General features: G+C 39.6%; 1 protein-coding gene and 1 non-coding gene across 2 annotated transcripts; both read left to right on the top strand.

Moving 5' to 3' along the window:
* The first annotated feature begins 13,175 nt into the window (after window positions 1–13,175).
* BLK (BLK proto-oncogene, Src family tyrosine kinase) lies at window positions 13,176–58,377 on the top strand. The gene is made up of 13 exons (XM_070741761.1): window positions 13,176–13,213; window positions 21,191–21,311; window positions 25,796–25,838; window positions 39,869–39,962; window positions 41,689–41,787; window positions 43,657–43,760; window positions 43,989–44,135; window positions 45,245–45,397; window positions 48,665–48,844; window positions 49,624–49,700; window positions 52,488–52,638; window positions 57,118–57,249; window positions 58,042–58,377. Exons 1-13 carry the CDS (start codon window positions 13,176–13,178, stop codon window positions 58,251–58,253), a joined length of 1,551 nt encoding a protein of 516 aa, XP_070597862.1. The 3' UTR covers window positions 58,254–58,377.
* Window positions 41,144–41,256, top strand: LOC139158264 (U5 spliceosomal RNA). The gene has a single exon (XR_011557655.1). It is a non-coding gene; the product is annotated as a U5 spliceosomal RNA (small nuclear RNA).
* Window positions 58,378–70,907: the final 12,530 nt, after the last annotated feature.

The following is a 70,907-nucleotide window of genomic DNA, read 5'->3' as shown; positions in this document are numbered from 1 at the left end:
TTAGATTTGTATGCCACCCCTCTCTGTAGTTACATTCATTTAATCTGTAATACCATAGCTGTTCTTTTATCAGTTTTGAAACTGATTTGCACTTTCAGTTAAAGATATGCCAAAAAACACACCCATGCAAATGTTTCCAACAAGCTAACATAGAAGTTATCAGTCACATTTTGCATGAAAGAATAGGCAATTCACTAACTAGCATTTAATGTATGGGGTATTTCAGATGAGGTAGCACCTCTGGTTCAGGGCCAACAGTTGCCTTTTAAGGGCTGCTTATTTGCTTTTCATCCTTACCTCACCACTCAGCAATCACCTGTAGCTCCAAGCAAGGGTAACATTTATAGCAGTCACAACCCAGTAAATCATCTCAGCAGATGGGCCAAACCAGGTGGGTAGCTGATGAGTTTTTCACAAGGGTGCAATTCAGCAGGTTCTGACAGGTTCTGAAGAAGTGGTAGCAGACATTTTGAGTAGTTTGGAGAACCGGCAAATACCATCTCTGGCTGGCTGCAGAGTGAAGTGGGAATGGAGGTTTTGCATATCCTTCCCCTGTCACGTCCACCAAGCGCCCACAGAACCACGCCCACAGAACCAGTACGGAAAAATTTTGAATTTCACCCCTGGTCTTTCATCTGTGATAAGATCTCAGACTGTCAAGTTAGGTCCTGGTACATTGAGTGGAGGAGATTGATCAACAGTCTAACAGTCAAGAAGGCAGGTCCAGCAGGCATTGTGGACTGGAGCACTTGGGTTCCTGATCATCCACTACTACATTCATCTCCAGCTATAGTGGTTCTTCATGCCATTGAATTAAGGTCCCTTCCATCAAGAGAGCAGAAGAAATGCTCTCCTGAGATTTTTATGGATGTCCAAGGAAATTCATTAGTTGATTCAACTATTTGAAGATGGAATGACAGCAGAGGACCTTCATAACAGTGATACATCAGCTACATTTTTTAAAAAAAATACAATGGGTAAAACAGGATTGTGAACCCATTTAATTGGGGTTTGCATATTGTGAAATCCTGTTCAATATCTGAAAGAGGAAGTGTACATCAGGTACTGGGGCTTGGAAGGCTCTTTCTTTGACCTTTGCTGGTTGAATGCACAGGCAAAGTGCCTCCACACAACCATTAAAACAAACTCTATTTGGTGATGATCATGCATTCCTGTCACACAAAAACTGCAAGCTATAGTTGATGCTGAACAAATTGTCAGAAACTTCTATGCCAGTGATGGGTGGCATGGGTGTCACAGGTGGCACGCAGAGCCATATCTGCTGGCACGTGAGCTGTTGCCCTAGTTCAGCTCCAACATGCATCTGTGTGCTGGCCAGCTGATTTTTGGCTCACACAGAGGCTCTGGGAGGGTATTTCTGGCTTCCAGAGAGCCTCCGGAGGGGGTAGGGGAAGGCATTTTTACCCTCCCCTGGTTCTAGGGAAGCCTTTAGAGCCTGGGGAGGGCGAAACACAAGCGTACTGGGAAACAGGATATTTCTGGCCTCCACAGGGCCTCCAGGGGGTGGGCGAAACTGTTTTCACCCTTCCCAGGCATTGAATTATGGGTGTGGGCACTTTTATTACTTTATTTTATTTATTTATTACTTAGATTTGTATGCCGCCCCTCTCCGAAGACTCGGGGCGGCTCACAACATGTAGAAACAAATCATAAGTAAACAGACAAATTTAAAAATATTAAATATTTTAAAAAACCCATATACTAACAGACGCACACACAGGCATACCATGCATAAATTAAACATGCCCGGGGGGAGATGTTTCAGTTCCCCCATGCCTGACGGCAAAGGTGGGTTTTAAGGAGTTTACAGAAGGCAGGAAGAGTAGGGGCAGTCCTAATCTCCGGGGGGAGTTGGTTCCAGAGGGCCGGTGCCGCCACAGAGAAGGCTCTTCCCCTGGGGCCCGCCAACCGACATTGTTTAGTTGACGGGACCCGGAGAAGGCCCACTCTGTGGGACCTAATCGGTCGCTGGGATTCGTGCAGCAGGAGGCGGTCTCGGAGATATTCTGTTCCAATGCCATGAAGGGCTTTAAAGGTCATAACCAACACTTTGAATTGTGACCGGAAACCGATCGGCAGCCAATGCAGACTGCGGAGTGATGGTGAAATATGGGCATACCTAGGTAAGCCCATGACTGCTCTCGCAGCTGCATTCTGCACGATCTGAAGTTTCCGAATACTTTTCAAAGGTAGCCCCATGTAGAGAGCATTACAGTAGTCGAACCTCGAGGTGATGAGGGCATGAGTGACTGTGAGCAATGAGTCCCGGTCCAGATAGGGCCGCAACTGGTGCACCAGGCGAACCTGGGCAAACGCCCCCCTCGCCACAGCTGAGAGATGTTGTTCTAATGTGAGCTGTGGATCGAGGAGGACGCCCAAGTTGCGGACCCTCTCTGAGGGGGTCAGTAATTCCCCCCCCCCAGGGTAATGGACGGACAGATGGGATTGTCCTTGGGAGGCAAAACCCACAGCCACTCCGTCTTATCCGGGTTGAGCTTGAGTCTGTTGACACCCATCCAGGCCCCAACAGCCTCCAGGCACCGGCACATCACTTCCACCGCTTCGTTGACTGGGCATGGGGTGGAGATGTAAATCTGGGTATCATCGGCATATTGATGATACCTCACCCCATGTCCTTGGATGATCTCGCCCAGCGGTTTCATGTAGATATTGAATAGCAGGGGGGAGAGGACCGACCCCTGAGGCACCCCACAAGGGAGAAACCTCGGAGCCGACCTCTGACCCCCCACTAACACCGACTGCGACCGACCGGAGAGGTAGGAGGAGAACCACTGGAGAACAGTGCCCCCCACTCCCAACCCCTCCAGTCGGCGCAGAAGGATACCATGGTCGATGGTATCGAAAGCCGCTGAGAGGTCAAGGAGCACCAGGACAGAGGATAAACCCCTGTCCCGGGCCCGCCAGAGATCATCCATCAACGCGACCAAAGCGGTTTCCGTGCTGTAACCGGGCCTGAAACCCGACTGCCGGGGACCTAGATAATCGGCTTCTTCCAAGGACCGCTGGAGCTGGAGTGCCACCACCTTCTCAACAACCTTCCCCATAAAGGGAAGGTTGGAGACTGGACGGTAGTTATTAAGCACGGCTGGGTCCAGGGAGGGCTTCTTGAGGAGGGGGCGTACAAGCGCTTCTTTATAGAGTGATGGAAAAACTCCCCACCCCAAGGAAGCGTTGGTAATCTCCTGGGCCCAGCTCCGTGTCACCTCCCTGCTGGCCGAAACCAACCAGGAGGGACACGGATCCAGTAAACAGGTGGCGGAACTCACAGCTCCAATGGCCTTGTCCACTTCATCAGGTGTCACCAGATCAAACTCTTCCCAGACAGGTGGACAAGTACGTGCCCCAGTCACCTCGACTGACTCGTTGTCAGTCGATTCTGTTTTACAATTGGAGTCGAGGTCGGCCCGGATCTGAGCGACTTTATCAGCGAAAAACGTGTTAAACTCCTCGGCACTACTCTGCAAGGGCTCCCCAACTCCCCCCTGGTTAAGAAGGGAGCGGGTCACCCTAAACAGAGCGGCCGGGCGGGATTCTGCTGATGCAATCAAGGCGGCATGGTACGCGCATCTTGCCGCCTTGAGCGCCACTTTGTAAGTCTTAATAAAAGCTCTTACAAGTGTTCGATCAGATTCAGACCTACGCTTCTCTAGACGTCTCTTTTGGCGTTTCAACTCCCGGAGCTCCTCGTTGAACCATGGGGCTCTACGGGGTCTAGCGCCACGGAGAGGTCGCAAAGGCGCAATCCGGTCGAGAGCCTCCGCAGCAGCCGTATTCCAGGTCTCCGCAAGAGACTCCGCCGAACTGTGGATGAGTGCCTCTGGAATAACCCCAAGCGCCGTCTGAAAGCCCTCTGGGTCCATCAGGCGTCTGGGGCGGAACATCTTCATTGGTTCCGCCTCCCTGCGGGGAAGGATTGGAGCCAGGAAGTCAAGCCATAGTAGAAAATGGTCTGACCATGACAAAGGCACTGCTTCTAAGCCCCTTAGTCTCAGACCATTACTCAATTGCTCGGAAAGGAATACCATGTCAGGTGCGTGCCCCCCCTCATGAGTCGGACCCCGTACTACTTGAGTCAGGTCCATGGCTGTCATGGTGGCCACGAACTCCTGTGCCAACCCAGAGGTTTCGCCGAATGACGGCAGGTTGAAGTCCCCCAAGACAATAAGTCTGGGGAACTCCACCGCCAACCCGGCTACCTCCTCGAGTAGCACAGGCAGGGCTTTTGACACGCAGCTGGGAGGCAGGTACGTGAGAAATAAGCCCACCTGAACCCCTAAGTCCAACTTCATCAAGAGTGACTCGCAACCTGCAATTTCCGGAGCAATGAGTCCACGTAGGCAAAGGCTCTCCCTGGCTATAATAGCCACTCCTCCCCCCCTTCCCTGGGGTCGAGGTTGATGCCATATCTGAAACCCAGCTGGGCAAATTTCAGAGAGAGGAACACCTCCCTCTGGGCCCAGCCAGGTTTCAGTAATACATGCCAGGTCGGCCTCCTCATCCAGGATCAGATCACGGATGAGGAGAGCTTTATTTACCACCGACCTGGCATTAAGCAGCAGCAACCTGAGCCCAGGGCCAGAGTTACACTCATCACCAGTACCCAAGATTGGGCTCACAGAGCCGGAACAAGGGACCGTTATTAAACAACGGTCTCTCGTTCCCCTGGAACGGCTAACTCTGTGACCCCCGCCATATCTGCCTCTCCCCAGCAACACAGGGATATTCCGGCCCTCTGCCACCCCAGAGATCGATGCCCCTTCCTCTCCTGTCTCCCGAGCGTCAGGTGGGCCAAATCTATCACTCATACTACTGTCACTCATCCCATCCATACCATACTCCCACCCACCCCAACCATCACACTCATACCACTCATGCATGCGCAATAGCACAATAGCGCACACCCACGCTCTTTTGGCGCCTGAGGAAAAAAAGGTTCACCATCACTGTTCTATGCTTTTTTATCAGCCTGAAGAAGGTGAAGTGCTTCACCAAAATACCATCCCTAAAATACCATGCCTAAAAACCAAAAAATCATTGTTGAAAATACATGGACGACAAATGTAAAACAACTTCAAATACTTGGAAAGCTTCATCTTGAATGATAGGTCTTTGGACAAGGAAATAAATTCCAGGATCAACAAAGCCAGCCAGGCACTGGCATGGCTGTATACTAGAGTCCTCCCAATTAACACAACCTCTGTATTTCCACAAAGCTAAAAGTCTACAGAGCAGTAGTTATCTCTTCCCTCCTACATGGATGTGAGTCCTGGACTCTGGACCAAAGATATATAAAGCAACTGGAGAAATTTAACCTGTGTACTCTCTGCTCCATCTTCTATATTCATTGGCAAGACCATGATTCCAACCTGGAAATCTTGAATCATGCAAAGTCCACCACTCTTGAGTCCCTGGTTATCTGTGCCCAAATAAGATAGGGGGAACACAGGCCTCATCAGTCACTCAATAGTCCACTGGAATCTGGAAAGAGACCTTGAGGTCAACCATGCAAGTGCTGCACAGACACTTGCGAAAGAACCCCCACTCCACTATGACATTCAACCAAAGGAACTATAAGCTGCAGCTGCTCACCAGAACCCACTGGTGAGCTGTCTGCTATGATGCCTCCTCCTGCTTTGAAGAAAAGTGCTGCCAAAAACATGTATGAGTAGCAACACAAAATAACATCCATCGACCATCCTGTATGGCAAGTATAAAAGGATACCATTGATGGAAAGACATTGTTCCTGCAGCTCAGGAGAGCTGGAAACTCTGGGTCACATGCTCCTTAGGTGTTCTTTTTATAAGAGATTAGGAAAAAAACATATTCTGCCAATAATTGCTAGGTATCCTAGCCATTCTGACACTACCAAACTTCAATGGCTGCTTAAGGATGAATGGTCCATAACTACAGTTCAGGTAGTCAAATTCTGTGCAGCAGCACTGGGGATTCATCTCATATATATAGAATTTTTAATTGTATATTTACTGAGTGTTTTTATTTGTTCTGGTCTCTGGTCTAAGACTGTAATAGATAGAGAGAGAGAGAGAGAGAGAGAGAGAGAGAGAGAGAGAGAGAGAGAGAGAGAGAGAGAACAACACCCATCATTCCTGCAATGATGGACTTCCAATGATGTTGTTGTGCTAGACTCTGTGCTTCAAGACCTGGGCTGCAAAGCTAACTTCTTGTCCTCAGAAGAATAGAACAATAGCATGTCTTCTTCAAACCTGAAGGATTAACTCATGTCTACACACTAATAAGGATCTTAATCCGAGACAAGATATTAAGTCCCAGAAATCCTGAGGAAAGGTCTTGAGAAGTAACCATATACTCATAGAACATTAAATTTAGGAAAGGGGCTTGGAGATAATTGAGATCAGATCTCTACTCAGTTCAAGAACTGCAATGCAGGATTCTACTACAATGCCTTCTGCAACCCAGTGCTTGTACTGGTAGTCCTTGACTTATGACCTACAATTGAGCCTAAAATTAATGTTGCTAAGTGAGAGATTTGTTCAGTGAATTTTGCCCTATTTTATTACTTTTCTTGTCACATTTGTTGAATGAATCACTGCAGTTGTTAAATTAGCAATACTATAGTTAAATGAATCTGGTTTTCCCATTGATTTTGCTTGTCAGAAGGTTAAAAAAGGTGATCACATGACCCTGGGACACTGCAAGCATCATAAATATGAGTCAGACGTCAAGAATCTGAATGTAAATCACATGACCATGGGGTTGCTGCAATGGCCATAAATGTGAAAAATGACCATAAGTCAGTTTTTCCAGTCCTGCTGTAACTTCGAACAGTCATTAACAAACAATTGTAAATTGGGAACTATCTGTATATATGTATTAAATTGCTGTCATCTTCAACCAACCTGGATAATGTTTATGGTAACTGGCTTATGGTTTATGGCAATCCAATCTACCAGACAACACCAATTTTGAAAAATACTATACTATCCTCAGCCAATGAGCATTCAACTTGTGCTTAGAAGGGAAATCCCAAAGACAGCCCATTTCACTGTCACATTTTGAAGTTTTTCTCATTGTTTAACAGAAATCTGTTTCTTTGAGATTTTTATTTTTTAATCTTCTTTCTAGAACAACATAGAATAAGTTCCCTGCATGAGAATCCTTTTGTAATATTGTTGTTAATCCTCTCATGTCTGGGCTAAAACCTTGTAATGAAATCCAAACATGCTAATAAAGCAATGAAACTATGATGTATCAAAAAGCCACAATGAAGAAAATTAGAGAGAGTAATTTACCAAAACAAGGGCAAGGAAGGAGTTAATTATTATTCCTGGAATGTAATGTCTATAACTGACATAGCCGCCCTGAGTCCTCGGAGAGGGGCAGGATACAAATCAAACAAACAGATGGAGAGATAGATAGATAGATAGATAGATAGATAGACAGACAGACAGACAGACAGACAGACAGACAGACAGACAGACAGACAGACAGACAGACAGACAGACAGACAAACAAACTGAACATTTAAAAGTAACTCTCATAATACTGGCACAATCAGTTCCTACAACCATTAAACCACATGGACTTTGTCAACAGAACATATATGTCTATCCTTTAGAATCTCCAGGTAGCAGATACTAACAAAAATCTGAAACCTCTAAGAGCTGTCTAACTTCTTTATAGAATTACCTCATATGAAAACCAAGACTTTCCGAATGAACCCGTTTTTTCATCAAGCTGAGCTGTAACAGACTGATTAGTTTTGTAAATCTTCTGCATTACCAGTCAGTTTATAGTCTTTTGGATATGTTGACAATCGATATTTTGCATGTCAAAGAGTCTAAACAAATAGCAGGAAATTTAATTTGCATACTTTGCTGATATATGGGAGGGATTGCTTCTATTTTGATGCTATATTTATGTGAGAGCATAACATTCATGAAACATAAAAGATGCTCTTGAGCAATTTATTTAGGAGTGACTTGACATGATTGGAAGGCATTTAACATGGGAATTTAATGACTAAAAAGCATTTCAATCTGTCAAGATGTTCCATTTCTGACCTTTAGGTTGCTGTGGTTAGAGAAATTTTAAAAGGCAAGTAAAGTAGGAGGTTGAAGGATTGGAATTTAAGAACGCCGACTGAGTTTCTCACGCTCCTTGAAAAGAGGGCGGGCAAACATGTTCTCTACTAGAGAGCATGACTGCCTTCCACTGGGCAAGTGTAGATGTTTACTGCTTCATCTGTGACTTTGAGGCCTGTAGGACAATATCAGGAGTTGCCTGTTCTTCTATTGATACAATATACATCCACAATGTATGACACTCTCAAGATAGTCTTTTGCTATGTGCCACAAAGTAGAGTAACTTCCTGGAAGACTCAGTTGGCACATGAGATAGGAGCAATTATCAACTCACTAGTACCCAGCTGTAGGTAAATATTTATCCAGAGGCTCTGAGTGAATTTATTTCTAATCAAACCTCTGACTTGTGTGTCTGAAGATCATCAATGGAAGTTTCATTGCCAGAAATATAGAAGGAAGAGAAAGGTGACTCTCTATTTAAAAAGATTATCTTGTTAGCTCAGCTAGTGCTGATGTTACTATAACTCAACTTTGGCAATTTGAAGATATGTAGACTTCAGCTCTTAGAATTTCCAATCATCAACCATTTGGGAATTCACCCATCTTAAAGTGACTGAGATTGAGAATCATAGTTTAGACTATGACACTGAACTCTGATTGCATTTTTATTATTCATTGTTGTTCTTGTTTACATCTTTTGCAGGGGTTTTGTTTGCTTGCTAGGTTTGTGTTATGATTGAGATTTTTCAAGAGGAAAAGAAAAGCAGAAATAAACACCCACAAACCCTCTGTCCTAGAAAAGAAGTGGGCGGTAGACTATTCACATTAAAAAATTGACCTGAGTTGGGAAAGTTGAGTTAGACTACAATCTGTATTGATTTGATTAAGAAGATACAAATCCATTGTCAGGCCGATGCCATTTTATTTGAGATCTTTGGCCTGCCACAATTTATACTATTCTACTATGCATTTTCTACTGTGGGAAAATGGGAGGGAAGATTGTATGAGGTTGTTAGTAAGTAGCCATAACAAATTATTTCTAGAAAGCCAAGGCCATCCTTTGTCTCTGTACCTCTGCACCTGCACAGAAGAAGATAAGTGGACTCTGCCAGTATGGCAATTGGAGATTGGATAACATGATAGATTTGTGGGGGTGGGGGCATGGACTTGAACTTTCAATTGGGTGGTGAAACCTGGGGGACTTTAGATTCAGGTTTCACCAAGATGTACCAACATGGCTCTAATAATAAATTGGGACTTTGAAGAATATTTTGACTTGGACTTTGATTTAATTTTTGATGCTATTTGGAACCCTGATGCCCATATTCCAGATGATGATGGTGATGTTCATCCATTATGTTTGAAGAAGACTTTGACATCTAATGGTTTGTCGGCTGTACACCATGTGTCCACAAGTGGCTAGTAAGGTCTACACGGGCAAGAGATGTTCTGCCACAGGTTGGGCAGACATGTGTGGGCACCATTGTTGGAGCATTTGCAGTTCTGGCTTTGCGGAGTGCTCGCTTCTCTTCTGCTATGAACATCCTTCTGGCCTCACATATCTAGCAACCTTGGTGAATCAGCATGTGCCATGTTGGTTGATTTTGTGCCAGGGTTTCCCAGGGGGTGGTATCAATATTGAGGGACTTGAAAGAGGCTTTCAATGTGTCTTTGAATCAATTCCTTTCTCCCCCATGCAGTCGCTTTCCTTTAGACAGTTCGCCATAGAGGAGCTGTATAGGAGTGCGATGGTCTGGCATCCTAGCAACATGGTCTGCCTAGCGTGTCTGGGCTTTCATCAGCAGGGTGGGAATTGATGGCAGGCCTGCTCTGGAGAGGACCTCAGTATCCTGCCACTGGATCCTCAGAATTCTACGGAGACAGGTCAAGTGGAAGTGGTTCAATTGCCTAGCATGTCTCCTGTATACAGTCCAAGTCTCACTGGCATACAACAGGATAGTTAGCACTACTGCTTGGTAATATTCCAGATAAATCTTTCATAGAGTACTAAATTCCTCATTTCTTTATTGGTTTGCTAAGAAAGTATTGCTTTATAAGTTGAGGACTTCTTACTATGTGGTTACTGGCATACTGATTAGGAAGTTCTAGGATTTGAAATACACCTATTTTGGCTGGAGAATTCTGAGAGCTGAAGTGCACGCATTTCATGCTTCCAAGGTTGAGAAACATCGCTGTAGTGTGAGCTACTGTTTTTACTACACTGAGATGTTGTTTATGTTTTTATGCCTTCCACTTGTCGCATACCTTACAATGTTTCTCCCTTTGCATGCCATCCTATTTTATGTTAACATAGTGTTTTTTAAAAAAATATTTGAATGGGCAATTAATTTAACTCTTGAGTCTTGAGACGAAGAAGGGGAAGAAAAGAACAATGATCAGCATTTCACTCCTCCGACCAATGGCATCCACAAACAATGTAGCCACCCTGACCAGGGACAACCTGATAGACCCAACAGGAGAAAGGACAGAACCAGTTCAGCAGTGCCAACCCCCACCCACCCAACCTGCCCACCCAACCCCAACCTGGTTAAAGAGACCAGAGCAGTATAATAATCTCAACTCAGCAGCAGCCAACTGTAAAAACCAGAGCTTACAGTTTCTGCAGCATTGTTATCAAGCCAGCAGTGACAGTGAAAAGGAAGGAAGGAAGCCCAGCAGGAACGAAAAAGAAAGGTTGGTTTGGAAGCACCTGGGAATATTATTATTATTATTATTATTATTATTATTATTATTATTATTATTATTATTAATTCGATTTGTATGCCGCCCCTCTCCGTAGACTTGGGGCGGCTCACAACAATAACAAAGACAATATAACAAATCTAATAATTTAAAGAACACTAAAAACCCCATTATTAAAAGCAAGCATACACACAAACATACCATGTATAAACTGTATAGGCCCGGGGGAGATGTCTCAGTTCCCCCATGCCTGACGCCAGAGATGGGTCTTAAGAGTTTTACGAAAGGCAAGGAGGGTGGGGGAAGTTCTGATCTCCGGGGGGAGCTGGGTCCAGAGGGTCGGGGCCGCCACAGAGAAGGCTCTTCTCCTGGGTCCCGCCAAACGCCATTGTTTGGTCGAATGGACCTGGAGAAGGCCAACTCTGTGGGACCTAATCTAATGGGACCTAACCTAATAGGGCAGAGAAGGAAAGAATTACTATCCCCCCTGCTTCCAAAGATTGGAATATGCAAGCAAGGGATTGATGGTGGGAACAGGGAAAGGGAAACTTTTTTTGGGGGGGGATAGTGATTGGATGGCCTCTCTTCATTTCCAGTATTGCTGGACTTTTCTGACTTTTGACATTGCTGGGTTTCCACAGCAGAGAAGCATGGCTTGTTGGATTGTTGCAATTATTCCCTTTTCCCCCTTCAATCCTTTTCTGCGCATCCCTTCTTTTATCCATGCTGCTCTCCGCCATAGTCCCCTCTAAGCTGAGCAGTGAGCAATCGCTCACTTAAAAATCATCATCAACCCAGAGTTTTCCAAACCTGCCCAGAAGCCGAGAGGGAAAGAGTGAGAGGGAAGGAGAGAGAGAGGAAGAGAGGAAGAGAGAGAAACAGATAGAAAAAAGGGAGGAAGGAAAAAGAAAGAAAAAGAATGGGAGTAAGGAAGAGAGAAAGAAAATCAAAATCTAGTTTGAAACTAGCTCAACTATTTAAGTGGCATTTTGATATTGATAGAGTTGCCCTATTATGAGCTCACTGTTATAGACACACAGTACAGTATTTTATTTTGAAATTCTCTGAGGCAAAACAGGGTGGGTTTTTTATTTGTTTGTTTGTTTATTTGTTTATTTATTTATTATTTCTGTGCCGCCCAGTCCCGAAAGGACTGCCACTCAGACACTATACTTTTCCGCCCACCCCCCCAAAAAATTAGAGGGAACACTGCTCTCCTCTCAGTCCTTCCTATGCGCTCCCTTTTCTTAGACAACATCCCTCACTCCAGCTCTTTCTCAGCTTACCTGAACTCTTCTCTATTGATGTTCCATGTCGTCATCAGTCCTCTGGGGATACATGGATAGGGCATTAGAACTAAGAATGAGAACAAAAAGAAGTGGTGCCCTAGAAGACAACAAAATAAAATTTTCTTTGAAACGGGGAAGTAGTGTGGCCATTTTTTTCAATTGTATTCCCTTCCTTCTGCAGGCACACCTATTCTGATTCCTTTTATATGGAGCTGCTTTTGTAAACTATTTGGAAAATAACAGCTGCTGCTTCAAAACGTTATTGTCATGCTGTTGACAGATGGATTCATTTAGAATGCATGACTCCCTTGTTATTCAGTCTATATCCATTCCCATTCGATAAGTCCACCCTATTTCCCTAACTGTGGTAGCTTTCAAATGTCTACATCCCCTAACATTTCCTGGGAGTGTCCAAGAAAAAAAAGAGTTATCGTCTAGTATATCAGGCTGAGAGCAATGGGACAAGGTTCACATAAAAAGATTGAGGCATGATACTTCAGTTGGAATACCCAACCGTTAAGACTTCTTTAGACATTTTATTACAAAATGTAATTTACTTCTCTCATTTTTTGAGGGCAAAGTATACATTTTTATTGGTGAAACTTCTTTTGTATATTGTCTATTTATTATATTTTACCACAATGTAATTTTTTTTCGTAAAAGCAGGAACTCTAAACAAAAATAATTTCTTGGATGTAAATAAGTAAAAGGTAAATAAATGGAAATTTAAAAATATAGAATTTGGCCTGTAAACATAAAAACAGCTCATTCTAGTCCTCTCGAGTTTCTTCCTGAGGACATTTTATTTTCCATTGAAGTAGCCACAAGTCTAAGATTAGCTCAACATATGCTATTTAGTTGATTTGCTGGTCTTAAGGCTTTAGACAGCAGCAACCCTGTCCCACTTTGTTATTCTGATGGTGTTGGCAGGAAACCACTAACAGAAGTCAACTGACAAAGCGGAGTTACTTTATTAGAACATTTTTCTAGTTGCATGCATTCTTATCAAGCAGACCATTAAAAAACAGACCTGGTTTGTTTTTTCTTTTAGCAATTCTGGAGGATTTCTGGAATTTCATGAGAAATGTTTTGATCCCCACACAAGCAACTCTAAGGTGAGAAACTGAATTCAATATTAACCAATTGGGACTGTATTTGAATGCATTGAATGTGATCTATAAAATTCAACATTGGACAGAATCTGCCCAGCAGCTGAGTGTAAACCATTCATTTAAACTTAATTTCCTATTTGTAAAGAGGGAATAGTTTTAACAGATGTTAAGCATAACATAAGGAGAAAAAAATAACTTTGAGCAGCCACATTTATCCAAACTTATATTCACTGCTCTTCTTGTTCAACATGATTCAGCATTCTCAACTTTTACTCATCTTCTCTTTCTTTTGGTATTTTGTAAGTATGTGGTCATGTGAAATATTGTCATAAGTGTATACTAGAGACTGCTAATTTTATAAAAATATTCAGGATAAATGTGTATATAATGTTGACTAATATACAGTCTCCATGTAATAATGGATGAATGATTTATTCCTCAAAATTGTTGGCAGTCAAAGGCAAATTTAGTTATTATCACGAACCCCAGCCACTTATTTTCAATTTGCTGCTTTGCAGAATGAGAAAGGCAGTATAAAAAATTAATAAATAAGTAAATAAATAAATTTGAAAATGGTGAACAAATATGATTGCCAGCAACTGCTTATATGCATTTTATATACAAATGCACACCCTCACAATTTTTTCTTTAAACATAAGATTTCTCTGGCATTTTGGTCTGAATCCAAAAATTCATTAAATTTTGGATGTTTTACTTGATCTTTATTAAATGCAATATTCCATTATTTGCAGTAGAACAAAATGAACTTAAAAACTACTTATGGTGAATGGTTCTGAAGAACTTAAAATTGCCTAACAAAAATGAAATTAATGAAATATTTACATTTTCATTGGTGATTTAAACATTTAAGTACAAAATATATTTATTTGAATTTTATTTATGGATGATTTGTGATATTTTAAAGTCCTGGGGTTAAATTTGTCAATATTAAACTTTACGGGATGCTTGCTATGGTGATATGATATGACAGACAATATACTGAATAACCTTGACCATGTTTATTATTCTTGAATTGAGAACTGCATTAATTTGCTTGTCAAAAAAAATAAGTTGTAGAAGTTTTGCACTGAATCTAAAGAAGTGATAGTCTTTTGTTCATTGGATGTCTTAAAAATACAGGGAGAAAAGGGCTACAGAATTAAGAGCATAATTTAGCCCATTTTTGTAGGAGGGCTGTAACTGGTTAATTGTTATTCTTGGGTGACTAGAAAAATGTTCAGACATCCACTCTTCTCAATTCACTGAATGTTAGACCACATCATTCCCCTTTTTCTTGATCCTTGAAAATGGCTAATTTTCAAAAGGAAAATTAGCGCCAAAGAGATGGTCCTAAGTATTTATTCATAATTAAGTCCCTATGAATTGACTGGCCAATGAATGTATTGAGAGAATGCTGAGCGAATGGAATGACTGTTTTTAATTGTTTCTTGGGGTTTTAGACTTTTAAATAAATGAATTGGATCTAAGATACAGTATACAGAATATCTCCGAGACCGCCTTCTGCTGCACGAATCCCAGCGACCGATTAGGTCCCACAGAGTCGGCCTTCTCCGGGTCTCGTCAACTAAACAATGTCGGTTGGCGGGCCCCAGGGGAAGAGCCTTCTCTGTGGCGGTCCCGACTCTCTGGAACCAGCTCCCCCCGGAGATCAGGACTGCCCCCACTCTCCTTGCCTTTCGTAAACTCCTCAAAACCCACCTTTGTCGTCAGGCATGGGGGAATTGAGATATCTCCCCCGGGCCTATATAATTTATGTATGGTATGTTTGTAGGTATGTCTGCTTAAAGATGGGGTTTTCTTAACTATTTTAAATTTTAAATTGTAAATTATTAGATTTGTTATGAATTGTTTTATTATGTTGTGAGCCGCCCCGAGTCTACGGAAAGGGGCGGCATACAAATCTAATAAATAAATAAATAAATTGTATATTGTTTGTTATATGTTGTGAAGTGCCCCAAGTCCTCAGAGAGGAGCGGCATAAAAGTCAACTAACTAACTAACTAACTGAATGAATGAATGAATGAATGAATGAATGAATGAATGAATGATGGATGGATGGATGGATGGATGGATGAATAAAGCTTTATTACATTTGTGAGGCATTTATTGTTTATCTTATCAGTTTGTTGATTAAAGCACAAGATGCTTTTTAGTTTTTGTTTGAAGGATAAATAATAGATGCATCCATTTTCCTTTGTAAAATTTCTGGACAGTGATGGATTGATCTAAAGTGGAGATAACAATTGAATAGAATATCAACAGCTGTTGATAGTTGGCAGTGGCTGTGATGGGGTAGTGCTAGACCAGGTAAGGGGAGGAATCATACTGAGTCCTCTTGGACTCAGTCCTGAGGTAATGCTACTGATGGAAAATAAATTAATCCGTTAAATTCATATTTCCACAAAAACTACTTTCTCACTCACAGATCAGTTCATGAATCTAATCTTGGCAACTTTTTTTGAAAATTGGACTACAACTCTGAGATTGTGCCAAATAATGGTTCTTAGACAAATTCTATGCACAGTATTATGGATTATTAGGAAAGTAGCATAAAACAGTGCATTAATCTGAGAAGAAATTATGGCAGAAATTTGCATACTGTTCAAAACTGCATATCCAATTTAGTGGACTAGGAGAAATATACCGGTACATAAAATAATGTAAATTCTCTGTTTATTTTTCTTTGAATTTATAGGCAGTGAGAGGAACCTGTAGATTAATAATACCCAGATAATTTATGGTGGTTAAAATGAGACCATAGAGATATCATAAAGGATATAGTTTTGCAGGCCCAGAAGGAATAATAATAATTAATAATAATAATTTATTGGATTTGTATGCCGCCCCTCTCCGCACACTCAGGGCGGCTAACAACAATAATAAACACAACATGTACAATCCAATAATAAAAACAACTAAAAACCCCTATTATAAAACCAAACATACACACAAACATACCATGCATAACTTGTAATGGCCTAGGGGGAAGAGCTATCTCAACTCCCCCATGCCTGGCGGTAAAAATGAGTCTTGAGTAGTTTACGAAAGACAGGGAGGGTGGGGGTAGTTCTAATCTCCTGAGGGAGTTGATTCCAGAGGGCCAGGGCCATCACAGAGAAGGCTCTTCCCCTGGGGCCCGCCAAACGACATTGTTTAGTCAACGGGACCCGGAGAAGGCCAACTCTGTGGGACTTTATCAGTCGCTGGGATTCGTGCGGTAGCAGGCGGTTCCGGAGGTAATCTGGTCCATTGCCATGTAGGGCTTTAAAGGTCATAACCAACACTTTGAATTGTGACCGGAAACTGATCGGCAGCCAATGCAAGCCACGGAGTGTTGAAGAACCGTGGGCGAATCTTGGAAGCCCCATGATGGCTCTCGGGCTGCGTTCTGTACGATCTGAAGTTTCCAGACACTTTTCAGAGGTAGCCCCATGTACAGAGCGTTGCAGTAATCGAACCTCGAGGTGATGAGGGCATGAGTGACTGTGAGCAAATGCCCTCCTCGCCACAGCCGAAAGATGATGTTCCAATGTCAGCTGTGGATCGAGGAGGACGCCCAAGTTGCAAACCCTCTCTGAGGGGGTCAGTAGTCCCCCCCCCAGGGTAATGGACGGACAGATGGAATTGTCCTTGGGAGGCAAGACCCACAGCCACTCCGTCTTGTCTGAAATAAAATAATGTGGAAAAATGTTTTTTAAACATGCGATTTCATGTCAACTCAAAATGGGTCATTTAATGAATGTCTTTGGTTATGCTTATGGTGTGAGTATTCTTCAGGACTGGAATGTCTCCCAATATTTTAACCATTGGTTGATGACAAGACACCATTAATTTAGTAATATATTTTACTCCTGTGTAAACGTGGCACCTAAGCAGCAAAAGCAGCACCTGCTGGGTTTGCAGCCTTTTATTTATGATTGAAAAATAACTGGAAGATGGTCATGTATCAGTTTTCTTTGGACAATCTAGTTAAAAGTTATGAATCTAGATGAGCTGTGGTATAATGACAGCAACAATATGACAGCATCCATTTATAACCTGCTTTTTAATATAAATATTGTCAGACTAATTTGTATCACAAAGCTAATGAAACAAAAATGATGATGGATACCATGGCAAGCCAAAGTCTAACTCAAAATGATGGCTTCAGCCTGACATGCCATTTGTTTTAAAGGTGCTGAGTTTGTCAGCTGGAGAGCTGGCAGCCCAGATTGGAGACCCAGAACTCCATGCAAAGAAGTGAGCACCCATTACTTTCCCCAGCTCCTGCCCACCTACCAGTTTGAAAACATGAAAATGCAAGTAGATAAATAGGTATCACTTTGGTGGGAAGGTGTTCTGCCTGACAGGGCTCAGGCGGTAATTAAAGGTCCAGGAAAGAAGGTCAGACACACACGAGCATTGCTAAAGAGCAAACTTGTATTAAACATAAAAGAAAAGACAAACACAGTTCGAAGCGAAAATTCAGATAGTTACAAAGTTCATGTAAAAGCAAACAAATACAAAGTTCACATAGCAGGAAGGTTCCAATAGTTCTCCAAATTTTCGAGGCACGATAGCAGCAACTATTCGCAGGTTTTCCAACTCCCACTTGCCTGACAATGCTGGGTTGAATCCAAAAGCACAGAGGAGAGGCTTCAAAGCAGGAAACAGCAAACACACAAACCACACAGATAAACACCCACAGTTTGCCTCTGCCTCTGTTCCCTTTTGTAACTGTAGCCCTCATTATGGGAACCACACCTAGCCCTCATTCTGTGGACCACACCCAAACACAGGTAACACCAGAATCACCGTTGATAATCCCTTAATTGAGCCCTACGTTGCATTGCTCTACGGCTACGTATATTGATTATCTGTTCGGCGTCCGAATCCAGAGAAGAGAGGCTATCCGACAGGCTGCCTGCCAAGTCCCCTGGGTTGTCTGCCAGTTCCTTTGGGCTGTCTGCCAACTCCTCTGAACAATCGGCCACATCCTCTGGGCTGTCTGCCACGTTTTCCTGGCTGACAGCCATGCTTTCGCAATCACTCTGTGACTCATCTCTCACAGACGTGGGGGCAGCAGCCGGCCCAAACCCAAACACAACAGAAGGTAATGGCGCTCCATGCATCTTTGACACATGGCCATATTTAACATTTAAATATGTTAAAGGGTTAAATAAGGTTCAAGAGGGAAATGTTTTTAATAGGAAAGTGAACACAAGAACAAGGGGACACAATCTGAAGTTAGTTGGGGGAAAGATCAAAGGCAACATGAGAAAATATTATTTTACTGAAAGAGTAGTAGATCCTTGGAACAAACTTCCAGCAGACGTGGTTGGTAAATCCACAGTAACTGAATTTAAACATGCCTGGGATAAACATATAAGAGATAAATATCTCCAAGACCGCCTGCTGCCGCACAAATCCCAGCGACCGATTAGGTCCCACAGAGTGGGCCTTCTCCAGGTCCCGTCAACTAAACAATTTCGGTTGGCGGGCCCCAGGGGAAGAGCCTTCTCTGTGGCGGCCCCGACCCTCTGGAACCAACTTCCCCCGGAGATTAGAACTGCCCCTACTCTCCTTGCCTTTCGTAAGCTCCTTAAGACCCACCTGTGTCGTCAGGCATGGGGGAACTGAGACATCTCCCCCGGGCATATACAATTTATGAATGGTATGTGTGTATGTATGTGTGTTTAGAAAATGGGTTTTTTAAAATGTTTTTAGTAGAAATTTAGATTTGTTATAAATTGTTTTTCACTTTGTTGTGAGCCGCCCCGATTCTGCGGAGAGGGGCGGCATACAAATCTAAATAAATAAATAAATAAATAAATAAATAAATAAATAAATAAATAAATAAATAAATAAATAAATAAATAAATAAATAAATAAATAAATAAATAAATAAATAAATAAATAAATAAATAAATAAATAAATATCCATCCTAAGATAAAATACAGGAAATAGTATAAGGGCAGACTAGATGGACCATGAGGTCTTTTTCTGCCGTCAGTCTTCTATGTTTCTATGTTTCTATGCTGACCACATGATACAGAAGTTGTCTTCAGACAATGCTGGCTTCCTCAGTCAAGAAACAGATATGAACAATGTGCCTTAGACCTGGACACCTGACAGGGAAATCTTTACATTTAAAAAAAACTTGTTTTAGTTACTGAACACATGCTTATTTGTTTGTATTCAAATGTGTTCTTTATCAGCTGAAAGGAAAGATTCTAAAATATCAAGAGTTTTAGATTTAAGCACAATGAATGTTCCAATCTCCCTCTTTCCCCCCTTTTCTTATGCTGCTAATTACCAAATGTAGAGAAACAAGATCAAGCTCCTTACATATTACCTACTAAGATCCAGATACCACTCATGTTCATTATTATTATTATTTATTAAATTTTATGCAAATTTTGAATGATGAATTCAATTTAAATAACATGAATGATTAAATTAATAATACATATGAATAAAACTAACTAAAGTAAAACAATTTACTTTATTTATATTGTTTTTAATAATTAAGCATGGATCAGAAATAAAGAAATGCCAATTAATTTAGAATATAGCTCTTCTTCCATTCTGTACTTTTTATATGTTGACAGCAGGTTCAAAAATTGAAAATTCCATTATGTGCCACTCAAACATTGTGAAGCATTAATTGATCTATACTGCAATTAGATGTTCAAGTCAAGTATTAACAATAAAAAGTCAATATCATTGTGAGCCAAAATTATCCAACTGGGAGTAGTCAATATTCATTTGCTTAATGGGAAATTATTGTGAAATTAATAGAGGTTGTGAATTGTCTAAAAATCTGTGATTTATTGCCGACTCCTGGTCAGGTAAGTTTGTTATCGGCCATATTCTTTTAAAAGCACCAAAGAATTGAGGTATTTGAACTATGGTGCTGGACAAGACTTTTGTGAATCCCTTGGACTGCAAGGTGATCAAACTGAGGAAATCAACCCTGATTGTTCTTTAGAAGGCCAGATCCTGAAGATGAAACCCAAATACTATGGCCACCTAATGAAGAAGAAGGATTAACTGGAGAAGAGCCTGTTGTTAGGAAAGATTGAGGGCAAAAGAAGGAGGGGATGACAGAGAATGAGGTGGCTGGATGGATTCACTGGCTGGATGGATTCACAGTCAGTGAGAGCTTAAATGGACTCCAGAGAATGGTAGAGGACAGGAAGACCTGGAGAAATGATTTGTCCATGGAGTTGCGATGGATAAGATACGACCGCAATTAACAACAACACAACTTCATGTAATTTTAGCTGTAATAATAAAAAAAATTGGGATAAGAAGGAAAGTACTACTTTACGTTTTAATTGCCAAAGTATAAATTTTCTCTGTAATGGCTGAGAATGACCTGAAGGCAAAATAAGTCATATTAGAATGGTTACTAAGGGATGTTCACATCATTGTTAGGAGATGTGAAGAAGAACATTAAGAAAAGCTTGCAGGCAAAAAAGTAATACACATACACACAGAAATCCAGCCCAAACCAGTAACATTCTCTTAAGGTAAAGAAAGTTAGAGGTTCGGGATTTTGATCTTAGCTGCACTAGACAGATACAAAAATAAATAATTTTAAACAAAAAAAAAAGCTGACAAAAGGGCAAAGTTGATGGAGGAGACTTTTATTCTATATCTTTTGCCCCAGACAATGTTCTCTCATAAGATTAATTTCTTATATCTGAAATATTAACAGATTTTAAGATTATTTTTTTATGTTCATCATTTGATCTTTATTATGAATATAAACATTGCATTTTTCCTATTTTGAGATAAATGACTTTATTTTTCTTCCATGCTAGTTTATATGGTAATAGTTCCATTTCTTTCACATCTTTATCATTTTATGAAAATATTATGAACATTTTATAATATTTTAATGTTTTGATAAAGCAAAACAAGAAATGACAATATTAAATGTTTAAAGTCAGTCCTGCTTGCATTTATTTCAGAGACAGGATGGGACTATGTGAAAGCAGAAAAATGAGAAGCAGGAAAGAAAGGAATAATTCTCTATATAGACAGAAACCTCAGACAGCCATGAAAAGGAAAGTTCTACCATCTGCACGACCGGTAAGTTTTAATCTTCAAGAAAGAGTAATTTAGGAACTAAAATTCTGCACCCAGGCAAAGTATTCCAGCAATGAGATCAGGGGTGAGTTCTGGGTCGTTTTGCTGCTGGTTTCTATGTTTCTAACTATGGTTTTGGAGAAAGACTCCTGCGAGTCTTTTGGACTGCAAGGGAAACAAACTGGTCAGAGCTAAAGGAGATCAGCCCTGATTGCTCTTTAGAAGGCCAGATCCTGAAGATGAAACTCAAATATGTTGGCCACCCTAATGAGAAGGAAGGACTCACTGGAGAAGAGCTTGATCCTGGGAAAGATTGAGGGCAAAAGAGGAAGGAGACGAATAGAGAATGAGGTGGCTGGATGGAGTCACTGAAGCAGTAGGCGTGAGCTTAAATGGACTTGGGGGGGATGCTAGAGGAAAGAAAGGCCTGGAGGAACATTGTCCAGGGGGCCGCGATGCATCGGACTTTGTGACTAATAACAACAATATATATAAAGTGAAGTCATTGGTGCTCTCTGAGCTTGGTTGTTTGCTTGCAGTTGTTTCATTATTCAACCAGTTGACATCAACACTTGGTGTTGGCAGGGCAAGTTACTGCATAAAAACAGAGTGCAAACCCCCCACTCTCTAACACTGATGATGTTACGTCTGGAAGAAAACAATGAAGTGTTTTTAATAGGAAAGTGACAAGAACAAGGGGACACAATCTGAAGTTAGTTGGGGGAAAGATCAAAAGCAACATGAGAAAATATTATTTTACTGAAAGAGTAGTAGATCCTTGGAACAAACTTCCAGCAGACGTGGTAGATAAATCCACAGTAACTGAATTTAAGCATGCCTGGGATAAACATATATCCATCCTAAGATAAAATACAGAAAATAGTATAAGGGCAGACTAGATGGACCATGAGGTCTTTTTCTGCCGTCAGACTTCTATGTTTCTATGTTTGCTCAGGGTTGCATTGAGCACATGTGCATGCTTCCCCCCCCCCGCAACAATTAAAAAATAGCTTCAAAATTCAATGTGGCGGCACCCACGGATTATCACTCACAGAACCAGCTCTGTTACATCATAGCCGGTTTACTAATGGTTCTAAAGAACTGATTAGAACCAGTAGGAACCCACCTCTAAGTCAGATGTATATGTTTGAGAGTTTGAGTCCAGTTTCCAAAAATAAAAGAATTCTCCATCTGGCTGTCAACCTTAATCTCCATCCATCAGCCATGAATTTCACCTTGTTTCCTCCAGAAACATTTCTCATTATGCTTCTCAATTATTCAGCTAACATTTAGCATTCATTTCAGTCACAGTCCCTGCTAGGCTTGATCAAAGTTCCATCTAACCCAACAGCTTGATCTTAATAATCAAATAGGTGCTTCCAGGATGCCCTAGAGGCAGGAAAGAAATTAGGCTCTGTCAAATAGTAATCAGCAGCAGCTAAATTTTTAATCCAATCAATTTTTTTATTACTGTTTCTTCAGCTTCAGTTGGTATCCAAAATACAATAACCAGACTCACAGTTTCAGAATCAAGATATTGGTGTCACACTATGATGGTAAAAATGTGAGTCCAGAGAGTTAATTAAAATGTCTGTTATTTCTAATCAATCCTGGAATTAAAGGAAACTCTAGCCAGGAGGATCTGAAATGCAGAGATAATATGTCCAGATGTCCACATACTTCTGTCTTCCCATCTTCCCTCGGCACTGGCTAGACGGCTAAGGCTAATGAATTAATTTTAATAATACTGATAGTCCTCGACTTATAACAGTTTATTTAGTGGCTATTCTAAGTTACAACAGAACTGAAAAATGCGACTTATGACTATTTTTGACATTTACAACTGTTGCAACATCCCCATAATCACTTGATCAAAATTCAAATGCTTTATTTATTTATTAGATTTGTATTTATTTATTAGACTTGTATGCCGCCCCTCTCCGTAGGCTCAGCTTGGACGCTGACTCATATTTATGATAATTACAGTATCCTGGGATCAGAAGAGGGTTGTTCCCAGTTTGGATCTGTTTGCCTGAACTGGTAGCAACCCGCTGGTGATGTCACAATGATGTCATGGAACCAGTTCTGTCAGTGCTGGTCTGTGGATACCACCTCCGTTCCCTCTAAGCTGCGCGCAACTGCGCGCATGCACCCCAAAACACCCCCGCACCATTTTCCAAGGGTGCGCAAGGAGCTGCCGCCGCCCCCGCCCCCTGCGCCTCTGGACCCCTCACACCCCTGGTTTATCGCCACTGCCCCCTGTCCGCCCACCCGATCTGCCTCTCTTTCTCCTCCTCCGCTTCCTGCCTTGAGGCACAGCTCCTCCCACAGCGGGAAAGCCCACCCCGCCGCTCTTGCAGTCCCTTCGCCAAAAGCGCTTTCGTCCTGGGCTGTCAGTGAGAGGGCTGCAAGAGAGGCTGGGCAGGCGTTCTCACAGCAGAGGCCGGCGAAGGTAATTTTCAATGTCGGGCGGCAGGTGCGAGCGCTCCCCATCCCCCTGCCAGCCCGCTCAGAACATTCAAAATAAGAAAAACCTTCACCGGCAAAGGTTTTTATTATTTTGAATGTTCTGGGCGAGGTGGCAGGGGGATGGAGAGCGCATGTCCGCACCCGTGCACCCAACATTAAAATCACCTTCGCTGGTCTCCGCTGTGAGAAGAACGGAAAGAGAATGAGAAAGAGTGAGAGCAACAGACAGAGCAAGATAGAGAGAAAGTGAGAAAGAGAGAGAGAAAGAGGGGGAGAGAAAGAGATAGCAAGAGAGAGAGAACAATAGAGAGAAAGAGTGAGAGAAAGAAAACAAGAGAGAAAGAGTGAGTGAGAGAGAAAGAAAGAAAAAATGAGAGAAAGTGAGAAAAAGAGAGAAAGGGGGAGAGAGAGAGAAAGCAAGAGAGAGAGAGAGAGAGATGAGAGAGGAAGGAAGGAAAAGAGTGAGAGAGAGGAAGAAAGCAAGAAAGAGAAAGAGAAAGCAAGAGAGAGAGTGGAAGGAAGAGAGAGAGAGAGAAATGATAGAAAAAAGGGGAGAAAAAAGAGAAATGAGAAAATGATTGAGGCAGAGAATGAAAGGAAAGAGAGAGAAACAGAGAGAGAAGTGACTCTGCATATGGTAAAAGCACTTTAATAACAGAGGGGAAAAAACCCAGTCCTCACCTGTTTTTATTAATAGTTATGTTTTTGGTTTTGCTGGTTGTTTTAGTTTCAATAGTAATGGATTTTGGTTTTTTAAAATTATTAATTTCTTTTAATAAAAAAGAAGGGATTTTTTTTCTTATGTCTGTATGTATGTATCTATTTATCTATTTATCTATTTATCTATTTATCTATTTATCTATTTATCTATTTATCTATTTATCTATTTATCTATTTATCTATTTATCTATTTATCTATTTATCTATTTATCTATTTATCTATTTATCTATTTATCTATTTATCTATTTATCTATTTATCTATTTATCTATTTATCTATTTATCTATTTATCTATTTATCTATTTATCTATTTATCTATTTATCTATTTATCTATTTATCTATTTATCTATTTATCTATTTATCTATTTATCTATTTATTTGCCGCCCAGTCCCAAGGGGACTGCCGCTCAGACACTATACTTTTCTGCCCACACTGGGGAAAAAAATTAGAGGGAACATTGGACACCATCTCTTTTTTTTAAATGGATTTTTTTTAGGGGGGGATTTTTAATGGGACTTTTTTCTTCTGAGCATGTGCAAAATCCAGATTTCCAGCACTGCGCATATGTCACCATCTTGGTTTTGGCTTTGGGGGATGGGGTTATTTTTTCTGCACTGTGCATGTGTGCATGCAATAGGCACATGGGCGGCCACACAGCGCAGGAGGAAGTGAACCAGCAGCAAGGTAAGTTAGAACCCACCCCTGCTTGGGATCATATCTGACAAGCAAAGTCTATGGGGAAGCCAGATTCACTTAAGAACCATATTACTAATGCAGTGATTCATTTAGCAAGAGCAGCAAGAAAAGTCATAAAATAGAGCAAAATTCAGTTAACAAATGTCTTGCTTAGAAATTTGGGCTCCAATTTTGGTTGTAAGTTGAGGTCTACATGTATCTTCCCATACTTGATTACTGGAAAGTACTGTAAAAGTTTCTGTGCAATGTGGTTGTTTGCTGATCCTGTCTAAATTTCAGCATACGTGTAATTTTGCAAGGGGGAAGAAATTGTAGTCCTCCAGATGTTATTAAACCTCAACTTCCATCAGCTTCCCCTAACCTGGTCAGAAGTGAGGAATGCTGGAAACTGTAATTCAGTCAACTCCAAAGGGGTCCAGTTTGCTCTTTCCAGATAAATAGATGGCTTCTGCTATTAACTGAAATGAGCAAATTCTCAGCAGGCTGAATTTTGTTCCTAGGACAACATTTGGTAATAGAATTATATACAAATGTATCCTTGACATCCAATTTCAATGCAATTAAGTAATGCTTGGCTTCTCCTTTTAATTTCTTCCAAAGGGCAAGAATTTATCCATCACTTCTGCTGACCCACTTGAAAAAGGTAAAAAGGATTTATGTCTTTGTTTCTGAATGTTTATTGTGGATTCTTACCAGATGATGCTTAATGATGTCAACAACAATTGAATGAATAAAATAACACGTAATAAAAGAGAAAAATAAGACAATTTTACTTATTAGTACAGTGATACCTTGTCTCACAAACTTAATTGGTTCTGGGATGAGGTTCTTAAGGTGAACAGTTTGTAAGACGAAACAGTGTTTCCCATAGGAATCAATGGAAAAGCGATTAATGCGTGCAAGCCCAAAATTCACCCCTTTTGCCAGCCAAAGCGCCCATTTTTGCGCTGCTGGGATTTCCCTGAGGTTCCCCTCCATGGGAAACCCTACCTCTGGACCTCTGTGTTTTTGCGATGCTACAGGGGAATCCCAGCATCACAAAAATGAGTGCTTCGTTGGCAACGGAAGTCTGGAGATGGGGTTTCCCAGCGAAGGGAGCATCAGTGAAATTGCAGCATCGCAAAAACACCAAAGTCCTCGAAACCCCACCTCCGGACCTCTGTGTTTTTGCGATGCTGCAATTTCACTGAGGCTTCCCTCGCTGGGAAACCCCACCTCCAGACTTCCATTGCCAGCGAAGCACCCGTTTTTGCACTGCTGGATTCCCCTGCTGGGATCACAAAAACACGGAAGTCCAGAGGTGGGGTTTCCCATGGAGGGGAGCCTCAGGGGAATCCCAGCAGCGCAAAAACAGGGGCTTCGCTGGCAACGGAAGTCCAGAGGTGGGGCATCCCAGCGCCGGCGGTGGTTTTGTAAGGTGAAAATAGTTTGTAAGAAGAGGCAAAAAAATCTTAAACCCCGGGTTTGTATCTTGAAAAGTTTGTATGACGAGATGTTTGTAAGACGAGGTATCACTGTATATCTATATCCGTCTATATTGCCCATCTCATTTAAATGACTCAGTGGTTTACAATAAAATATAAAAATAAATAAACAAAAAAGATAAATCAGAGTTATGTACAAAGTTAAGGACAATGCATTTGAGTTATGGCTATTTGCTCCAATATGAAAATAATTCCAGAATTTGGCTTCTTATGAAATATACTTTTGAAAGATGAAAAAGTATAGTGAATGGTTTTCTAGAGAAACTAACAAACAGCAAGTGATAAACATCCTTAGCAACATGCACTATGGATTAAGGAGAGAAAGAGTGTAGACATCAGTTTCACATAGGGAAGCTACTTTTGCTTGCAAAATAAGCCTAACATCATTTCCTCCTTCCCCTATTCAATATTTTGGCTTGCAAAATGACCTGATTCCATCTCTAAATCCAAAAGTAGAGATAACCATCGCTCTTCTCAAAGAGCTATATATCGTTCTAGACACTTGTGACCATGCATTGAAAAGGAGAAGCTTGCAAGTGTTTTTATTTGAAAAGGTCAGACAAAGTGCCATTTAGAAGCATCTGTCTCGTGAGTGCCTATATTTAGAAAAATATCTTGTTCACCGTCTATAAATTAACCAGCAAGTGCTCAAATTATAAAACCATTTTTCCTCTTTGATTGTGGAGCAGGGCTGGGTGAGAAATCAAGTTTAATGGAATCAACTCTGTACTGAACAATTACTACTAAAAAGACAAAGTTTATGCTTATGACGATATAGCTGTCACTGGCTTATCTCATGTCTGGTCACCCTCAAGAATATAACTCACTCAGCAGGAGGAGGGATTAGAAAAATGCAGTTATACAGTATTTTGAAGAAAAGATAAGATCAAAAGTGATTATATTTCATGCATTTAATTTATCTTTTTCTTTCTTTCTTTCTTTTTTTTCTTTCTTTTTAACATTTGTCTTTTACTTTATGTAAATTTAATAAATTTAAAGACAAAGAATATGGCAATAGAAAGCGGAACATAACATTTGGTTGAGGAAGGCAAAAGCATGAAGAAAAAACATTTGAGCAAGCATTAGACTGGTCCCATTGTACTTTTCATAACCTGATATATTTTATCTTAGGTTATGATCATTCTCCCAGAATCCAATAGGATTGGAATCTCTCTTTATTTATTTTATTTATTTATTTATTAGATTTGTATGCCACCCCTCTCCGAAGACTCGGGGCGGATAACAACAGTATAAAAAGACAATGTAAACAAATCTAATATTAAAAATAATCTTTAAAACCCCAATTTAAAGAACCACTCATACATACAAGCATACCATGTATAAATTCTATAAGCCTAGGGGAAAGGGAAATTTCAATTCCCCCATGCCTGACGACAGAGGTGGGTTTTAAGGAGCTTGCGAAAGGCAAGGAGGGTGGGGGCAACTCTGATATCTGGGGGGAGCTGGTTCCAGAGGGCCAGGGCCGCCACAGAGAAGGCTCTTCTCCTGGGTCCCGCCAAACGACATTGCTTAGTCGACAGGACCCAGAGAAGGCCAACGCTGTGGGACCTAACCGGTCGCTGGGATTCGTACATCTTAGCTGTTTCTCAATGTTTATTATTATTATTATTATTATTATTATTATTATTATTATTATTATTAATTAGGTTTGTATGCCGCCCCTCTCCGCAGACTCCACAGTTATATTTTCTGTATGTTAGATCATCAGAGGAAGAGGCATGTCACAGGTTGAACAATTAACACAACTGCTTTATTCAATGACAGTTCACAATCCAGCAAAGCCGTGTCTGACAGTTCTCCCTTTTATAGGGAGTTGTCAGACTGCTTAACCAATCAGGGCTGAATATCTTTCCCACTATTCTGGCAAACCTGAGTGGAGCCCTAGCTCTTGGCTGTATGAATATGTAACACATTTGGGTTTTTGCATCTTACTACAGAGATTAGTAGCCTGTAGGCCTCCAACACCCAGCAAGTAAAGTCAATTATGGCAAAAGTTGGAGTTTCTGTTGAGAAATATTTAGAAGGTCACAGCACAGCCATTCCTGCCCTGATCTAACTAAATCCAAATATTCTGAAATACGACTTTAGCAACAGAGTGGTTAATGCCTGGAACTCACTATCTGACTATGTGGTTTTGTCACCAACCCACAAAACTTAGACTGTCCACTGTTGACCTTACCCAATTCCTAAGAGGTCAGTAAGGTGTGTGCATAAGCGCACCAGCATGCCTACTGTCCCTGTCCTAATGTTCCCTCTTATCAGTACCCAGCTTATGTTTATAAACAATGTTATATCTACAGTATGTATATTACAAATATGTATTTGAGTAAGTAAGTAAGTAAGTAAGTAAGTAAGTAAGTAAGTAAGTAAGTAAGTAAGTAAGTAAGTAAATAAATAAATAAATAAATAAATAAATAAATAAATAAATAAATGCACAAGCATGCAGAGCTGCTAAAAGGCAGGAGTGGTTACTCCAGAGGAGGCCTCCTCAGGAGTAAGAGTTGGAGGTAATTGGCCACTCCCCTACTCTACTTAAGGAAAACCGGGCCAGTTGAATCTCTGCAGGAAACAACGTTTGAAATTTGTGTGTTTTGCTCTGTCTGGAAAATCTCAGCTCTGCTAATCTCCTGGGCATTTTGACAAACTTAATGAGCTATCAAAGACTAATTGCTATTCTTTGATTTAAAACTTTCTGAACTTATGCCAACTGTTAATGATGACTAACAGTTGGGCTTTTGCAAAAAAATACTGCTTTGAGGTTTATGTGTATGTGACCTCTACTAAGGCAGTCATTAGTAGCTGGCTATTGATTAAAATAAGTGTGTTTGCTACATTCTTAGCTGGGGCAGAACAATAATTCCCTCAACACTATCAAACTATTTACTAAGTCTGCACTGCTACTAATCTTCTCATCATTCCTATCACCCATCTGCTCCCACTTATGACTACATGGCATTATATTTACTGTTTCCTAATGTGATTTGATTGCTTATTTATATTCCATGACTATCATTAAGGCTTGTACCTTATGATTCCTGATGAATGTATCTTTTATTTTATTTACACTGAGAACATGTGCACCAAGACAAATTGCTTGTGTGTCCAATCACACTTGGCCAATAAAGAATTCTATTCTGTTCTGTTCTGTTCTATTCTATTCCAGGCTGTCCTTACCATTCTCTGAATGGACCTTCTCTTTGGGGCACTACAGCCACCAAACCAAACAGTAATGCAGTTTGTTAAAATGCTCTCAATTGTGCCTCTTTATAAGATTGCTAACTGGTAATAGAGTCATTCCATGTGAAACGGACCAATTTTAAAGATTATTTCCTTCTTTTTTTAAAAATTTTTTTATTCATTTTCTTAAAATAAACAAACACACATACAAACATTAAACATAGAGTGGGGGTGCATTTCCCCCGCTTCTCTTGAAAGTATAAATTCAAATACAGAAAAAGAATACATAGCTAAATATATATTAAATATTAAAAAGTCTAGTAGATTTAGGTTAAAATTTTCCAAATTTTAAGTACTATGCGTATATAAACCAAAATTCTTAATATGTTGCTTATACATAAACTAATATACCATAATCATCAAACGATACATTTAAACTAATTTTAACTACTATGCGTATATAAACCAAAATTCTTAATATGTTGCTTATACATAAACTAGTATACCATAATCATCAAACGATACATATAAACTAATATTAACATTGTTATTACCCAGGTAAAAGCAAATACAAAAGATTAACTAAAAGTAAATTTGTGTATCTTATTTTTTCTTATCTATCCATTTATAAACATTGTTCCATGTTTCATAGAATTTAGTATCTTCTTGATCATTTAAACGTCTTGTCATCATATCCATTTCAGCGCAATCTAATATTTTAGCTATGACTTCTTCTTCCTTGGGGATTTCTTCCCCCTTCCAATTTTGCGCATATATTATTCTAGCCGCAGTTAGTATGTGTATAATTAAATAAAGAATTTCTTTCTTATAAGTCTGATTGGTAATTCCTAATAAGTAAAATTCCGGGGTGTTTTCTATATCCTGCTTTACTATTTCTTTTATTATTTTCTCTATCATCTTCCAGTATATTTTAGCTTTACCACATGTCCACCATTGATGGTAGTAGGTTCCTATTTCTTTCTTGCATTTCCAACACAGTGGGGATGTTTTGGGAAACATTTTTGATATCCTATTTGGTGGGAGATGCCACCTGTAAAACATTTTAATTTGATTTTCTTTTAATGAGACTGATTTAGTCATTTTCCAGTTGTTAGTCCAAACTTTCTCCCATGTATCTATATCTATTTCCTTGCCGATATTTCTGCACCATCTTATCATAGTGTCTTTTAAAGTCAATTCTATATTTTTGTGAGCAATGAGGAATTTATATATTTTACCTATCATTTTTGTTGGGTTGGTAGTGATTAGATTACTTAGCCAATTTTTACTTTTATTAAAAATATAAAGGGTTTTATCCTTCTGATATCTAGATCGAATCTGGGCATAATGCCACCAATCTATTGTTATCCCTTCTTCTTGTAATTTAATCCTAGATTTTAACTTCATCTGGTCATTTAGTAATTCTTTGTATCTAAAAAATATTTTCTTGTCTTTTATAGACTTCGGATGTGTTATTGCTTCTAGGGGGGCAAGCCATTCTGGGATATTTAGAAAGTGGTTTTTCCTTATATCTTTCCAGACCTCTAATAGATACTTCCTTAATGTGTGTCTTTTAAAGTATGAGTGGTTTTTTTCCTTGTCATACCATATAAATGCGTGCCATCCAAGCATAAGATCATGTCCTTCTAGGTTTAATATTCTTTTATTCTCTAGAGTTATCCAATCTCTAATCCATGTTAAGGCGGCAGCCTGATAGTATAATTTCCAATTTGGAAGGCCAAATCCTCCTCTTTCTTTAATATCTTCTAGACAATTTATTTTTATCCTTGCTTTTTTCCCTTGCCATATAAATTTTTTAACTATATTTGTCAAAGTTTTAAAAAAGATTCCCCCTGGATTTATTGGGATTACCTGGAAGAGAAATAAGACCTTAGGTAAAATATTCAACTTAATTGTTGCAACTCTTCCTAGAAATGATATTTTCAGGTTATTCCACATTGCTAAGTCTTTTTTAATTTCTGTTAGTAGTTTTATATAATTATCATTTTTTAATGTTATTGTTTTCGCTGTTAGACATATTCCTAAGTATTTCACTTTTTAAACAATCTTTATTCCAGAAATGCTTTCTAATTTGGTTTCTTGTGTTTTGCTCATATTTTTTGTTAGAAAATGTGTTTTACTTTTGTTTATCTTTAAACCTGCTACCTTTCCATATTGTTCTATAGCTTGCAGTAATGTGGGGACTGTTGTTATCGGTTCTTCAATTATAAACGTTAAGTCATCTGCAAAGGCTTGAACTTTATAAGTTTCATCTCCTACAGTTAAACCTTTTATTTTAGGATCTGTTCTTATTTTAATTAATAGAGTTTCCAGAATCATAATGAATAACAATGGTGATATAGGGCAACCTTGACGAACTCCCCTATTTATCTCGAGTATTGGTAGTTGGTTATTGTTCAATATTATATTAGTTGTTTGTTTTGAATAGATAGTATCTATTAAATTAACAAATTTTGGGCCAAATCTCATTTTATTTAATTGCATTTTTATAAATATCCAATTGACGTTATCAAAGGCCTTTTGGGCATCTAAAAACATTAAGGATGCTGTCTTACCTGGATATTGTTCATAGTACTCTAGTGTATTTATAACTGTTCTGAGGTTATTTTTAATTTGTCTCCCTGGTAGAAACCCATTTTGATCTTGGTGTATTATTCCATTTATGACTCTTTTAAGTCTGTCTGCATAAATAGCAATAGATATCTTGTAATCTACATTTAATAATGATATAGGCCTGTAATTTTTGATTTTTTTCTGGCTCTGTACCCGGTTTGTGTATTAAAGTTGTTAGTGATTCTGACCAAGATTTAGGAATTTTACCCTCGAGTCTGCATTGGTTGAAAATTTCTAACATATTATTTCTTATTGTTTCATTTTCTATTTTATACCATTCTGCCAGTATGGCGTCTGGGCCCGTGGCCTTATTATTTTTCTGTTTTTTGATTGTTATTAGGAGTTCTTCCATTGTTATTGGTCCGTCCATAGTGGCCTGTTGGTCTTCTGTTATTTGTGGTAATTTTAAAGATTGTAAATAGTTAAAAACTTCATCTTCACTAATATTATCTTTTGCATATAGATCTTTATAAAAATTATACACAATGGCTGCCTTTCCTTCTGTATCATATTTTATTATACCATCTTTGTCTTCTAATTTTTTAATTAATTTTGATTGCCTCTGTTTTCTAAGTTTATATGCTAACCATCTGCCTGGTTTATTTGCATGTTCAAAATAGTGTTGCTTTGCTCTTTTAATTTTTTCAGTTATCTGGTTTTGTTCTATGATTCTAATTTTATGTTTAATTACATTTATTTCTGTTTTTAAATCTCTATTCTTAATATGCTGCTGCGATAAAAATTCTAGTTGTTTTAATTCATTTATTAATTGTACATATTTTAGTTTGTTTTCCTTGTTATATTTTGCTGTGTAGGATATTGTTAATCCTCTTATATAGGCTTTAACTGTATCCCATAAATTTTGTGGTGTAGTGTCGGAGTTCTTATTAATTTCAAAAAATATTTTTAATTCTTTTTCAATCCAATCCTTATATTTCTTATCATTTAAAATATTTCTATTCATCCGCCAGTTGTTCTGTTTATTATTAATTCTCATATAAACTACTATTGGGTTGTGATCACCCCATGTATTAAAATATTTCTATTCATCCGCCAGTTGTTCTGTTTATTATTAATTCTCATATAAAGTACTATTGGGTTGTGATCAGCCCATGTATTGACATCTATCCCGACCTGTTTTATTTGTTCTGCAACCATTTTTGGTGCCCATACCATGTCTATTCTTGTCCAGATTTTGTGGGGGTTGGAGTAGAAGGTATATTGTCTCTTGTGGGGGTATCTTTCCCTCCAGATATCATTTAATAATAGTTCCGCTTTCATTTTTTGAAAAGTACTAGGTAGTAGGTTCCTTCTTGTTTTTTTACTTTTTTTCCTTTTATTGTTACCTCCCCCCCCCTGAATGGTCTAGTTGTCTATTCACGATAGCATTAAAATCACCAATTATTAATACATTTTCAATAGCTAATTCTATTATTGTTTGGTGTAGTTTTTTGTAAAATGTCATTTGATCTTCATTGGGGCATAGATAGAAACAATAACTAGAGGTCTGGGTTCAATATCAACTTGTACAATCAATATTCTACCCTCATTATCCTTAAATATTTGTTTGGAATTTATAGAGTTCTCAACATACATCACTACTCCTCTTTTTTTTAATCTGCTAATGCAGCATACATTTTTCCAATTTTGGGATTCAACAGTAATTTTTGGTTACTTTTTTTAATATGCACTTCTTGTAGTATTGCAATTTGAGCATTTTGATTTCTGATTTTGGAAAAGATTTGTTTCCTTTTCCTTGGTTCATTAAGTCCATTGACATTTACAGAAAAGATTTTTAAGTCTTTACTTGTTGTCATTTAGTAGGTTTTTTGGTTTCTCGCTGAGGTTGAACTCTTCTGGCACCTTGGTCCTGCTCGATTATCTGAGCAGTGGCCCCCAAGACTTCTTCTTGTTGGATTGCTGGTTTTTCCCCTGGTTGCTGTTGCACTGGTTGTTGTTGGACCACTTGTTGCTTAGCTGTCTGGTCCAGATGGCTGATACCGCTATTTTCAAAGAAGTACATGGCTTGATCTATATTTTCCAATTTGTATCTTGTAGAACGCCAAGTCAGAGATAGACCTTGTGGAATGAGCCAACGGAAAGTTATATTTTCTTTAATCAAAATTCTGGTTAGGAAGTGATAATCTCTTCTGCTTTCTCTGACACTTCTTGGAACTTGTTTTAATATTTTTATTTCCATTCCTTGATGTTGGAGTTTGGAATTTCTTGACCAGTGGAGTATGTCATCTCGCAAAGCTTTTCTTGTGAACTTGATGTGTATCTCTCTTGGAAGATTGTGGTGACGGATGTAGCTATTCGAAGTTCTGAAAACTTCATCGATTTCTTTCAGTAGTGCTGTGGGATCCTCTTGGGGTATTCCTCCAATAGTTTCAGCCATAGTCATTTTTAAATCTTCATCTTTTTCCTCTTTTATATTCTGAAATCGTAGCCCATACGAAGCACGTTGCATCTCCAACTGAGTGATTGATTCATCATATCTTCTATATCGTGCATCAGCTCTACCTTCAAGGTAGTCCATTCTTTTTTCGGTTTTATCAGACTTCTCTTCAACTTTTTTAACTCGGTCATCACTTTCTTGTAGTGTTTGTTGCATCTCCTTTATCTGGTCTTTCATCTCTCCCATGTCAGCTTTCAGTTCAGCCATCTCCGTTTTAAATTCTGCCAGCTCTGATTTTATAGCTTCTCTTTGTTGTGTTGCGTCCTCTTTTATAGCCTCTCGTTGTTGGGTTGCATCTTCTTGAGATTTAAACATAAAGTCTTTCAATGTATTTAAAGTTTCTTGTATTGTTGCAAAGTTGGACTGCATTGTTTTGTCTTTGTCTTTGTCCTTGGTAGACATAGTTAACACCTGGTGCGACGGTGAAAGATGTGGTGATCCTTGTGGGGAGGGAATTGCTGCTGTAGTTTGTTTTTTAACCGTTTTAACAAAGGTTGAGGTGCTTGACATTATCAAATTTGAATCCACTATTTAAAATTTAAAATTACTTTCAATTTATATGTAGTAAAAGGAAAAGAATTCCTATAAATTCCAAACCTGTTCAATTTACCTTATTGACAATTTCCCTTCAAATATAGCAGTGATGGGCAACCTTTTGAGCTTGGTGTGTCAAAATTCGCCAAAAAACCAAGCATAACTCGGGTGGTGTGTCACCTTGAGAAAAAAACATAATTTTGTGATATTTATAGTTTAAATCAGTGTTTCCCAACCTTTTTTGAGCCGCGGCACATTATTCACATTTACAAAATCCTGGGGAACATTGAGCGGTGGGGGGGGGCCCAAAAAAAAGTTTGGACAAAAAAATATCTCTCTTCCTCCCTTTCGCTCTATTTCTCTCTCCCTCTTTCTTTCTCTCTCTCCCTTCCTTCCTCTTTCTTTCCCCCTCTCTCTCCATCTCTCTTTGTTTCTCCCTTCTTTCCTCTCTTTTTTGCCCTCCTTCTCTCTCCCTCCTTCCCTCCCTCAATGTCTTTCCCTCACCCTCCTTCCCCCTCTTTCTCTCTCTCTCTCTTGCTTTCTCTCTCTCTCTTGCTGTCTTTCTCTCCCCCCTCTCTCTCCCTCTCTTGCTATCTCTCTTTTTTTGCTTTCTCTCTTTCTCTCCCCCTCTCTCCTTCTCTTACTATCTCTTTCTCTCTCTTTCTGTTTCCCCTCTCTCCCTCTCTCTCCCTCTCCCTCTCTTGCTATCTCTTTCTCTCTCTTTCTCTCCCCCCTCTCCCTTTCTCTCTCTCCCTCTCTTGCTATCTCTTTCTCTCTTTCTTTCCCCCCTCTCTCCCTCTCTCTTTCTCTCTCTTCCTCTGTTGCTATCCCCCCTCTCTTTCTCTCCCTGTCTTGCTATCTTTCTCTCTTTCTTTCCCCCCTCTCCCTCTCTCTCCCTCTCCCTCTCTTGCTATCTCTTTCTCTCTCTTTCTCTCCTCCCTCTCCCTTTCTCTCTCTCCCTCTCTTGCTATCTCTTTCTCTCTTTCTTTCCCCCCTCTCTCCCTCTCTCTTTCTCTCTCTTCCTCTGTTGCTATCCCCCCTCTCTTTCTCTCCCTGTCTTGCTATCTTTCTCTCTTTCTTTCCCCCCTCTCCCTCTCTCTTTCTCTCTCCCTCTGTTGCTATCCCCCTCTCTCTTTCTCTCTGTCCCTCTCTTGCTAACCCCCTCTCTCCCTCTCTTGCTATCTTTCTCTCCCCCCTCTCCCTCTCTTTCTCTCTCCCTCTCTTGCTATCTCTTTCTCTCCCCCTCTCTCCCTCTCTCCCTCTCTTGCTATCTCTTTCTCTCTTTCTCTCCCCCCTCTCCCTTTCTCTCTCTCCCTCTCTTGCTATCTTTCTCTCTTTCTTTCCCCCCTCTCTCCCTCTCTCTTTCTCTCTCTCCCTCTGTTGCTATCCCCCCTCTCTCTTTCTCTCTCTCCCTCTGTTGCTATCTCTTTCTCTCTTTCTTTCCCCCCTCTCCCTCTCTCTTTCTCTCTCTCCCTGTTGCTATCCCCCTCTCTCTTTCTCTCTGTCCCTCTCTTGCTAACAACCTCTCTCTCTCTCTTGCTATCTTTCTCTCCCCCCTCTCCCTCTCTTTCTCTCTCCCTCTCTTGCTATCTCTTTCTCTCTCCCTCTCTCCCTCCCTCTCTTGCTATCTCTTTCTCTCTTTCTCTCCCCCTCTCCCTTTCTCTCTCTCCCTCTCTTGCTATCTCTTTCTCTCTTTCTTTCCCCCTCTCTCCCTCTCTCTTTCTCTCTCTCCCTCTGTTGCTATCCCCCTCTCTCTTTCTCTCTGTCCCTCTCTTGCTAACCCCCTCTCTCCCTCTCTTGCTATCTCTTTCTCTCCCCCCCTCTCCCTCTCTTTCTCTCTCCCTCTCTTGCTATCTCTTTCTTTCTCTTTCTCCCCCCCTCTCCCTCTCTCTTTCTCTCTGTCCCTCTCTTGCTAACCCCCCTCTCTCTCCCTCTCTTGCTATCTCTTTCTCTCCCCCCTCTCTCCCTCTCTTTTTCTCTCAGCAGCGGCAGCAGGGTGATCAGCTGTGAGGCGGAGCTTCGGAACCGAGGCACCGACGGCGGCGGCTAGACATGTTGTGCCCAGCTAGGAGGCGGTGTTCTGCCCCCCCCAGCTGAAACTGACGTCCGGCCGGGGCGATTCTTCCCCGGCCGGACAGGCATGCTGGCATGCTTGTGCTGCCAAAGGCAGCGTGTGGGCGTGCCTGCGCTCTGCACAGGCGCGCCCAGCTGGGAGGCGGTGTTCTCGCCCCTCCCAGCTATCGCAAATATCGGCGCCGCGTGTCACCAAAAATGGCTACGCGTGTCAGTGCTGACACGCGTGTCATAGGTTCGCCATCACTGAAATATAGCAATATATCAATCCAATTACTAACAGAATTCAAAATATATTGTTATTTTTAAAACTTTAGATAGGCAATACCAAAAGAACCAGGTGTAAAACTTTAAAAATAAGAAAGAAGTAAGAACTAAAAAGAAGTGATCTAAAAAGAGGACAGAATAAATGAGAAAAAATAACTATTCATAGAAGGCAAAAAAGAACATAGAAAGAAAAAATTATGGGAGAGGGAAGAAGAGAAAAATAGGAAAAAGAGTAGAGGAAATTATTCTAGGGGAGAGAAAAAGGAAGGAGGTGGTATTTTAATTCCACTGAAAAAGAGCAGGAAACCAAGGTTTATTAACAACGCATATGTTTCAAATCAATTTTCTTTTAAAAATAACACTGCACAAAAGAAGAAAAGAAAAGAATCAAAAAGAGACCAGGGAAGAAAATAGTTATTCTAAAAGACAAAATATCAGTATTATATACTTATGTTCTTCTTATAGGTCGAATAGTTGTTCTGGCAAATAGGGGTTGTAGATCCAAGTGTCAAGGGGTAAAGTTGTATTTCGTTCCATTTTCAAATTCAAAGGCAAAGTCAAGTTAAAAGTTTTCGTTTGTTTAGAATAGAGTAAGTTTATTTTCCAGATCCAAGACAAGGGTAAAGAGGCAAATCTTAAAATGGAGTCAGGTTAAGTTTCGTGCAGCAAGGCAGATGTTGGGAAATTCTCAGCAAATAATCCAGAAACGATCAGCAAGTAATCCAAGTACGTTAATCCAGAAGTAAATAATCCAAAGGAAAGCCTGGATAAACTCTTTGTGATTTAATGTTTCAGTTCCTTTTATTTTCCATTTATTTTCAAGTTATGCGTTATTTCGTTATTGTATAAAAAAGAACAACAAGGTGAGAAGAAAGGCAGCAAGACCGTGTTCCTCCGCTGTCAGAGTTAAAGCCCGGAACACTATGTTTTTAACGATCTAAAAAATACGAATTCCAATCATCGTTGCAGATTTCCTTTAGCAATTTAGATTTTCTATATAGTCATATCAAATTTAAATTATTTTATTAATCCATAGAGTAAAAGAAATATTTTTTAAGTTCCAAAGTTCAAGTTCAAGATGGAAAAAACAAAAGTGAAAAAATTAGATTCGGCTGTTATTTGCGGATGGATACTAATTGTCCAAAAGAAAAACTTTCACCTTCGCCTTATTGAAGAAAAACTTTCACTTGAAACTTTTACTGTGATCAAGTCTTCTGTTTTTGAACATGAAACGAAAAAAGAGTTTTTTACCTTAGGTCTTTTTGTCTGTTGTATTCCTTTTCAGTCAGATAGATTGCAATAATTTCACTTTCTACAGCTTTCTCTTGCTTCCCGCTGGGTATGGAGAGAATGCACTGGCCGAATCTTCCTACAGAAGGAAGATCGGTTCTCCCTTCTCCGAAGCTGCGGGGCGAACCGCTGCCTCCGGAGCTTCAGTGATGGCTCCTCGGACAGAGGGGAGCCCCCTGTTCTGGGATCGGGCCATCCGAGCCCGATCCGATCGCAACTGGCGACCTTCGGAGGGGTAGAAGGAATCTCGAGGCAGAGCGCTGCCGAAGAGATCCCGCTGCGGTCTCCTCCAGACCGGAAGTCTTTAAAGATTATTTCCACCTTACCACTGGTCCACTTGACATGGAATGACCCAATATCTTATTGTTGCTGGACCCAGCAAATAAACACTTAGGGTTTATTTCCTTTCATTATTATTTTTCTTGTAAATAATTTTTATTGTTTTTTTTAAATATGACAGTAAATTGCTCTGGAAGCAAATAGGAATTAAACCACTACTAGATTTCCTTGGAACTAGCTATATAAGGACTGGTTTCAGGAATGTTATAGCCAAGTCAAAACTATTATTAAAAGACTATTAAGACTTGGACATTCAGGTGCCACTCTGGCTTTGTCTAATAAGAAATAGGATCTGAAAACCCTCCTAATTTAACTAACATTTTGAGCTATTCACCCAGTTCTTATTTATATTTTACTCTAGACCCAATCAAAGTTTCTGTTTGTCTCATGCTATAGGCAAGAAATATGTAACAGCACAATATGATTTTGTCTCTACGAGTGATCGAGATCTGCCTTTGACTGTAGGAGAGAAATTTGAAGTCTTCTGCAGGTGGGTACACTTATCAGCTTTCGATTCATTTAATCTTGCCCCAATATTTGGAATCACTGAGTCTGTCATCTGCACCTCTATAACTGTGTGGATTGGTTCTGCAACCCAATAGACACAGATTTCAGAGAATAATCAGAACTGCAAAAATAAAATAAAAAAATTGCTACCTGCCTGCCTTCCACTGAGGACCTGTATATTGCACGAGTCAAAAAGAGGGTTGTGAAAATATCTGCAGACCCCTCACATCCTGGTCACAAACTGTTTCAACTCCTACCATCAAAACAATGCTATAGAGCACTGCACACCAGAACAACTAGACACAAGAATGTTTTTTTCCCGAACACCATCACTCTGCTAAACAAATAATTTCCTCAACACTGTCAAATAATTTACTAAGTGTGCACTGCTATTAATTTTCTCATCGTTCCCATCACCCACCTGCTCCCATATGATTTGTCTGGTACCTAATATGATTTGATTGCTTATTTGTACCTGGAACAGTGATGGGCTCCTATGGGAAAGGTCAGGTATGCAGTACTGGTAGCAAAATTTTGGTCAGGTACACAGTACCGGTAGCAAATGTTTGATTTTTCCCCCTTTTTTTCCCTTCTGGGCTCTGGATATGTTTTTCCTATCACAGTAAATGAGTTTGAATGTGTATAATATAAGAAGAGCTGTGTGTATGCGTGTGTACATACACTTTATATAGTAGCTAATCAGGGGTGGGCTACTGCCCTGATGGGGGGGGAATGCACAAGCCACGCCCACAGTGTGGTAGTAAAAAATGCACAAGCCACGCCCACAGTGTGGTAGTAAAAATTTTGGTAGCCCATCACTGACCTGGATTATCATTAAATGTTGTGCCTTACAATTCTTGACAAACGTGTCTTTTCTTTTATGTACACTGAGAGCATGTGCACCAAGATTAATTCCTTGTGTGACCAATCACACTTGGCCAATAAAAAATTCTATCCTATCCTATCCTATTATATGCCGCCCCGAGTTTGCGGAGAGGGGCGGCATATAAATCCAATAAATCTAATCTAATCTAATCCTATCCTATCCTATCCTGTATTTCTTTTATCATCAGTTTCAGAAAAATACTTCTCAAATACTTCTCAGAACAGAAACAAAAATTCCTGCATTATATTTGCTTTGTTCATCTGCATCTAACTTGGAACAAACTCTGATTTCTTGTCAGATTGTATAAATCTTTCACCTTTTACTAAAGATTTTCTTAGAGAGGAACATTTATGAGTATTTTACTATTTTTTAAGGCAAGAGCCATGGTGGCACAGTGGTTAAAAAGCAGTATTTCAGGTTAATTCTGCTGACAGCCAGCAGTTCGATTCTCACTGGCTCAAGGTTGACTCAGATTTCCATCCTTCTGGGGTCAATAAAATGAGGGCCCAGATTGTTTGGGGCAATATGCTAATTATGTAAACCACTTAGAAAGGGCTGTAAAGCACTGTGAAGTGGTACATAAATCTAAGTGCTATTGCCGCAGTGGAAATGTTCAGAAGAGATTTTCAGAAACTGTCCATTCCTCCTAGTGTTAGTCAGTCATAATAATGATGCTATAATAGCCACTTGAAGGTCTCTGTCCAATAACAGGACTTCCTAAGGTGTAAGTGTATCCTATTTAAAATGGATTAAAGGGATCTTAATTCTTACTGTTTGTTGTTTCGTTTATTTACTTACTTATTTATTTTTATTTTGTTCACAGTGAAGGGGAGTGGTGGTTAGCAAAATCCCTTACTACAGGAAAGCAAGGCTACATTCCTAGCAATTTCATAGCCCACGTGAACAGCCTGGAAGAAGAAGAGTAAGTCTGAGAAAGCCAGGAAGCTAAGAGATGGAGAGCTCTTGACATTTTTGTGATGCATGCAAAGAAATTATCTGATATCTTGTGGAAAATCTAAATGATATCTAAGGCTGTTTCTTACCATCTTGATAATTACATAAGCAATTACCTGGTCCATGTGTACATGTGTACATACATATGTTTGCACATATGCTTCCTCTGTTCACTCTCTTTCACATTCCTTGGCCAGCAGAGAGGTCCTCCTGATGAGGTGTCTAGACCTAGACCCAGTCCTCATCCTCCTTCTCTTCCTCAAGCAGTCCCAGCCCCCAGAAGATATTGAGCATTTTACTGTTCCCATGACTTTAGTTTAGGGCAGTGATGGTGAACCTTTTTTTCCTCAGATGCCAAAAGAGTGTGCGTGTGCACTATTGCACATGTGTGAGTGCACACACCCATAATGCAATGCGTGAGGACGGAGAAAACAGCTTTCCCCACCCTCTGGAAGTCCTCCGGAGGCTGGAAACAGCCTGTTTCCCAACTTCTGGTGGGCCCAATAGGCTCGTGTTTTGCCCTCCTCAGGCTCCAAAGGCTTCCCTGGAACCAGGGGAGGGTAAAAATGCTCTCCTCCATCCCCCAGAGGCTCTCTGGAAGGCAAAAACACCGTCCCAGAGCCTCTGTGTGAGCCAAAAATCAGCTGGCCAGCATACCCAAGCACGTTGTAGCTGAGCTAGGACAACAGCTCAGATGCCAGCAGATATCACCACGTCACCTGTGGCACCCATGCCATAGGATCACCATCACTGGTCTAGGGCTATGTCAGAAGCAGTGCCCACCGTGGAGAGCAGGAGTGGGTGGATGAAAGAAAGAAGCATTGATCAAGGCAAGAAGCCATATCGTTGTCAAGAAACCCACCAGGTTGTACCAAGGTCAATTAGTAGGCCTCCACCATCAGGCTGCTCCATTTCCCAGACAGCTTCCTAGCTAAATGAAATAATTATTATTCAAGCCTTCTTTTAATAAGACTTGTATAATTATTTTTTAAATTAATGAATGTAACCTAATATTTCTTATTTTGTCCACTTACTTAGTATCTTTGTACTGGTTTGTTTCCTTGCAATGAGGACAATGAATATTGTTATGCTTATTGGTTTCATTTGACTTTTTCCCCAAAGTACACAGTTGACATCACAAAAGACTAGCAGTAGATAAGTGATAAGATGAACTGGTCTGTTGACAAGGAAGAAAAAATGTTTCACCCACAAGGTCTGCATTATTAATGGCTGATTCAGGAATGTAGTTGACCCTATAAGGGACAGGGACCAATGAACAAAAGCAATTATATGCACATTTATTGTATGCATCTTCACTTAGCTTAATACAACTTGTCCCAGAAAAATGTATGCGGGCTGTACAACTACAGATTTAAAGGGCAAACACAGGGAAGCAAAAATGAAATAATAATGAAAGCAAAGAAGCTGTTAATTAAAGAAATTGAGAATTTTCAGGAGACATTTAATATATTCCTCTGTACAAACCAGTGCAATTAATTGTCTATTAAGTTTAAACATTTCAATACAAAACTATAAAAAATAAATTGTTAAGATTACACAGCATTAAATTATATTTTTGAACTTCTGAATTCACTATTAAATTTAGTGAAAAGCTAGAGGAAAACAATTATAATTTGCAATTTTCTGGATTTCCAGGCTTTTTTAAAAAAAAATCATTGGTCAAGCTCAGTGTTTTTCACACTTGACCCTTTTAAGATGTGTGAATGTCAATTCTCCAAGTTCCCCAGCCAAGTTTGAAGTTACCAAGTCTGGCGGGGGGAGGGGGACCTGCTTTAGTTGGAATTATTGTATAAAATGATTCCTCTTTCTTTTTCAGATGGTTTTTTAAAGACCTTAACAGAAAAGATGCTGAACGTTTATTAATGTTGTCTAGCAACAATACAGGCTCGTTTTTGATAAGGGAAAGTGAAAGTGTTCCAGGTAAGAAGTTGTAGAATTGTTTTGCATATAAAGCAGGCATGGTTTTTACTTACCTTCCCTGCCAATTCACAAATGTGAGTGTGTGTACATGCTGAATGGAATAGCACCCTCTATGATAGACTGTTCCTTCTGATGGCACAATTTATTATTATTATTATTATTATTATTATTATTATTATTATTAATTAGATTTGCATGCCGCCCCTCCCCTTTTTTCTCTTGCTCCAGGTGCATTTTCACTTTCCGTTAGAGACATCATCTCTCAAGGGGATATTATTAAGCATTACAAAATCTCCACTATGGATCAAGGTGGATACTACATCACTCCCCAGATTACATTTTCTTCTTTGCAAAAGCTTGTCAAGTATTATTCCAGTAAGAATACTTCTGAAACCTATCAGATTCATACTTAATAAGACACAAAGCAGAAAATATTCCATAGGAGCAGAACAATTTAGCTTAAGTGCTCTAAGTTCTTTGTAACGTGAAAAACGCAGAACAAATTTGCAACACAAGTCAGTACAAAATGTCCAAAGTCAATAAAGAGCCAAGAGTTGAGATGACCAATGTAATGATATGGGGGGGAAAAGCATTGATGTTATTATTTTTTAAATGGATTTTGATTAGATATTTAAAAGTACAATCAAGAAAATAGAACAGAAAAAGATAAATACAGTACAACATTAAATAAAATAAAATTCAGTTTAAAAAGCTGGCTGTAGTTTAGATCAATCTAAGTAAGTCATCAACATAATATGAACTTTAACTCAGAACAGGAAATTGCAGTAATTTTGCGTAATCTAAGAAATCTATCCTTGATCAGCAAATCAAACCCAGACATAAATGTTAACCTCTTATTTTAAGAGAAACTGAAATTTTATATTCAACAAAAGCCAGTGTATAGTCCAAGAATAGTTTTCCTCTTGTATAGAATAATGCATTAGATTTGTTTTTCCAGATATCAGATTATTTTTTACTTTTTCCTGTACTCCCTTGACTATTCCCCTTCCACTTCTCTCAGAGGTAGAGGAAATGGAAATTCATCAATAATATCACAAACATATTTTTGTTAATTTCAAAGTCAGTTTACATTAGTATTTTTCACTACTTGCATAATTATGGGCACCAGAGATATAGCAGATTCAGCAGGAAGCAAGTGATCTCTCAAGATGATGAGGAGGAGGAAGCAGAAGAGGAGGAAGATTTCATGCATTCCCTCCCATTGTATAGTATCAGGGTTCTACTATATTATGAAAAGATCAAAAGCTTTAGAGGGCAAGGTAATGAAGCAAAATGTGAAAATCTCTGTTTATCTCGATTCTTTTCCTACCTTCATGAAAGGTATCTAACATTTCTCTTCTTCCTTAATTTGGGGACAGAGATTATTTTTCCAACCTTAAACTATAGGGAATTGTCCAACTGAGTTTTGTTATCTCATTCTCTGAAAATTTACCTGTCCTACTTCTTTGTGTCATTATGAACAGCTAATGATGATGGTTTGTGTCAGATGCTAAAATATCCATGCAAGTCTCCGACTCCACAAACTCCCTGGGCTGTTGATGAATGGGAAATCCCACGAGACACCATAAAACTCATCAAGAAACTGGGAGCAGGCCAGTTTGGTGAAGTATGGATGGGTAAGTTAAGACATACTATAACTTTACTTTAAGACATACCATGACTTTATGAAATCCTTTATTTAATCATTAATATTTTGTTCCTACTCCTTTTACTTTTACTTTTACTCTTTCTCAAAAATATCTAATTAAAAGAGAAATAAATGTGTTTGTTACTGCCCACCTCCATCTATGTACTCTTGCATTTCAGTTGAAGGCTATGGCAATGTGAAGAGGAAGTAATGTACTGTATGGAAATTTTAGGCTTCCATTTGGTTTTTAACTTTATAAAGTGCTTACAAAAATGGCAAAATTATATCATTTAAATTCAGTCCATTTAAGAACATTAAAATGGAGCTTGGAGCTTGAAGACAGCAGTGTAGTTGTAGTAAAGAAAATTAATTCTACTTTTCCTTGAATTGCCTTTTGCTTATATTGTTTTTATGTTGCTTCATTTCATACAACTGTTCTGAGTGAGCCAGAGGTGTGTTTCTTAAATAAAACATCTTAGTTTTATAAATTTTATAAAAACTTGTTTATTTAGTTTTATCTCATAAAACGTTGCTCAGGTGCCAAAAGGGCGTGCACATGCAATAGCAGACCTGCACATGCTCACACTCATAATGCAACGCCCTTCCCTCCATGTGTGCATAAACCCCCATGCACAACCCTCCCTGCACATGCACTCTGGGCTCACTGAAGTTTCCAGAGCCTGTGGATGGCAACAAATGGACTCAACTGGCCTACCAGCTGATTTTTTTGGCCTTCCAGTGGGTGGTGGAAGCCTCCTGAAGCCTAGGGTGGGTGAAAAATGGCCCAACAGCTCAACCTGAAGTTTGTTTCCAAACTTCTGGTTGGGCCATTGGGCTCCTTTTTGCCCACCCTAGGCTTCAGGAAAGTCTTCAGAGCCTGTGGATGGCAAAAAACGGATCCAAATGGCCTGCAGGAAGTTCCAAAATAAATTTCCTGTTAGGCCACTGGGCCATTTTTCACCCACATGAGGCTTCAACAGGAAAGCTTCCTGAAGCTTGGGGAGGATGAAAAACAAGCCAATAGGCCAATCGGAAGTTTGTTTCCAAATTTCCAGTAGGCTCATTGGATCCATTGGGTCCATTTTTGCCAACCACAGGCTCTGGAGACTTTCCTGAAGCCCAGTGAAGGCAAAAATGTCCTTCCCCTGCCAAAAATCAGCTGATCAGTGTGCATGCGCACTAGATTTGACAGGGTACAACACTTTGTGGGCCCTCAGATATGACTCTGCATGCTACCTGTGGCACACGTACCATGGGTTCGCCATCACGGACATAGGTTAATGAAAAGAAGGACTAAGGATGCCATAATAGCAGTGTTCCAATATCTCAGCGGCTGTCACAAAGAAGAGTGAGTCAAGCTATTCTCCAAAACACCTGAGGGCAGGGCAAGAAGCAATGGGTGAAAACTGATCAAAGAGTGGAGCAACCTAGAACTAAGGAGAAATTTCCTAACAGTTAGAACAATTAATCAGTGGAACAACATACTTCCAGAAGATGTAAATGCTCCAACACTGGAAGTTTTAAAGAAGATATCGAATAACTATTTATCAAAAGTGTTGTAGAATTTCTTGCCTAAGCAGGAGATTGGACTAGAAGACCTCCAAGGACCTTTCCAACTCTGTTGTTCTCTATTTTCACATCCTAGCAAAAACTTCAGAAGAGAAGGATTTAGGGGTAGTGATTTCTGACAGTCTCAAAATGGGTGAGCAGTGTGGTCGGGCGGTAGGAAAGGCAAGTAGGATGCTTGGCTGCATAGCTAGAGGTATAACAAGCAGGAAGAGGGAGATTGTGATCCCCTTATATAGAGCGCTGGTGAGACCACATTTGGAGTACTGTGTTCAGTTCTGGAGACCTCACCTACAAAAAGATATTGACAAAATTGAACGGGTCCAAAGACGGGCTACAAGAATGGTGGAAGGTCTGAAGTATAAAACGTATCAGGAAAGACTTAATGAACTCAATCTGTATAGTCTGGAAGACAGAAGGAAAAGGGGGGACATGATCGAAACATTTAAATATGTTAAAGGGTTAAATAGGGTTCAGGAGGGAAGTGTTTTTAACAGGAAAGTGAACACAAGAACAAGGGGACACAATCTGAAGTTAGTTGGGGGAAAGATCAAAGGCAACATGAGAAAGTATTATTTTACTGAAAGAGTAGTAGATCCTTGGAACAAACTTCCAGCAGACGTGGTTGGTAAATCCACAGTAACCGAATTTAAACATGCCTGGGATAAACATATATCCATTGTAAGATAAAATACAGGAAATAGTAAAAGGGCAGACTAGATGGACCATGGGGTCTTTTTCTGCTGTCAGTCTTCTATGTTTCTATGTTTCTAAATGTCTTTATAAAAAAACTAACAAGCAAATAAAATAAGGGTCTAGTTTCAATCCTTGATACTTTTAGTTAAAGAAAAAAAGAATCAGACAACAGTTGGTGGGAAAAATCGTGATCAACCTCATCCAGTCATAAAAGATATAGCTATGCTAAACTAATCAGCAGTCTGGCCTGATAAATGGTCACAATCTCAGTTTCAAAATCCTGCCATACAGTACATTGAAAATAAAAGTTCTTAATGAGGAAATGTGGTCTCTTCTTGTTTGGGGGAGTTTATGATTTTAAAGTTTTAAAAGACCTTTCTCTTCTCGAGTTTTTCTTTTGTTTCCTATGAAATCTTGATGGAAATTTTGACACTCTTATTCAATTGTTTGCTCGCAAAAGATGGCTGGGCAGACTTGGAATGTTCTGGGAACTGCTGATTTTAGGTTTGAGAGCCATAATTTGTCCACAAACCTAGTTGTGTTTTATAAAATAATTGTGTTTTATAAAATGATAGCGGGAAGGTGGGGGTTCCTCTCAGTTCAGACCAGATCGCCTGTATCGTTAGTGACCAACTAGTGATGTAATTTTGGCATCACAGATCCAGTTCTGTCTGTGCTGGTTCATGCTCGCCACCATCTTTTTTTCTGAATTTTTGGCCGATTTTCCTGTGCTTTGAAAAAAGCCCTCCCACCAGCCCCAAGTTAATGCTGACCTTTATTTCTTCACCGGAAGCACAGCTGATCATCTCCTCAGCTGTGTTTCGGGCTGAACCCACCTTCTGAGCATGTGCGGAAGTGAAATTGAACAAGGGGATGCAAGTGCCGAGTTGAGCGAGCATGCACACATGAAACATTGTGATGCGAACTGGTGGTGAAGGTTAGTGGAACCCAACCCTGTTTGATAGTCATTAATTCCCACCCACCCCTTTTGTAGGTTATTACAAGAACAATGTGAAGGTTGCTGTCAAAATGTTAAAAGAAGGCAGCATGGCCCCCGATGCCTTTTTGGCTGAGGCCAACTTGATGAAGAGACTTCAGCATAACAAGTTGGTCCGATTGCATGCGGTGGTGACCCAGCAGCCAATTTATATTGTAACAGAATACATGGCCAACGGTAAGAATTGCCTTTTTCATCATTCTAATGGATCTCTATCAGTGCTATAGATATGAACTAAGGGGGCCATATCTGATTATAGGGGAATTTTTCCTCCAAGTGGTTTGTGATTTGCTTAATGAGCCCCAAATATTTGGAGCAGTCTATTTTCCCTGCTCTTTCAGCACAGGTTCACAATGCAAGAAACTTATTTTATCTTTATTTATTTATAAATAAATGAACTATTGAAGTTAGTCTGTATGCTATTTTGCAAAGTGGAAATTGCCACAAAGACAACATGGCTGTAATTCTTCCATCCTTACCTTTGTTCGTATTTTGGATACAGGAGCTCTTGTTAATAATCTCCCAATTTTGGGGGAAGCATCTAGTCTTTTTTTTCTCCTCCACCCATTTCTCAAGGAGGGAGGGAGTAATGTTGACATATAACTAGCTAATCTAAGGGTCTGCCATAGGCAGGCTACACTGATAGTAAATCTATTTGCATATAGATGCTAAATTTTATTGAAGAGTCAACAAATTGAAAAGTATTCTAAGCAGTCAATTCCCAATCTAGTAATGTGACAATGCAATTATTACAAAATCACTTAAAATCTGATTTTTTAAAAAAATTGCTAATTAAGTTGTACAATTTTTCATCCCTTGATCACAGACTAAAGCTGAAACCAAATACCAACTGAAAACTGACTTAAATAAGGCAGTATTATCAGATCCAGATTTATGAATATTTATTTTATTCAAAAAAATGTCATATTTTTATTGCTGTTTTTATTTTTGGGCAGGAAGCCTGCTTGATTTCTTGAGCACCAATCAAGGGAAGAATCTGTCTCTTGCAAAACTGATAGATTTCTCTGCTCAGGTATATTATTGAATACATTTATTTATTTGTTTGTTTGTTTGTTTGTTTGTTTGTTTATTAGATTTCTATGCACTCAATAGACTCAGGGCAGATTACAGCAAGAATAAAACAATATAAAATGGTTAAATACCACCATTAATAATAATATAAACCCCTTAAATATTATCACAACAATCATACCATCAAACATCCCAATCAAATCATGTCTAGGCCGGAATTAAAAGATGTCAGTTCTCACACACACACACACACACCAGGCCTGCTGGCAGAGCAGGTTTTCAAGGCCTTTCAGAAAGCCACTAGGGTGGAGCCCGTACGGAACTCAGGGGGTAGTTGATTCCAAAGAGTTGATTCTAATGGTACAAAGTCTTGATATTTTCTCAACCTAGTAGTTATATAACATTAGAATTCCCAATCTCTGTCAATCTACCTTTTTTCAAAAGAAAAGAAAAAGATATGTGTGTTGGTTATGACCTACAAAGCCCTTCATGGCACCGGACCAGATTATCTCAGGGACCGCCTTCTGCTGCACAAATCCCAGCGACCAGTCAGTTCCCACAGAGTGGGTCTTCTCTGGGTCCCATCAACTAAACAATGTCGCTTGGTGGGACCCAGGGGAAGAGCCTTCTCTGTGGCGGCCCTGGCCCTCTGGAACCAACTCCTCCCAGAGATTAGAATTGCCCCCACCCTCCTTGCCTTTCATAAGCTGCTTAAAACCCACCTCTGCCGCCAGGCATGGAGGAATTGAGATACTCTTTCCCCTAGGCCTCTACAATTTTATGCATGGTATGTGTGTATGTATGTTTGGTTTTTATAATAATGGGTTTTTAACTGTTTTTAGTATTGGATTATTATTATATGCTGTTTTATTACTGTTGTTAGCCACCCCAAGTCTGCGGAGAGGGGCAGTAAATAAATGAATGAATGAATGAATGAATGAATGAATGAATGAATGAATAAATGAATAAATGAATAAATGAATAAATGAATAAATGAATAAATATGGAAGACCAGGAGGGAGAGGTAACCCAGAGAAGCATAAAAAGACAGAGATAAAAGAAAGGACGGGGAAGGGAGGGGAGGTGCGCATAGATCTGGTTTGTTTGTTTGTTTGTTTGTTTGTTTGTTTGTTTGTTTTTTGTTTGTTTGTTTGTTTGTTTGTTTGACTTCTATGCCGCCCACGCCCAAAAGGACTCAGGGCAGCTTACAATAATAATATAAATACAAATAAATACAGAAACAATTAAAAGAAGTCGATTATAATATCTAAAGCTATAAAACTCGCAATAAAAAGAATCCATTAATTAAAACAATCAGGATCGCATGCATACATACCATTCATACAATTTGGCCATGTCAGTTGTTAGTTCATGGTACAAGACACTAGATTGATCACCTATACCAGTGATGCCGAACCTTTTCACATGTGCATGCGCTCGTTGGGACCATGCTCCAGAAAAGCCAAACTTCTGGGTTGGTTGGCATACATGCGCAGGCTGGTTTTTGGCACTTCCGGGCACATGAAAAGATAACAAATGCCATCACAACAGTGTTATTTGTGTAAATAGAACCGATGTGTTGACCACTTATTTCTACGCAAAAGTTAAAATTAGAAGGCTATCAATGTTCACTTGGTCCTGTGGTCAGCCTCACTAATACACTGAGAGGAAGCCAGACTGCAACCTTTATCACACTGAGATCAGGACAGGAAATAACACTCTTCTGGGTGCTCTATTTTCCACTGAGGTGAGCAGCATTTGAACGAAAAGCAAATCAACTTAAGCATATGACATAGTTGTGGAAAATATGTTTTCATATCCTTTTTGAAACCATGTGAAAAAAAGCCCCTAACAAATCTGTATGGAATAAAAAATGTAGTGGTCCCTTTAGTTAAACATAAAAAAATAAAAAGCTAAGGGTGAGTAGAATATCAGGCGATACAGCTCTGTTTGCTGTCAGATCTGGGATTGCATTTTAGTTTATTTATTTATTTATTTTATTTATTGGATTTGTATGCCGCCCCTCTCCACAGACTCGGGGCGGCTAACAACAATGATAAAAAACAACATGTAACAATAAAACAACTAAAAACCCTTATTATAAAAGCCAAACATACACACAAACATACCATACATAACTTGTAATGGCCATGGGGAAGGAATATCCTAACTCCCCCATGCCTGGCGACAAAGGTGGGTCTTGAGTAATTTGCGAAAGACAAGGAGGGTTGGAGCCATTCTAATCTCTGGGGGGAGTTGATTCCAGAGGGCCAGGGCCGCCACAGAGAAGGCTCTTCCCCTGGGGCCTGCCAAACAACATTGTTTGGTCGACGGGACCCGGAGAAGGCCCGGGGGGGACCTTATCGGCCGCTGGGATTCATGTGGTAGAAGGCGGTTCCGGATGTATTCTGGCCCAATGCCATGTAGGGCTTTAAAGGTCATTACCAACACTAGTTGCTAATACAGGAGGAAAATCACTTCAGCCATTTCCAATAAGATGACCAAAATATGACCAGTATTTTCATTTTCCAAAGCACTAAGCAAAGCCAAAAGGCTTTTTCTGTTTTTTAATTCACTCTTACTCAATTTTCCATTTTTTAAAAATGTTTTTCCCAAATGGATCTGTTAAGGACAATGGCAATCAAAAATGCACACTTGTGAGAAATAGAAATATTTGGCTTTCTTTATCCCTCACCAAACCCAGAAACTCTTCTTTTGCTCATTGAGCAAGACAACCTTTGGATATTTCAACTTCAGATATGTTCACTGTTGACTTTATTTCTCCTAGATTGCTGAAGGGATGGCATACATTGAGAGAATGAACTTCATCCATAGAGATCTCAGGGCAGCCAACATTCTGGTCTCACACTCCCTTTGTTGCAAAGTTGCTGATTTTGGCCTGGCTAGACTCATAGAGACTGAATACCTTGCAAAGGCAGGTTAGTGAAACTTTTGTGGTAAAAGAGATAGAACTGTGATTCATATTCCACTGAACAAGAAAAGTCTGGAGGTAAAAGATTTTCTTTTTCGTGCACGGGGATTATTACCTGAGTGATATTTCCATAATCCTCTGTGCCCTTAGCAATATAACTGAAGTTTATGCCACTTTAGCCAGTCTAAAAAAGAATGCCGTCTGATTGCATGAATGAATGAATGAATGAATGAATAGATCAATAGATAGATAAACAAACAAACAAACAAATAAACACACATGCACGCACACACGCACACATACACACAAACACACACACACAAATAAAGGACTATTTTATTCTATTCCCCAAATTAATTTATTAATTCATTCATTCTGGAACTTTCTAATATTCAAACTCATGCACAGCTAATTTTCTGGTACTTCTCATTATCTACCATATGTCCTTCAATTTTCTCCCTTTATCCAGGGGTGGGCTACTGCCTGGATGGGGGGGAAAGCAGTGGAAAGCAAAAGTGGAGCTCCACCCCAGAGCACCCAATTTGCACTGAAATATGTTGAAAGAATGCAGTGCGCCCTGCATAAGCCACTCCCACAGTGTGGTAGTAAAATTTTTGGTAACCTTTCACTGCCTTTATCTTAACCTGGTTTTGTATTAAGACTGTACTGCAGCTTAGATCACATCTATATCCAATTCTAATGTATCTTTATATGGATGTATATGACTCTGCCTCTAATACATAGTTTGAGAAGCAGCTAAAAAGAAAAGAGTGGAAGGTAGGGAGATTTTTTTAAAGCTTGTTAGATTTGTCATTGAGGGGAAGTGAACTTATTTATAAACAGTCTCATTACACAGCTCTATGTGGTATACAAATAAAACCGCAAGATAATTCAAATAATAATTCAATAAAGTATAGTATAAACCACAAAATAATATCATTAGTGACCTAGATTTTACTTTGGCTATTGAGCTCAAAGATCCTACCAGAACACTCAGATCAATGGTGGGCTGCTACCAGTTTGCCCGAGATTGGGCAAACTAGGAGCGGTGACAACCGGAGGCTCTGCCCACCCACCCAGACATAATAAAAATGTGCTGCACATGAACAGAAAGTTTTGCGCATGCACAGAAGCGTGCATGAGCAAAGCGTCCGTGCACACTCACATGCTCCCATTCCCAAACTGGTAGCAAAGGTAAGTGAAACCCACCACTGACCCAGATGTTAACCATTCTCCAGAAGGTTTTAAGAGTCAGGGGGGGATTCTTGTCTTGATGGGTCGGCTATTCCAAACAAGAGGAAAACCAATGACAAGGGTCATTTCTAACTTTCCTCTCCTCATATCCCGGGGTGATTTTTAAGTTACCACACTGCCGGTTCACTTCCTCCTGCACTGAGTGGGCATCCCATGTGGGCACGCCATGTGGGGAATAGAACATGCACAGTGCTAAAAAAATAAAAATTAAGAAAACCCTGAAAACAAGATGGCAATTATTATTATTATTTATTAGATTTGCATGCCACCCCTCTCTGCAGACTCAGTGTGGCATACATGCATGTACAGTGCCAAAAACTCAGCTTGTGTGCAGGAAAAAAAAAATCCTGGAATTTTTTTTTAAAAAATCAATTAAAAAAAATTTACAAAGAAATAGATGGCTGCGTCGATGGACTGGCACCAACAGAACTAGTTCTGTGACATCATCATGACATCACTAGTGGATTGCTACCAGTTCAGGCGAACCTGTCCAAACCGGGCAGAATCCACCTCTGCTCATTCCGAAAAAGCAGGTTGCAAACTCGGAGTCCTCCTGGATTCATGGTCCCTCCTGGGAACAGCAGATGGGCAGAAGCCTCAGTCAACAGGATGGCAAACCTTTTTTTCCTCGGGTGCCAAAGGAGTGTGGGCACACACTATTGTGCATGGCCCATAACCATAATTCAATGCCTGGGGAGGGCAAAAACAGCTTCCCCCACCCCTTGGAGCCCTTTGGAAGCCAGAAACAGCCTGTTTCCTAATTTCTGGTAGGCTCACGTTTCGCCCTCCCCAGGCTCCAAAGGTTTCACTGGAGGGTAAAAATGCCCTCCCCCATCCCCCCCAGAGGCTCTCTGAAAGCCAAAAATTAGCTGGCCGGCACACACATGCATGTTGGAGTTGACCTAGGACAACAGCTCGGGTCCCAGCAGATATGGCTCTGCGTGCCACCTGTGGCACCCATGCCATAGGTTCGCCATCACTGACTTAGAACAGGGTACAACTGAAGATGATCACCCACACCCTAAGTCATCTTGCTATTGGATTATTACCATTTCCTCTAAATGAGACTGGCCTTGAAAACTATCTAGAAATTTCAGCTGGTATAGAACGGAGCTGCCCAATGCTCATGTAATTATTGGACAATAATTATTGGACAATTAATGGACAATTATTTGGCCCTGAGTCTAGGGAGAGGGGCGGCATACAAATCTAATAAATAAATAAATGGTGCGTTACATGATACTGTTACTATAGGACCTGCACTGGCTATTCATTTATTTCTGAGTGTGAGTCAAAATGCTGGCCATTACCTATAAAGCAATATATGGCTCAGAAAGTAGCTATTCCAAATAACATTAGCCTCTTCCCCCTCTCCAGAGAATTTCTGTCCCATTTCATGCTACTAATAGGCATATAGATGTATTACTTTTAGTAACGTAGTTAATGTCCAAAAGATTGTAGGAAAGGGGAAACAATCACATTTCTATGACAAATTATTGCTAGAAGCTCAGTGAATGCTTGAGTATTTCTTATAGTCAAAAATATTGATATGGGGGCAGAAAGACAAAATGTTTATCCATTCCTCTACCTTTATAGCTTAACCTAGCCTAGCCTAGGCATTGTTATTATATACTGCTCAAAAAAATAAAGGGATCACTCAAATAGCACATCTTAGATCTGAATGAATGAAATATTCTCATTTAATACTTTGTTCTGTACAAAGTTGAATGTGCACAACAGCATGTGAAATTGATTGTCAATCAGTGTTGCTTCCTAAGTGAACAGTTCGATTTAACAGAAGTTTGATTTACTTGGAGTTATATTGTGTTGTTTAAGTGTTCCCTTTATTTTTTTGAGCCGTGTATATTGCCTAGATCCATAAGATGCAATTTTCAAATATGCTGTATAAAATAGCAAATAAAACCAGATACTGTATTGCGTAACTCAAGTGTTCTTCAAAGCATAGGATTTGAAAGCTTTGAAAAGAGAACATATCCTCCTTTATCAGACACGCTGTACCTACCTCCCTTTTTGCAGGCCTAAAATATTACTTGAGAAGTTATATTTGGATAGAATTAAAATATGCAAAATCTAGTTCATGTAAACTCAAACCACAGTCTTGACTCCTAATTTTTATGTGATATTTACTGACCCCTCACATCCTGGGCACAAACTGTTACAATTCCTACTCTCAAAATGTTGCTACAGAACATTGCATACCAAGACAACTAGACACAAGAACAGTTTTTTCCAGAACGCCATCACTCCATTAAACAACTAATTCCCTCAAGGATACTAATAACTAATAACCCTCAATACTCCCTAAGGGGCGAGTACATGTGCACTAGTGTGCCTTCCGTCCCCTGACCTATTGCTCTCCTATATCTCCTATACCTTTCTTCTATTCCTATATCTCTTCTTCTATTCTTTCATTGATATGTTCTATTACTATACCTTCTTTTCTATTATTTCTTAGATATATTTTACTATGAGTATCTCCTCTATAACCTTCATCATGTATTTTACTGTGTATATAGATATATACCCACTAAAACCCTCATTGTGTATTGGACAAAATAAATAAATAAATAAAATAAAATAAATACTGTCAAACTTTTTGCTAAGTCTGCATTTTTATTTCTACTAGTTTTTTCTCACCATTCCTGTCATCCTCTTCCTCCCACTTAGGACTGTATGACTGTATGACTGTATGACAATCATTAAGTATTGTATCACATGCCAAGTGTATCTTTTTTCTTTTATGTACAATGGGAGCATGTGCACCAAGAAAAATTCTTTGTGTGTCCAATCACACTTGGCCAATAAAGAATTCTATTCTATTCTATATAGTGATTTGCCATTGTAACCTTCCCAGGTCCGAGAGATTGATGGCTTTGAGTCTAAGGCAGGACTAGAACTCACACCCTCCTGGTTTCTAGCCTGATGCTTTAACCAATACACTGAACTGGCTCTGATATATTGGCTGCACTAAATTGGCCAATGCATAAATTGACCAACTAGGATCACTTTCAGTGCTGAACCTCTTCATATCCCCAAATAGTTATCAATATCAGTGAACTGGTCGAGTGTTCCTGATCTGGTATATTTATGTTCTTGTTCATATACACACCTTGGAATTTCTTATCCAGTTTAAGCAAAGAAACTCAAAATAAATATTCAGAACCAAACTATGCTATGAGGTTTTCATTTTAAATGACTTCTTTAATGGCAGGTGCCAAATTTCCTATCAAATGGACAGCACCAGAAGCAATTAACTATGGACTTTTCACAATCAAATCTGATGTCTGGTCCTTTGGAATTCTTCTCACTGAAATTATTACCTACGGAGAGACTCCCTATCCAGGTAAGGCAGGCTGCAATGTAACACACTTCACTGCTTTGAACCAATGCTTCTCTCTGATTTATTTTTTTTATTTTATTTAGAAACATAGAAGATTGACAGCAGAAAAAGACCTCATGGTCCATCTAGTCTGCCCTTACACTATTTCCTGTATTTTATCTTAGGATGGATATATCTGAGGTTAGTTGGGGGAAAGATCAGAAGCAACGTGAGAAAATATTATTTTACTGAAAGAGTAGTAGATGCTTGGAACAAACTTCCAGCAGACGTGGTTGGTAAATCCACAGTAACTGAATTTACACATGCCTGGGATAAAAATATATCCATCCTAAGATAAAATACAAGAAATAGTATAAGGGCAGACTAGATGGACCATGAGGTCTTTTTCTGCCGTCAATCTATGTTTCTATGAAAACAGGAATAGAACTTAATAAATAACTGTAACTATCACCCAATACACAAACAGTGAGCCGCTCTGAGTCTCCGGAGAGGGGCAGCATGCAAATAATCAAATCAAATCAAATCAAATCAATAAATAACAAACAAACACACACACACACACACACACACACACACACACACTTAAATGTTAATTCTTCCTGCTTAGAAAATCTTACTTTTAAACATATTTGAAAAACACATTATGCAAGATATAAAGACTTGAGCCACTGTGAACTCAAAGCAGTTGGGTTGTTTCATAATTCCAAATGCATGCATAAATAATATATAAATCAAGAACTACCAATGCATTACATGGTTCATATAGAGTTTAATCTTTCCTTTTCTTCCCAATAGATATGATGAATCATGAAGTTATCAGGCATATAGAACAGGGCTATCGGATACCTTGTCCAGAATCATGTCCTTCTAATCTCTATGTAATTATGTTAAAATGTTGGAAGGAGAACCCTGAAGAACGACCAACATTTGAATACCTCCAGGCTACTCTTGAAGACTTTTATACAACCACAGAAAAACAGTATGAACCTGAACCCAAAAGGTCTTGACCTTCATTCGTCAAAACTTTGTTGTTTTTCTTTAAGGTATAGCATGGAACAGTTGGGGAGAATTTCATCTTAGCTGCACTTTGCAAAATTGATCTTAGTCATAGAAGTAAAGACATATCCATCTCTGAAGCTCTATTTACTGCATGTCCTTGCCTGGCTTTGTTTTCACCACCCATCGAAAATAATACAAACCATCAAGACTGGATGTGGAGAAGAAAGAACATGTGACAAGAGTAGGGTCTCATTCTTTTACTCATACTTCCAGAATGCATGTCCATGTCGATTGCTCTGAAATGGTACTTTCTGCACTATGAGAATCCAAAGTATCGTGCAAGGTCAGTCCAGTGAAAATCAGTGTTTCCCTTCGGATTGCCTCTAGAATCAGATGTGACCATTAAAATCAATTTGGTGAATCAAACTTACTCACTTCACTGTTGTGGCTCACTTCATCGAATGCATGAAGTGGCTAAACAGAATTGTCTCTGATGAAATGGGTGGCACATAAATGAGAGAGAGGGAGGGGGAGGGAAGGAGAGAGGGAAAGAGAGAGGCAGAGAGGAAGAGGGAGAGGGGGAGAGAAAGAGAAAATTTAGACTGGGATCTAAGACAACTCATCTGAGCAAATTCATCGCAGCCAATTTGCCACAGCCAACTTGCACGGGACAGCTCAATGAAACCATGAGTCCTCAGAGAAGGGTGGCATATAAGTCCAATAGATAGATAGATGATAGATGGATGGATGGATAGATAGATAGATAGATAGATAGATAGATAGATAGATAGATAGATAGATAGATAGATAGAACGAACAACACCCATCATTCCTGCAACAATGGACTTCCAATGATGTTGTTGTGCTAGACTCTGTGCTTCAAGACCTGGGCTGCAAAGCTAACTTCTTGTCCTCAGTAGAATAGAACAATAGCATGTCTTCTTCAAACCTGAAGGATTAACTTATGTCTACACACTAATAAGGATCTTAATCCAAGACAAGATATTAAGTCCCAGAAATCCTGAGGAAAGGTCTTGAGAAGTAACCATATACTCATAGAACATTAAATTTAGAAAAGGGGCTTGGAGATAATTGAGATCAGATCTCTAGATACATACATACATACATATACATACATACATACATACATACATACATACATACATACATTTAGGATTAGTTCATTTTATTTCATCAAAGCATTATAAAAGCTGGTAGTCATAGAAATGATTTCGTTTGATACATGAGATAAAATAATTTTGATGAAAATTTGGTCAATAAAAATAAAAACAACTAAGTGAATCATATAATGAGCTATTCTGCAGCAGGTTGGCCCTGGCAAATTGAATGTAGTGAACAGGCCATAATGAATTGTCTCGTTCCATAAGTGGGTCTAAGCAACTACATCTATGTACAGTGAGATTTATTCTTCTTTCATTTGTTCTGTTGGATTTTAGTCAAATTTTGCTATGTGATTCTCAGTTATATGGCTATTGAATGTTTTAAGTGTTTGGGGAATGTAAGTGTAACATGGTATGGAAACCCACTTAGCAGTGACTATGATGCCTCGGAGAATGAATGAAAAGTTATTCTTTCCTCTTCTTTCTTACTGTCCATCTATGGATGCCAACTATTTCAGGGAAGATAGTTCAGGAATGAAGGATAGATAATTGCTTCATATTAAGTCAGTGCTTTGATTTCTCTAATCTACACTACATGGTGCCCTTTTTTGTAGGGAGGGGAGTGTCAGAGATCTGATAATATTAAATGTGAGCACATCTTGAAATGTTAAAAATCCTGACTTCTGGTGAGAGTATGGTAAACTGAAGACACGCCTGAAAAAGCAGGGATGACATAATGGCTGAAATCTGTGACCAGATGCCAGATAGACAAAATTTGAATGGAGAGATTGTGAGATAGCTCACATGAACTCCAAACAGGTATTCCTGCTAAGTAAACTGCAGGAACTGGCATTTTTTGCAGTCAGTTTATGAGTCACATGGCTAGGAGTTGAGGGATTACATCCAATCCCTTAGTCATCATGTAACCTTTAGGATGCAAAATTCACCACTTTCTCATTTCTTAATCACTTTGGAATTAATTTTTATTTAAAATAAGGAGATTTATGGACTTTGTTGACTGAGTTTCCTTCAATCCAGTATGAAAGAATTTCTAATGATGTACACTGCTCAAAAAAATAAAGGGAACACTTAAAAAACAGAATATAACTTCAAGTAAATCAAACTTCTGTGAAATCAAACTGTCTACTTAGGAAGCAACACTGATTGACAGTCAATTTCACATGCTGTTGTGCAAATGGAATAGTTGTGCAAATGAAATATTCAATGAGAATATTTCATTCATTCAGATCTAAGATGTATTTTTTTTGAGCAGTATATTTAATGATGTATTTATGTTTAGAATTAACACCTAAAAGTTTATTAGAGTGTTGATTTTCAAAAGTTATAATGGACCAAGAGTTCACATAGATTTAATAAAATTTGTGAAATTGATTATAAGCACTCTTCCTGGGGAAACTACACCTGCTTTTGCATTTCGAAGGGGGGTGGAGCATGATGAAGCTTTGAAGATTGGATCCTTCAGGGCACCAGAATGAAATAAAAGAAAGGACATAATGAGAAATATGGTGAACATTTAACGAATTAGTTTTAAGGATCACTGGCCTTATTGATAGATTAGATCAGTGATGGTGAACCTTTTTTGCTTTGCATGCCAAAAGGGTCTGTGTGCATGTGCTAACCATTCCCTCTCCCCACACATATGCAACCTGCACTGCTCCTATGCATGCGCACAATACCTCCCATCCTTGTGCATGCGCACAGGCCTCACTGAAGCCTGAGGTGGTGAAAAACAGCCAAATGGGCAAACCAGAAGTTTTGGGGAAAAAACAGTGTTAGCGAACCAAATAGCATCTGAGAAATAAATCCATTTCCGCTCCTGTGCTTTCACACACGGTTCGGTTTATTAACAAAGCCATTCTGGATTCAGCACGGTCATTCCAAATCTAAAATTCCCTTAAGATTCCATCCAGGTTAAAATTCATTTCACATCCCCACACCCACAAGTGCAATCATGTGGACCTATCCAGTGCAGGGATTTCTGTTTCCTTCCTTTGTTCAGTTAACCTTGGACTCTGCGTAAAGGAATGTGTGGTGGTACAAATTTCTCTCTCTCTCTCTCTCTCACCTCTGCCATTTCTCTGTCGCTGCTGTGTCAGGCAAACCTCTAACTTCAGATAATGACTCTGGGCCTGAGAAACAGACTTCCAGTTTGCCCGTTGTGCTGTTTTTCACACTCTGGAGCCTTCAGGGAAGTTTCCTGAGGCCTCCAGAGAGTGAAAAACAGCACAACGGGCAAACTGGAAGTCTGTTTTCTGAACTTTTGGTTTGCTGTTTGGGCTGTTTTTTGTAGTCCAGGGCTTCAGGGAAGTTTCCCTGAAGGCTCTGGTGGGCGAAATGGCCTTCCTCAAGGCCGAAAATCAGCTGTCTATCACGCACATGCACGCTGGAGCTGACATAGGACAACACCTTGTGTGCCTTCCGATATGGCTCCACATGTCCCCTGTGGCATATGTGCCATAGGTTTGCCATCAAGGCAGTAAATCATACGGTGGAAGAGGAAGAAATTTTACTGAACACAACTGAAATAAATATGTACTTAAAATGATAAACTAAAAATTGGATATGGAAAATGACAAAATAAAGGTAGTGACCACAACTTGTGACCACAATTGAGTCCAACATTTATGTTGCTGAGTGAGACGGTTAAGCAAATTTTGCCCCTTTTTACAATTTTTCAATCACAGTTAAGAGAATAATTGCAGTGGTTGTTAATCGAATCTGGCTTCCCTATTGACTTTGATTGTCAGAAGGTCGCAAAGAGGGATCACATGACCTTGGGACACTGCAACCGTCATAAATATGAACCAGTGGCCAAGCATCTGAATTTTGTTCATGTGACCCTGAGGGTGATGCAATAGCCATAAATGTGAAAAACAGTAAAACATCATTTTTTTTTCAATTTCAAATGATTAAATAAACTGTGCAACTTCAAACAATCTTGAAATGAACTATTGCAATTGAGGACTATCTGTATTGAATACGCAATTGAAACCAACTGAAGTTCTAATAACTAAAAAAATACAAATAATAGGCCAGAAAAGTCACTTGGATAAACTTTCTATAGGACCGTGATGGCAAACCTATGGGACATGGGCCCGAAGTGGTACACGGAGCCATATTGCCTAGCACACGTCCTATTGGGGGGTCCTTTTCCAGATTTTTGGCACTATCAACTGGCCTTCGTGGATGCAGCAGGGCCAGAAACTGGAAGAGCTGGTCTTCCATTTTCCTGCAGGAGCATGCTTGCCAGCCAGCCGATCATCATGCATATGCACGCTAGAAACCTGGAAAACTAGCTGGGGCACGCCTGCATGCGCTGGAAACTAGAAGTTCATTCCCTGACATGCACATGCACCCTGGGCAGCTCCTCTTCCGGGTTATGGCCCCGATGAGCATGAGCAGGCACACACACATACAAGGCACTCTCTTTTCGGCACTCATTGCCAAAAAGGTTCACCATCATTGTTACATGGGATTTTCAACAGGGGTTAAAGGTCAGAAGAGTGCTAGGGATAACCTTTTGGTATTTGATTTACAAAATGGATTTGTTGAGGTTGTCGGTGATTTTGTGAGAAAGACAAAATGAAAAGAAACCAAGTGTTTGGACTCTGAAGAACTAAAGATTATTGGGAGAAAGTAGAAAGAATTCAAATGGATTTATTAGATCAAGTTTATTTCTGGCAAGCCTTCATGAACTAGTACTGATTAGGATGGTTCATGAAGCTTTAAAGATTATTTAAAAATTGGGTGAGACATAGAATAGACTATTTGTTGTATTTTAAGATATGTTAATAAATTATTAAAATTGCTTATACTTGCCCAGAATAAAGGGGAACTTAGTTTTTTCTTTCTCTTTTTAAACATTTTGCTTTTCATTTATCTTTTTTTTCTTGCACTTTTTAAAATGGTTTGCATTCGTTTTATCCCTATATGTAATATCTTCAATATTTCTTCAATACGATTATTTTTAAAATAAAATTAAAATGTTAAAGGTGGAACTCTTGGGCTGGGACCGATTAAATCTTAGCCCCTGGCCAACAAATGATTGTGTGGTTATTCTATGAATGGGTATGATTGATTTTAATATAGCTAGGAATTTAAAATAATTATGCCATTTTTAATTTAATTGGATTGATTTTCATTGTAACTTCCTGTTTTTTATATGTTGTAAGCCGCCCTGGAGGCGGCATAGAAATTAAATAAACAAATGAATAAATAAATAAACAAACAAACAAATGTATCTTTTTCTTTTATGTACACTGAGAGCATATGCACCAAAGATAAATTCCTTGTGTGCCCAATCACACTTGGCTAATAAAAAAGAATTCTGTTTCATTCTTTTAAAAAAATACATCTTTCATTAATTTGCACCCTCCTTTTTTCCTCCACAGCTGGGAAACCCCAGTTAAGGAATCAGATCAGTAGTTTCACGAATTAAGAAAGTTTTCTCCAAGGGTAATCTCCATCTGGCAGCTTCCAGGACAGATTTGCTGCTCCCGCACCTTCTAACATCTGGTTAACTGGCTGAATTGGTATTAAGGTTGTCATGCAAATTCAAAGAGATGTGTTTGCAAGTGGGTGGACAAACAGCTGCCAATGCCCAGTTCAGTACAATCTGTGTGGGATGTAGCTAAGGAGGAAGTACACTTGTGTAGTCACTCATGCATCATGGTGTGAAATTGTGACCTGGGAAAGAACATGTTTAATGGGCTTAGCTGAGTGTCTCGCCCATAGGCTAGCAAGCATGTTTCAAACCTGCAAGTGCAAATGGTAACATTTACAATCACATGTAGCTCATAGCATATCACACAGTCACAAAATGACTGGGGTGGGCAGCTACAGAAAAATCCCATGGCATACGGCATCTCCTAGGCTAAGCTATCTCACGGGCTATTGGGCACAAAATTTTGGTTCAAGACACAGTTGCGATAACTAGTGAATGCATTTAAACTATTTATTTAAATAATTTGCATTGGCATCCTTCGGTCTCGAAAGACCATGGTATCATGCTCTGGACTCTCCAGAACACAAAGCCTGGGTAGATTAGTATGGAGGATAGATTGTTACTCAAGTAGCAGATCCCCCCCCCTCCACATCTCTGAAATAATCCAATGGAATGGCAAAGGCCAATATCAATTTGTTCCAGCTATGTCACAGGAATTATCAGAATGTGGCTGTACACAGTCATAAACTGTTTCTGGAACTCCAGCTCAGGATTTTGCCTCAAGGTTTACTCCTGAAGCCTTTTCCAATGATGGATACAGCCACAAGGCAGTGGAGGTTTGCAATCTGAGTTTTCGTTCTCCTAGTGGTTGACCGGGGCATCTTTCATGTGTTGCCGTGCTCTGAGCTTGCAGTGACCACCTTAGAAACATAGAAACATAGAAGACTGACGGCAGAAAAAGACCTCATGGTCCATCTAGTCTGCCCTTATACTATTTCCTGTATTTTATCTTACAATGGATATATGTTTATCCCAGGCATGTTTAAATTCAGTTACTGTGGATTTACCAACCACGTCTGCTGGAAGTTTGTTCCAAGGATCTACTACTCTTTCAGTAAAATAATATTTTCTCATGTTGCCTTTGATCACTCCCCCAACTAACTTCAGATTGTGTCCCCTTGTTCTTGTGTTCACTTTCCTATTAAAAACACTTCCCTCCTGAACCTTATTTAACCCTTTAACATATTTAAATGTTTCGATCATGTCCCCCCTTTTCCTTCTGTCCTCCAGACTATACAGGTTGAGTTCATTAAGTCTTTCCTGATACGTTTTATGCTTAAGACCTTCCACCATTCTTGTAGCCCATCTTTGGACCTGTTCAATTTTGTCAATATCTTTTTGTAGGTGAGGTCTCCAGAACTGAACACAGTACTCCAAATGTGGTCTCACCAGCGCTCTATATAAGGGGATCACAATCTCCCTCTTCCTGCTTGTTATACCTCTAGCTATGCAGACCGTTGACCTATTCTAGTAGTTTTCATCCACTCAGTCCGCCAGGATCTGTCTTCACATGCTCAGGATAGACAACTCCCTATCTCACCAAAGGTCAATGACACATTGGCTACTCTCAGCCTGGCTTGGACAGCCCGTTGAAGCTGTTGCCTGAGGTGTGGCCACTGCACATGCTACAGCTACTAGGAGCCACAAGTGAGAGTTGATTGACAGGTGGGGACCAAAAATGAATGAGATGCCCTAAAAGCTGCCCTAAATGAGCTGCCCTAAAAGGACATGACATGCCCCTACACCAAAGATGCGACCCCTCCCTGAACACCCCATACACCCCTTTAAATAAGTCTAAATATTATACTAATTATAGTTATACACAATGCAGACATCAAATATGCACAAAAAGATGTATCAATAATATGTTACTGATGAAAGGTTAGAGGTAAGCACTGGTTTTATTTGTTCTGTATTGGGTTGCAGAATACAGCATACAAGATATTTATTGAAATGCATAACACTACAATGTGAATTATTGCAATACGAATGCTGAGTACAATTATGAATGAAATTAAGTTATGTATGGGCAGTTACGGATGATCAAGAAAATTAAATGTAGAATTAGATGGGTCTTGGATAAGACTCCGGGTAGTCCTTGATTTATGACCCCAACTGAATCCAGAATTTAAGTGAGAAATTTGTTAAGCGAGTTCTGTGCCATTTTACGATTTTGCTTGCCACATATGTTAATGAATCACTGCAGTTGTTAAATTAGCGACACAGTAACACTTGTTAAATGAATCTTCTTCCCCATTTACTTGTCAGAAGGTAGCAAAACAAGATCACATCAACCTGGGACACAGCTGTCAGGTTTAGCAACCCTGGGTAATATTTCATTGTATTACTATATAAGGTAAAAGGTAGATTGTAAGCATGCTAATGCTGAGTCATTGGGTGTGAACTGTAATCGGATTGGTCAGAGCATTATAATATGCAGATCAATTCACCATTCCCTTGTGGTTGTTGGTGGTCGTTTGCTGTTGATGGTGATTGTTAGTTGGCTGCCTGGAGCAGTTTGACCGTGAGTTAGATATTGAGTAAAACTGATAGTGATAGAATGAGCCGGGGTGGCGCAGCAGGTAGAGTGCTGTACTGCAGGCTACTGAAGCTGACTTGTAGATCTGAAGGTCAGCGGTTCAAATCTCATCACCGGCTCAAGGTTGACTCAGCCTTCCATCCTTATGAGGTGGGTAAAATGAGGACCCGGATTGTGGGGGCAATAGCCTTGCTCTGTTAAAAAAGTGCTATTGCTAACATGTTGTAAACCGCCCTGAGTCTAAGGAGAAGGGTGGCATAAAAATCGAATAGACAGATAGATAGATAGATAGATAGATAGATAGATAGATAGATAGATAGATAGATAGATAGATAGATAGTGATATAAAGAAACTGGATTGATTTAGTATGTACTAAAAAACCTGGATTGCTTTACTATCTACTTGTAACCTGGATTGGTTGAATATCTACTTGTAAGTAAAATCTAATAAATTATTATTAATTAAATTATTATTAATATAGCTGATGTAAAATTCCTGTATATAGAAGACTGAAGATATTTTACACTGAAGAGTAAACCATTGCTTTCTACAAAAGTGTCTTCGTCATTTATCTGGTTCATTAATTGCCACAATATATTCTGATATCTTATCTATTCCTCCTGCGTCACTCTGCATATATATATATATCTGAACAACAGCAATCATCATAGTTATGAACCAGTTGCTAAGCATCCAAATTTTGATCACATGACTCTAGGGATGCTACAAAGTTTGTAAGGGTGAAAAGTCATATCACTTTTAGTGCTGTTATAACTTTGAACAGTCGCTAAATGAACTGTTGTAAGTCAAGGACAGTCCTCATCCCATTGCTAAGTGGAACTGTGCTCCTCCCATCTTTCAGTTTGTGCAAAATAATATTGACATGGAATTGGCCTTCCCCATTGATGGTCCCTCTGCTGTCTGTGTTTCCCAATCACTGCAAACCCCCTGATATCCCTCTAAGACAATGATGGCGAACCTATGGCATGGGTGCCACAGGTGGCATGCAGAGCCATATCTGCTGGCACGCAAGCTGTTGCCCCAGCTCAGCTCCAACGGGCATGTATGTGCTGGCCAGCTGGTTTTTGGTTTGCACAGAGTCTCTGGGAGGTCTGGGAGGACGTGTCTGGCTTCCAAAGAGACTCGGGTGGATGGGTGGAGGAGGTCGTCTTTACCCTCCCCAGCTCTAGGAATGCTTTTGGAGCCTTGGGAAGGCAAAACATGATCCTATTGGATCCAACAGAAGTTGAGAAACAGGCCATTTCTGGCCTCCAGAGGGCCTCTGGGGTGGGCAGAGGAAGTTCTTTTTGCCCTCCCTAGGTATTGAATTATGAGTGTGGGCACTTGCACATGTGTGATAGCGCATGGCCATACTCTTTTGGCACCCGAGGGAAAAAAGGCTCACCATCACTGGACTAGATATATGTATGTATGTATGTATGAACATATCAGTTAGATTACTAATATTGCAATAAAATAATATAAAAAGATCTATGCTCAAGTCAATATCTAGGCCACTTAATCATTGAAGCACACTATCATTTATATTTTTTAAAAAAATCAGATCCTGGACCAGTATATGCCCTCTGCTTACAGCCAGTCACTATGTGGTACACAGTTTGATGTGAAACCCCACAGTCACACACATATAGGTACTATGATAGTAGTCCCATCAATCCCAAGAAAGATGGATTCATGTGATTCACCTTCAGATTAAACTGATTTAAACTCACTATGTATTTTTCTGTAGCCATACTTGTAAGAGGCTTAACAAGGAAAAAAGGACAAGGGAGGGGGGCTGTGTGTATATTAATGTGTTTTTTTTCTAGTTGACCACTTGGTGTCTCCCTTCTCTCAGTGAATGCTTAAAGATAAAACTACAGTGGTACCTCTACTTAAGAACTTAATTCATTCGATGATCAGGTTATTAAGTAGAAAAGTTTGTAAGTAGAAGCAATTTTTCCCATAGGAATCAATGTAAAAGCAAATAATGTGTGCAAACCCATTAGGAAAGAAATAAAAGCTCGGAATTTGGGTGGGAGGAGGAGGAGGAAGAAGAAGAGAAGGAGGACAGTCCCTGCCAAAGGAAAAAGGTGAGGTGAGGGGAATCAAAAAAATCCAAAACTTTAAGGCTTAAAAAAAAAGGCTGAATCAACCTTGAGCCTGATGAGATTAGAACTGCCAAATTCCAGGCAGCCAGAAGCAGGAGAATTAGCCAGTAGTACTGCAGTCTAGTCACTGCACCACCGAGGCTGATGATTTTATTGGAAACTTGATTACAAGAAATGCTGCCTAATACCTTCCAGATATTTTCAGATGCAAAATTATACAGGACCTTCTTACTGTACCCTTTACTTAGCACTCAAGAAAACAGTAGCATCCAAGATGTGAAAAGCACCAGATTTTCTACTGCACCCCCCATGTCCTATTATTATTATTATTATTATTATTATTATTATTATTATTATTATTTATTAGATTTGTATGCCGCCCCTCTCCGTAGACTCGGGGCGGCTCACAACAATAACAAAGACAATGTAAGAACAAATTTAATAATTTAAAAAACACTAAAAACCCCATTATTAAAAGTAAGCATACACACAAACATACCATGTATAAACTGTATAGGCCCGGGGGAGATGTCTCAGTCCCCCCATGCCTGACGGCAGAGATGGGTCTTAAGAACTTTACGAAAGGCAAGGAGGGAGGGAGCAGTTCTGATCTCCGGGAGGAGCTGGTTCCAGAGGGTCGGGGCCGCCACAGAGAAGGCTCTTCTCCTGGGTCCCGCCAGACGACATTGTTTAGTCGACGGGATCCGGAGAAGGCCGCCCGGAGTCTGCGGAGAGGGGTGGCATACAAATCTAAATAATAAATAAATAAATAAATAAATAAATAAATAAATAAATAAAGGCCAACTCTGTGGGACCTAACCAGTCGCTGGGATTCGTGCGGCAGAAGGCGGTCCCGGAGATATTCTGGTCCGATGTTGTCATATTTGCTTATGTTTCTACCTTTTGAACCCTCACAACCAACTAATATTTTACATTCATTTCTCTTTTTTGTGTCCTTCAGACTGCCTGCTAGGTGGTCCTCAGGGCCATCACAGGATTAACTTCCCTTTTGATAAAGCAGGGGATGAAGAGATCACTTGGAGGTCAAACCCTGGATATGTATTACCCATCTCTGGAGACAATGGACTTTGGGAGAAACAACATCCAAGGCCAGTTACAGCTCTGATCTTCCATAACCTGGTGGCAGTTGGTATAAACTGCCCTCTCCTTGATGTGACTGCAATTTCATCTTGTAATTGATTACTTCCAGCCCACTAACACCACAAATATCCTGCATGTCTTCTCTTTATTTTGGGTCTTCACTGCATCTAGCTTCATCAACCTTCTAATAGAGAATCTAACTAATAACAATATTAGGCTTTGTGGCTCAGATTCTGGATACACTGAAAAATGTAAGGCAATATGAAACCTCCAGCAGTATAAAGCTTATACCTGGTCCTGCATGGCGTGCAAAGGGCTACCCTCTAAAAAAAAGGGTGGGCCAAGGATCCCATTTTTAAATAGATTTTTAGCATTCTTTGAGATAAAATGGTGCCTTATATTTCTGCAGAACATAAGGCAACTTTTTTGCCCTGTAACCCTTCTCCCTACAGATCTCCCATATCTACACACACCCTTAAAAAAAAACCATGTGGTTTTAATCACTTGGGGAAATAGCAAAAAGATTATTGGGAGTCATCCTTTTTGGACCCAGAATACAGTTGTCATCAATTAAATAGAAAAAATTGTCATTTATACAAATTCTTCCTATTAAAATCCTGCAGGATTATTACTGCTGGGCAGAGCAAGTGGGATGAAGAAAAATCTGGAGATATGTTCAGCATGTTCTCCATAATATAGACCAGGGGTGGGTTCTAATTTACTTCACTACCAGTTCGCTTCCTCCCATGGCACATGGGTGTGCTGCGTGGGCGTGCCATATGGGCGCACCATAGGCAATACTGAATTTTTTAAAAATCCCCCCCTCCAAAAAAAGCCAAAAACAAGATGGTGAACACATGTGCAGTGCCAGAAACTCAGCTTCTGCACATGCTCAGAAAAAAAATATTAAAAAATAAATAAAAATGCAAAAAAAAAAACCTGAAAATAAGATGGTGGCCACATGCACAGTGTTAGAAACTCAGCTTCTGTGCATGCTCAGAAGAAAAAGAAATTCAATATTTTTAAAAAATATCAAAAAAAAAAGATGGCAGCACCCACAGGCCATCACCGATCAAATGGGGTTGGTGACATCATTGTGACATCACCAGAGAGTCGCTACAGGTTCAGGTAAACCAGTCTGAATTGGAAGGAACCAACCCTGGTATAGACTCATTTACAGTATTCATCACTATGTTTCCCAATGGAAAATTTCTAGGAGAACCCAAAAATGTTTCTATGAAGAAACCTTTCTGGTGGGTTACCT

This window comes from Erythrolamprus reginae, chromosome 1 (genome assembly GCF_031021105.1).
Source record: "Erythrolamprus reginae isolate rEryReg1 chromosome 1, rEryReg1.hap1, whole genome shotgun sequence".
Lineage (NCBI taxonomy): Eukaryota > Metazoa > Chordata > Lepidosauria > Squamata > Dipsadidae > Erythrolamprus > Erythrolamprus reginae.
This window is presented reverse-complemented; position numbering and strand designations above follow the sequence as displayed.

What these genes read in the sequence shown, in the direction of transcription:
- BLK (XM_070741761.1), top strand. Translation starts at nt 13,176, where the DNA reads ATGAGAAATGTTTTGATCCCCACACAAGCAACTCTAAG. An exon ending in TTCTACCATCTGCACGACCG is followed by an intron (nt 21,312 to 25,795) that starts GTAAGTTTTAAT and finishes TTTCTTCCAAAG; the next exon opens with GGCAAGAATTTATCCATCAC. An exon ending in GTTTGGTGAAGTATGGATGG is followed by an intron (nt 45,398 to 48,664) that starts GTAAGTTAAGAC and finishes CCCCTTTTGTAG; the next exon opens with GTTATTACAAGAACAATGTG.